Source organism: Cupressus sempervirens, chromosome 10 (assembly GCF_028749045.1).
Source record: "Cupressus sempervirens isolate cs-2001-9-10 chromosome 10, ASM2874904v1, whole genome shotgun sequence".
NCBI classification, from domain to species: domain Eukaryota; kingdom Viridiplantae; phylum Streptophyta; class Pinopsida; order Cupressales; family Cupressaceae; genus Cupressus; species Cupressus sempervirens.
The window spans coordinates 443820824-443892912 of NC_143127.1; positions in this window are offsets into that span (position 1 = coordinate 443820824).

A 72089-nucleotide genomic window follows, 5' to 3' on the forward strand; every position below is an offset into this window, starting at 1 on the left:
TATATTAAGAGTGATATATACATATACATATACATATACATATACATATACATATATATATATATATATACATATATATATCTATATGTATATATATGTATATATATACATATACACATATATATATATATACACATATATATATATATGTACATACATATATGTATATACATATACACATATATATATATATACAATACATATATGTGTATATGTATATACATATATGTATGTACATATATATATATACATGTATATATATATATGTGTATATATATATATGTGTATATGTATATACATATATGTATGTATATACATATATGTATATACATACATATATGTGTATATGTATATATATATATATATGTGTATATGTATATACATATATGTATGTATATACATATATGTATATACATACATATATGTGTATATGTATATATATATATATATATATGTACATATATATATATATATATACATATATGTACATATACATATATACATATATGTATATATATACATATACACATATATGTATGTATATACATATATGTATATATATACATATATGTATGTATATATACACACACATATATATATATATACATACATATATATATAATATATACATATATGTGTATATATATGTATATACATATATGTATGTATGTATATATATATGTATATATTATATATATATATACATATATACATATATGTATATATATATACATACATACATATATGTATATGTATGTATATACATACATGTATATACATATATGTATGTATATACATATATGTATGTATATACATATATGTATGTATATACATGTATATACATACATATATGTATATACATACATATATGTATATACATACATGTATATGTATATACATGTATGTATATACATACATGTCATATTATAATGGTTTTACATATATATATATATATATACATATATACATATATGTATATATATACATATATATATATACATACATATATGTATATATATATATATGTATATACATATATACATATATATATACATACATGTATGTATATACATACATATATATATATATATGTATGTATATACATACATGTATGTATATACATACATATATATATATATATGTATGTATATACATACATGTATGTATATATATATATATATATATATGTAAAACCATTATAATATGTTAAAGATATATTACTTGTGTTATAATTATAACTAATGTAAGTTAATATGTTAAAGAGACATATATATATTCATTTATATGGTAACTTGGAAAACACATAAATATCTACAAGTATAGATCCTATTTCACTAACATGGTATCAGAGTAGGTTCCCTAACTGCTTGTGAGGCTTAAAGACTAATAAAAATGAAGAGTGAAGTTAAATGAACAAAATATCCCTTAAATCCCTTGTTTGGGATGAAGTCGATGGACAAATGGAAATTTCCCTGTGTACAGGTCTGGCACTACAATTTTTTTGTCTACAGAGAAGAAAATCAACAAAAGGTAGATTTTGTACATGGAATGAAGTGATTAAAAGAAGATTAATGTCTATTTGGGTGTAACTTGAGTGGTGAATGGGAATGGACAACATGAACCTTTCTCATCAATAGTCTTGATGTCATCGAACAATGGTCTTGGGAATTAAATTGCATGATAAATAATTGAGGATTGGCACTGGTGATGTTTTTGAACTGAAGGTAGTAAATTGAGAGTGGTGTAGTGGATTGAGTCTAATTTGGACAAAATACATGCACCAGTATTTCCATACACATGGTTAGAGAATGAGCAACACATTGAATGAAGACTTTTGCTATTGCTATATCATTCTTGTTAGTATTCAAAGTTTAGTAAATGCGTATGTGGAGGAAAGTTGGGTAGTGTACGAGTTAATGGTAGTACAAAGAAGAGCTGATACCTCATTACTAAAGTTACACCCTTTATACTAGTGACCAACATTGTTTTGGAGATTTTGTGTGATCATGCATGCAAATTGGTCATTCACATTGGATATGCAAGTTATTGTAGTTCGTATAAATCCTTCAATTGGGATGTCAAATTGAATAGAATAAAAATTAGTGCATACTACAAACAATGGCTCAAAAATCAAAGGAATATTGACATCAAACAAATTAGTCATTGAAACCAAATGGTCACAGTAAAATCCATGTGAAAAATGATGAACCTTGGCTTGGATTGGCATGTGATAATCAATGAAAAGTGATCATATTAATTGACTGCAAGCTTCATAAAATTATAGAATAAGTTAATCATGTGACTCAAGTGTCACTTGGCATGTACTCCACCAAGAATAAAAGTCATCAAATGAGAAGATTACTATTGGAAGAATTGAATTATCCAAAAGCACTATAGATTGATGTGGTGTTCAATGCCTAGTATGATCAGGGTCCAACTTCACCAGGGAGGTGACAAATTTGAATTGTCATTGTGAATGGAAAATAATTAATAAATGCATGTAATTTACCTAAGAAGACACTACACATGGTTATCATTAAAATAGAGGAAGAGGGAGATTGATATTAGGAGGGAGACCTCACACTTCAATCAACCTTCAACAAAGGAGTGGGAGAAATTTGATAAAGAAAAGACCATGGAAGAGGGTCCTGTTAAAGAGTTATTGAGATAATCCTCACTGTAAGGCATCATTATTGTGTCCTTGAGGACTAAGTCGAGACATCTCTTGAGGAGAAAGAATTTTTTAATTTTTTCAGTGGCATAAGAGTAAGAATTTTACATTGTAGGGGGAAATATAATAAACAATGTTTCATTCCCACTCGAACCATCCTTAGTGAGGAGTTGATTCAAAAGAGGATCTAAGAAGACATTTTTAGATATGGACCTTCATGTATCAAGGATGTGTAGATATGTATTTATTATCCTTCAATATTACACTTATCTACTCATTGTAGTCTCTCTCTTATTTGTACTTCTGTATCTACTATAGAGAGTCATTTGCCTTAATTTTTCCTTTGTCTTTGAGGATGCCCTTGTAGGAAAGAAGATTGGAACATTAGGCATGCTAACAAATATTGTGCAGACTCAATCTTATGATATTAGCTCCAAAGAAGCTGTGATTTAGGATTTATGAATCATCTAATGATTAGGTTGGATAATGTGAATTTCTTGAAGCAAATACCCTTGATGATTGAAATTATGAGAGGGAGTCTAATAGTTCATTAGAGACAACCTTGGAGAAAGAGAGGGAATAGAAAAAAAAATGCTTCAATCAAACTTTTGATGATATTGGTTCAGAAGGAGTAGACCTTGTTGATGGATTCAACACTAGTCAGAAACTATATCAACTAAAGGACTATGATTCATGGGATAAAATCTCATGTATGTAGGGTGGAAGGTTTTATGCTATTAGGATACCCATTGAACTAGGGTAGCATGACATGACTTGCTTCCAAGAGGTTAGAAGGATGATAACAGATTCAAAGGAAGTTTGACACTTCATCAGAAAGAACCTTGTGCTAAGAGGTCAAAAAATTTGATATCAAACTAAGAGGGAGAAACCTTATTCTTTGATATGTTTATGGTGAATCTTGTGACAACAACACATGATAGTATTCGTGGAGACTTCATGTGAACTTTTGATGTCATTCATTTATGAGCCTATCCCTTGTGTACATCATGAAGAAGTGATGACTTCTAAATGATTATCACTTGTATAGGAGAAGTTGTTGTAAAGTGACGTCCTTACAATGACTTGTAGCATGATTCACATTGTGAAATTGTTTCATGTAAAGGCTTTATCTTATAAATCAAAAACTAGGTGTTTGATATCATTAATTTGATTATCTACAAGTTGCTTGTATAGATATATTTTCAGTACTTGGTGAATATCTTGCCTTGATATTTTGATAGGCCAATACCACACTAAGTACTTGGTGATCATCATTCAATTGATGTTTCTAATAGGTCATTACTCTTGAGAGCTTAGAATATCATATTGTTGATATTCTGATAGGCCAATGCTCATGTTACCAAATATGATATCAAATAGTAATTGGTGAATATCATATGTTGATCTTCTGATAGACCAATACTTACTTGATATCATATACTAGAAATCTTCTAATCAAAGATTTCCTATATGTATTATTTTTGAAATATTACCTATGGTGTAATATCTATGTGTTTTATCCTTCTTCATCAAGAGGGAGTGTTAATGTTATAATTCTGTTGGATAAATTATATTATATATATGAGATATAATATATGACAAATATTATAATTAACTTATATTAAGAGTGATACACACACACACACACACACACACACACACACACACACACACACGTATATATGTATATATATATTCATATATAGATATATATATACATATATACATATATGTATAGATATACGTGTACACACACACATATCTATACACACACACACACATATACATATATACATATCTATATATACATATGTATATGTATACATATATATATATATGTGTGTGTGTGTGTGTGTGTGTGTGTGTGTGTGTGTGTGTGTATACATATGTATAAATATATATATATATATATATATATGTATGTATATATATATATATATATATATGTATATATATATATATATATATGTATACATATATATATATATATACATATATGTATACATCTACATATATGTATATATGTATATATGTATATATGTATATGTATATATATACATATATATACATATATATACATATTCATATGCATATATACATATATACATATATGTATATATGTATATATATACATATATGTATATATGTATATATATACATATATGTATATATGTATATGTATACATATATACATATATGTATATATGTATATATATACATATACATATACATATATATGTATATATATACATATACATATACATATATATATATCTATACATATGTATATACACATATATACATATGTATATATGTATATACACATATATACATATGTATATACACATATATACATATGTATATATGTATATATATAGATATATACATATACATATATACATATATACATATATGTATACATGTGTGTGTGTGTGTACACACACACACATATCTATCTTTTATTATATAACCATTATAATATGTTAAGGATATATTAATTGTGTTATAACTATAACTAATCTAAGTTAATATGTTAAAAAGATATGCTTCTTTATTTAACATATACATTCATTCATATAGTAACTTGGAAAACACATAAATATCTACAAGTGCTATTACAAGTTACAAATTCTATTTCACTAACATAATCTTTGGAAGTAAATGTTATATTAAGAGGGATGATGATATTGAAAAGTTTGATTCTAGAAGTGATGAAGGAATTTTTCTTGGTTATTCATCAAAGAGTAAAGCATATAGATGTTTTAACCAGAGATTGAAGAATATTGTTGAAAGTGCTAATGTGAGAATATATGAGAAGTTCAGAATTCAAGAAAGGATTCTTGGCTATGATTTTGATGGAAAGACTACTCAAAGGACTAAAAATCAAAATGTTGAGTAGGAATTATTTTATGAAACTGACACAGATTTACCAATTGAATTATAAAGAGAAGAATCTAGAGGAGAAATAAAAATTGAGCAAGTGACACCTAACATAAATGTGGCAAAGAATCACCCTGTTGAATAGATCATTAGAAGTGTGAACAAAGGATTTATGAAAAGAAACAAGGTTAGTGAAGAATTGTGTTCAATTTCTCAAGTTGAACCTAAGAATATTGACGAAGCTTATAAAGATGACTTTTGGATAAAAGATATGGAAGCTTGTAAAGATGGTTTTTGACTATGGTCATTGGGCACATCTTAGTACTAGGATAGGGTAGGTATGTTCTTAGGATTCTAAACATGTTCTAGGTCACTAGGACACTAGAGGAAGGTCCTAGTATGGTTATAGTGCACATTTTGCATAAATTTCAAAAAGTTGCACTTTACAACAAAAGTTGCTTGACAACTTTTGCAAAAAGTTGACAACTTTTACATAATTGCCTCCCAATGGTCAAAACCTTTGAAAATGAGTTAGATTAGTTGGAAAAGTTATTCATATATATCTTTTAGGTAGATGGAATATATAGAATGTAATTTTCATTTGAGAATCAATAAAAACTCTCATTTTTCCTTGTAATTGTGCTGCAACACGTGTGTGTACGGATTGGTATAGATTGGCATAAGAAAATGAATGATTGGACCAACATCTAGGATGTTATAGAAAGACATTTCAATTGGTTTAAAGGTCTTAAGTGGTCCGAGTCAAAAGATATTCAAACATCTTTCTCAGGTCCACCAAAACCCTTGTTTCATTGGTAGCTTTTGGCAAAAATGCCCTAACTTGGTTTTCCATCATGGGAATTTCATGCCACTCCAAAAAATTCAAGTTAGGTTGGTGTAATATATGATTTTAGAAGGATGGGATATGGGGATTGAGTTTCCTATTTTTGCAACCCATCCCTAGACCAAACATCTCTATGTGTTTGGTTCAGGACAACAAACATTGAAGTGTTAGAGGCACTTTGGGGATGGATAAAACATGTCTAATGGTGGATTGTGATCTCTTATAGATCCCTCTAAGTATCTTAGTTTGTTTTTAAGCTTGGACTCTATCTTGGTGTATACTTCCTTCACAAGCCTAACTAATTAGGCCTATTAGGACTATTTGCTGCATTTTGGGTTTGGTGATCATCTAACTATTTGGGTAGGACTAACAGTGGCTACTAGGCCTAAAAGCAAAAATTTTTGTTTGGGATATTAGGCATAGGATAGATTGTCTTAATCCATAATTTTGAGATTATTAGATTTTTAGGAACCTTTCCATTCCCCTTCTAACACATAGGCTCCCATTCCAAGCAAATTCCAAGTATTTGGTAGTATTTTGCTAAAGACCAAGTTGTACTCTTTGGAGTTCCTAGTTCATGTTTTTTTACAAGTTTTTTCAAAGGCGTAAAGCTCTCTCTCAAGCCCATTCTAGGGTATACTAGAAGATACAAGGCCACACCACATCGAAGTTGCCTAACAAAGGGAGAGCTCTATATCAAGTGGTATTAGAGCAACCTAAGATCCCTTAGGGTAAAGACATACTAACACCATGTAAGTAGAAGATGAAGGAGGGTTGTCTACAAAGATGACCAATGTAGAGATAGTGAAATACCTTAGAGAGAACAAAGGAACAAGGAAATGAGTTAATGAGGCAAGAGATAGACATGCTTAAGGAAGAGTTTCGTAATAGAAGTGGTGAAAACTCTAAAGAAGTTAGACAAGGGAATGATGAAGAACCCCTTGAGTAGGAGGAAGAAGAATGGCCTATTGATTAGAGGCTACTTGTGAAGACTCTAAAATCTATGGAGAGGAGAAACATTGATGCTAAGCTTGATTTTCCCACATACAATGGGAAGATGGACCTAGATGCTGTAATGGATTGGGTAGATGCTTGAACTATTTTCTTTGATTGTGAAGACATCCTTGAGAACCAGAGTGTGAAGATTTCCAAGTCTAGGCTCAAAGGCTCTACACTCACATGGTGGAACTTCACTCAAGACAACATGGTGAAGAACAAAAAAAATCTAGTCACTACTTGGAAGAAGATGTTGGCCCTACTTAGAGAGACTTATGTCCCTAAGGACTATGAAGTCCAACTTCATAAATAGAGAATGAGTTTGAGACAAAAAGAGATGGATATCTCTACCTACACTGAAGAATTTCAAAATTTGGTAATGAAATCTAAGCTTGTTGAACCTAAAAGTGTGAAACTTGCTAAATATATGTAAGGACTAAGGATTACCATTCAAGATGATTTAGTCTGACAAGTCCTACCACAGTAAATCAATGCTACCAATGACACTCAAGGTTGAAGAAAAGTTCAAGAGAAGGAATGAATAAAGTAGTAGAAATAAAGGGAAGAATGAGAGAGGAAAAGGAAACTATGGAGGAAGAGAAACACAAAACAATAGGCCACAAGGAGATTCCAATAAGGAGAACACCCAAGGAGAACATAGTTCAAGAGGTGGATATAGAGGAAGGAGAGGTAATTGTGGAATAAATAATGGGTAGATCAAATGCTACAATTGCAACTAGATAGGTCACTCTACTAACAAGTGTCTTGAGAAGTAGAATAACTAAGGAGAGAAAAGAACAAATCTTGTGCAAGAAGATGATGATGAAAGTGTAAGAGACTATAGTGGTGAAGAAGGGGCTACTCCCATGATGAAAAGGACCTCGATCTAAAAACCTACACCACTAGAGCCTCCTCAAAGAAAGAATCTTTTTAGAACCAATTGCAAGAGCCATGGTAAGGTATGCAAAGTGTTAATTAATTTTGGTTCTACTGAAAATCTTGTATCTAGAGAAATGGTAGATAAACTAAAGTTGGAGAAAGTACCCCACCCAAATCCCTCCCATGTATCTTGGTTGACAAAAGGACAAAAAACCCTTATAAATGAATAGGCTTGGGTAGATTTTTCAATCAAAGACTACAAGGATAGAGTCCTTTGTGATGTTGTAGACATGGATGCCTACCACCTTTTGCTAGGGTGTCCATGGTAATATGACCTAAAATACAAGCATGATGGTGTCACTAACAAGTATCAAATCAATCAAGGTGGCCATAAGTATAAATTACTCCCTCTCCCTAACCCCCACCAAGAGAAACCTAAGGAACGGTTAGTCATCATGGTAGGAGAACAAGAAAAATTAAACATTATCCAAGATTCTAAGATAGGGTATGCCCTAGTCCTCAAACCTAAGATGAAAGCAGTCTTCAAAGAAGTTACCAAGGAAGTAGATGTCTACTATAGAAGTATAAGGGAATACTTCTAGGGGATACACCAGATGAATTGCCACCATTAAGGGACATCTCTCACCAAATAGACTTCATACCAGGTGCTTCTCTCCCCAATGAAACTGCTTACAAAATCAGTCCTAATCATAATGCAGAGGTTTCTAGACAAATCAATGATTTGTTGGAAAAAGGAATCATACAAAAGAGTCTCATGCCTTGTGCAGTCCCTAATGTTTTGGCCCATAAAAAGCATGGAGAATGGAGACTATGCATTGACTCTAGCCCAATAAATAAAATAACAATAAAGTATAGGTTCCCTATACCCAGAATTGAAGATCTATTAGACCAACTTGGAGGAGCATGCTACTTTTCAAAGATAGACCTTAAATCAGGCTATCATCAGATAAGAATAATGCCTAGAGATGAATAGAAAAAAAAAACATTTAAAACCATTGAAGGTTTGTATGAATGGCTTGTAATGTCATTTGGTCTTAACAATGTCCCTAGCACCTTCGTGAGGCTAATGAATGAAGTGCTTCATGACTTCATAGACAAGTTTGTAGTGGTCTACCTAGATGACATATTGATCTTCAATAGCACCAAGGAAGAACATATGAAACATTTGGAATAAGTCCTCAAAAGGCTACACGAGAAGAAACTAGAAGTCAATCTAGAAAAATGTGCATATATGCAAACATAGTTGACATTTCTGGGTTTTGTCATCTCAAAGGGCACTTTGAAAATGGATCTTGAAAAGGTAGAGGTAGGGGAAGTTAGGAGATCCCATGGATTGGAAACATTTTATTAAAAAAATTCAAGAATTTCAATTACATTTGTTCACCTATACTTGATACCATCAAAGGTGGTAAGAAGATAAAATTTCAATGGACTACACAAGTAGATGAAGATTTTGAATATTTTAAGGGAAGAGTAGCACAACATCCCATCTTGGCCCTACCTACCTTCAAAAAGTTGTTCACTATGGAGACTAATGCTAGCAACCTAGCCATGGGTGCAGTCCTTAATCAAGAGGAAAAACTAGTGGCCTTCTTCTTTGGAAAACTTAATGATGCCAAGAAGAAGTATAGTACCTATGACCTAGAACTATATGCTATGGTTCAGGCTCTCAAGAAATAGAGGCACTACTTGCTTCATAAAGAATTCATTATCTATATAGACAATCATGCACTAAGCTTCCTCACCAACCAAGACAAGTTAAGTTGCAGGCATATGAAATGGGTTGAACAACTCCAATCCTTCACATTCTCTATAAAACACAAGAAAGGCACTACAAATAGGGTAGCAAATGCCCTTAGTAGGAGAGTCACTTTGGTTGAAGAAGTGTAGTTACAAAGTATGGGAATTGATGCCCTCAAAAACCTATACAAAGATGATCCAGATTTTGGTGACATCCATTAGATTTGCTCTACTTTATTTGATGCCTATAACACTATATATTTTTTGGTAAACAAATTTGTTCTTTTAGATTGTTACTCTTTAATGCCCAATTTGGAACAATATCTGATCACAAATAGTTGGAAAGCTCTTTGTGGATGTATTAGCTTTCCTATGAATTGGTAGGTATAGCTCCCTAAAATAAATTTGCAATGAATTTTGTTTTCTTCCTAAACTACTTTGGGGTATGTTCTTAACTAGAGAACAATAGAGGGATAACTGAGCTAGACCTAAATAAAATCCAACTCAAGCAGATAAAAACTTCTCAACACTAGAACAGATTCATGTACCCACACATCTTATGAATCCATAAATCTTATCTGCATAATTAGCTGATGTTAAAATAAGCAAATTCAGACCTAAACTATACTAATAAATTGGAAATACTAATAGAATCTCTTCATTGAATTAATTGTAACAATACTTATCACATTCATCTGTTGCCTTGAAACAAGGGAGGTGAAACTCTGTTCTTCCCTTATTCCAATTCAAAATGAAAGAGAAAGCGTAAACTAAATATAATAGTAACTAGAATAGAAAATGATTGACATAAAATACCATTTAATTGTCTCTGCAACAAACAGTACTTCACACCAAATTTTTTTGCCAACCTTTCATTAATCTTTTCAATTCAAACATATAGAGTTTTGAGATGATTGCTACAAAGGAAGCTTAATTAGTTCATCTTCTGAGGGTGACAAATGGAAAGGTGCTAGTTTGTCATATTAAAAAATTACAAAAGAAAACAAAAAGAGGGTATAGTATGAATCATTTAGATTTCTTCCCCTTTTTTGTTTTCGCTTTATGTGACTTGGCAAAAACCATTATTGGGATCAACTCTTCATGATTAGGCATGTGTATATTGGTGAATCTCAAAAACCATTTTGCGTATTCCATTTCCAACTCTTTTACGACATTCAACTGATCTGGCAACTCTTTTGCGATCACATGTATCCATCCATTGAGTGCCTAGAGTTCTGCAGTTTTGTTCTAGCTACTGGAAGCTACTATGGACAAATTATCTAAAAAAGTAGAGGAATTACTTTTCATCACTTCTATTCTGATGAGGTCCTTTCCTTGACCACTATATTGAGAGTCAGTGTGTAACCCTCTCATCAGCTCAAATCCTCTATCTTGAGTCTTCTTTATTTTGCCCAATGTCTCCTTGAGCCCTTTCCCAACTTCTTGGATCATTTCTATTTTGAACTGCATACTTTGGAACCATTCAAACAAAGGTTCATTCCCTTTCTTTAGAATCTTGGCTTCGACTGCTTCTTTGGCTTTCATCTGCATGATCATCTTTAGGAGAGAGGCATTCATCACACTTGACTCTTTCTCTGGCCAGAGTGTTACTGTTAGATAATATGTTATCCTTTTCTATTTCCAATTTGAGGATAAAATTTCCAATTTGATCTATGAGAGAAACTCCTTTTTATTTGAGTCTCTCAATCCACTCTCTACCAATCTGGCCATATTGCCTATCTTCTTGGAGCTGGGAAATGAGAGCTTGCACTTCGACTACACTAGGAGTTTGAGTCATAGACATACAATAAATAGTTGCTAGTGGAGTGACTAGCTACCTAATAAACTTATTCAACTCTTCTATTTCTGCCTTCATCTTGATCTTGGACAATTTGAGACCCTCTAATTGTCCTTCTATCACTTCATTGCTCGATCTCCACAAACCAACCTTTGTGTCATGCCTGGCTTCCCCGAGTTTGATTGAATGCAAAGTAAAATAATTAGGAGTCATATCCTCAATTCTCCCTCCTTTGTTCAGCTTTGATATCTCCATTTTTAGTTGCCCTATTTTTGGATCTTGTCCAAGCATGGACAAAGTATTTTGCTTCTTAACCTTTGCCAATCCAGTCCTGGAATGAACTACGAGGGATACAGTGTCTTTTGTAGAAACACCCTCATCCTTTCTCTTTCTTTTCCTTTCCAAAGTATCTTCTAGCCAAGAATCAGTTCCTATCACCTTGGAAGCTATTCTAAGTGATTCAATGCTGAACATCTTCTTTTTCACTAGAGTCATGGCTATAGTGGTTGAAGAGAAAGGATTTTTTGAGTCCTTGGAGATGAGTTTGGAAGAAGCCTTGCCCTTCTCCATCTCTGAAGTCTTCCTTGTCTCTTCATCTGATTTAGTTGACTCACTGGTGCTACTTTCTCCATCCCCTAAGTCTACTATCTGTATGGGAGAGCCACCTGGTCTGAATAGGGAAGCACTTGCTAATGGCACGGGGCTATGATGAGGGGATGGGATTGGAGTGGTACGTAGAGAAGAAATAGGGGTAGTGTGAGGAGATGGAATGAGAGTAGTATGTGGGGAAGGTACTAAAGAAGGAGCATTTCCCTTTGGTTCTTTTACTTTCTTCTCTTCAGTGCCAGTTTGGGTTCCTATAACTGGCAAGGATCCATCATGACATGTTGGGGCTATAGGAACATTCTTGTCTGGGGGTTGATCATCTCCACCCATAGGTTGAGCTGGTCCTTAGGTGGAAGCTATGGTCACACCCACTATGATAGTCTAAGATGAGGTAGGCGTTGCAACTATTGGAGAGGCTTGAGTGGTTACATCCTTACTCCAGCTCTTTCTGGCTATTCACTCAACCCACTTCCCAATTCTTTTGATTATCCTTGCCATCATAATATTGAGACTCTCCTCCACATCCACATATGGCTTAGAACTGATAGGAATTCCTCTTAATTTAGTGAGATATTTATTGCTATACATATTTTGACCATCATCCTCTAATCCCTCTACGTTGAGATCAACGCCATATGCCTTTATTTGTTCCACCATGAGTCTGGAAAATGCATGATCATGACTCTCCAACTCATCTCTATAATCTGCCCAATAATCCTCCAGAGTGGTGACATGTTTGATCACTCTCCCAATCTGAAGCACCTCCCTTGCATATCCATTTGGGTCAAACATGGGCCTCATAACATCATTTTTCTCCAATTTGTACTTACTCTTGAATGCCTTGAGCATTTTTTAAGCATTAGACCGAGAATCACAACTGTAAGCCCCAACCTTCATGGGGAACTCATATCCCTTCTTCCTTAGACTGGCGCTCAACATGTTCACTTGGAGAGATTGTCTTATGATCTCTATGAGCATGATCATGTCGCTTGGGTATCTAGGAAGCTTCAGAGGAAATCCGTCGAAAGCTGCAAGATGCAAATATGAGAAGGATGAGAATTGAATGAAGTAGCTTCCAAATTGACTGATGGCTGCCATTGCTTCTAGACTAAAACTCCTCTCCAAGAATCCTTGTAGCTCCCTGCAAATCCTCATTGTAAAAGTGTCATTAACCCTGACATACTTTGCATAACTATTCTATAACTGCAAGCATGGATAAAATTCATAACTTTTTACATCATCAGGAAAATCCTCTATTCTGGGAAGGCAAAACCACAATTGCAAAGAAGCCAGCATATAAATTAGGAAAGAGGACATGTAGAGATATTGTAGAACTTTGCAGCACTCAAAGCTCTGGATAGATGTTCACTCACCTCATATGCCCAATCAACATAATGTGTGTCTGAACAGATGATTTGCACTAAAAAGAAATATTGTTCTATGAAATTGAGTGCTTCTACCTCACCTTTCAACTTATGTAAAAGAACTAGGATGTCCACAATTTTGGGCTTAAGATCAGTGCCAAAAAGAGTCTTAGGAACCTTACTCTTAGGTCCTCATGGTTTTTGGAACCAAGACCTCATGATTTCTTTCTGCCACACCATCTTCTTCAAGGAGAACTCGGACATGGCTCCTCCCATGGTCAATTCAAAAAATTCTTCCTGTTATGGAATCTAGAGGTAGTTAACTACAGTTTACTAGTCAATTGAGATTAAAAATATATGATCTAGCAACATAATTTGTTTAGTATCCAGATTGTAATGGTTAATGCATTCAATGATTAGCTTGGGGGCTTGAATTGCTACTGGGAACTCGGTTGCTTCCACTAGCTTGCTTCCTCAGAGTTCCTCTATTATTGGGTGGATTGACTCCATCCTCAACCTTCTTTGGAAATCTTGCATGTCGAAGAAATGGAGTGAAGTATTTGTAACATTTTGCAATGTCAACTTAATCCCACTCAGTCCATCAAAACTAGTGAATCTTATGGCCATCTTAATTGAGATAGAGATGAACTGTAAATCTTAAAATTGAAAATAGTATAAAGAGTAGAGCTTTGCAGCTATGAGGATTTTGAAATCACTGTTCAATTCAATAGCATAACAATTCAAATAAGAAAGCGGTAGTTTGAAAATCCATTATGTTCATCTCTATATAGAAACCCCAATCCACCCATTAATCTTCAAGATCCGCGCCACACAAATGAATTAAAGGATAAATATATTAGATCAGTAATTGTAGGGGTTTCTAAAAAAATTTTGCATGTCATTTCACTATTCTCATTGGCCCAATGGTTACTTTCCTTTATTAGAAACTTACTTTCCTATTTTTCACCAAGTTGCGAAGAATTAAGAACAGAGTACCTCGTGGGGAAAAATCTACCCATCCAGATTTTACTCAAGATCCCTTCCCAAATGTGATCAAATAGTTTCCATTATCCTTTTTAAACATCTTGTGATTGATCTATGAGCCCAACATGCTTGCAGAAGTGATTTTTGAATGGATGCGAAAAATCGTTTCAAAGGGTTGAAAACCTGCCGTGGAGAAGACAACTTCTATTTTTTTGCCCTTTTTCTTCTTTTCACTTAGTCTTTTAAGTTAATATGTCTCTAGACTTTGGAAAGTCTCAAAAGAGCTACAAAAATGAAAAAAAGGAAACCACTTACTTTCTTTTCTCTCTTACAAATGGCTTTGTCAAAAAACTGACTTCCTAGGTCAAAAACTCGTAGTGGAGAAGCTGCTTTAGAATTTTTTGCCAGATGCTATTATGTTCATTATGATGATTTATGAGTCATTCTCAAGGTAGAATACTACAACATAGGAACAATCCATCCATAAAACAACTAATTTCCTCCTTTTTCTAGCTTGTATTCCTCTTTTGTTGACCTCTGTGGAAAATCACCCTCATAGTTCGAAATTCTACCAAAGAGAAGCCGATGCTAGGTTTTTTGCTAAGCTCATTTTATTTATGTGTAAACTATAATAAGTCATGAGAAGGTCCATTCTTGGAAATGATTTTGTGAAGACCGTGATACAAACTAAGAATCTCCATCGAAAAGGATCTTAGATTACCCACAAAAATCATGACAACAAGGGGAAACCCACCTGGTTATGTAATGCGGGAGAAGGAGGAAGATGAAAATCCAATGGAGAGACTTTTCACTTGGGGAAAAGAAACAAACTTGGACATACCTAAACCTAATTGAGACACAAGACCATTTTCCACTTTGGATAATGGGTACAGGGTGAAAAGTGGGGCAACAATATTCTGAATATTTGTTACAGAATGGGCTTTTGTTTAGAGGAGATCAACTTTATATTCCAAGATGCTACATGAGGGAAAATCTGATCAAAGAAAAGAATTGTGGCACATTAAGAGATCACTTTGGGATTGATAAGAAACTAGAACTCCTAAGAAGAAACTACCATTGGCCTAAACTACCCACTGATGTTAGAAAATTTATTGAGACATGCACTATTTTCCAAAGAGCTAAAGGATTTAGAACAAACCAAGGTCATTACTAGCCCTTACCAATTCCAACCAAGACATGGTATAGTGTGAGCATGGATTTTTTCTTGGGCCTCCCAAGAACTAGATAAGGTTTTGATAGCATTTTTGTTATAGTGGACAGATTCAACAAAATGACTCATTTTGTTCCTTGTAAGAGCTCTAATGATGCTTCACATATTGCTAACCTATTCTTTAAGGAAGTGGTTAGGATTCATGGATTACCAAAATCCATGATCTCAGAAAAAGATGTGAAATTCCAAGGTCATTTTTGGAGAACCCTGTGGAAAAAGTTGGGAACAAACCTCTCTTTCAATTTAGCCTATCATCCACAAAAAAATGGGCAATCTAAAGTGGTAAATAGGTCTTTAGGAAACCTTCTAAGGTGTCTAACCAAACAACATGGAAAAACTTGGGATGCTATCCTCCCTCAAGCAAAATTTTCCTTTAATGACTCAGTAAATAGGTCAATAGGGAAGACATTGTTCCAAGTAAACTATGGAGTTCATCCTAGAGGAGTCATAGAGTTAAGAGATTTACCTAATGACTTTAAAGTTAGTGCACAAGGTGAAGAACTATCCACATGGATCAAGAAAATTCATGATCAAGTCAAGCATACCCTGAATTAGAATACTGTAAGGTATAAGGAATAGACAGACAAGAAGAAAATGCAGGTTACTTTCAAAGAAGGAGATCAAATGTGGGCATATCTGAACAAAGCAAGGCTAACCAGGGGACACACCAAATTACATATGAGAAAGATTGGACCCTATCAGATATTGCACAAATTTGGGGGAAATGCATATGAAATCTCATTGCCCCCAACCAATTCAATTATCCTATTTTCATTATTTGTTATCTCACCCCATTCAAAGGTGATGCATGAACTAATGATTTAATGTGGGATGCTGATGATGTACATGAATAATGGATATAAGACTTGCCAACTAGTCAACTATCATAGTTATAGAAGATTCTAGATTACAAGGTGGTCAAACAAATAAGGAAGAAGGTCTACATAGATTACTTGGTTAAATGGAAGGGTATTCCTAATATAGATGCTACATGGATGAGTGAAGAATGCATTGCCAAACATGACACTTTTGTTTAACAACTACTCTCAAGTGGGACTTGAGTTTTTAAAACAAGGGAGTATGGTGTAGGAGCACCTATTCCTCCACTCTTCAAGGAATCCACTACAATAACCTCTTTATGAGTTTCACTCAAGGGAATTGATGCCTAAGAGTCCTATGTAACTATTAGAACTAGTTTTCCCTTTTCAAATAAGCCTACTTGTAAGGCCTAGTCACCATTGGTGTTCTATAAACCATGGATTTTTGACTATGGTCATTGGGAACATATTAGTCCTAGGATAAGATAGGTGTGTTCTTAGACTTCTAAATATGTTTTAGGTCCCTAGGACACTAGAGGAAGGTCCTAGTATGGTTATAGTGCACATTTTGCATAAATTGCAAAAAGTTGCACTTTACAACAAAAGTTGCTTAACAACTTTTACATAATTGCTTCCCAATGGTCACAACCTTTGAGAATCAATTGGATTAGTTGGGAAAGGTCTTCATATATCCCTTTCAGGTGGGTGGAAGATATAGAATGTAATTTGCATTTGAGAATCAATAAAAACTCTCATTTTTTCTTGTAATTGTGCTTTAACACATGTGTGTACAGACTAGTATAGATTGGTAGGAGGAAATGAATGAATAGAAAAGAATCTAGGATGTTCTATGAAGATGTTACAATTGGTTTGAAGGTCTGAAGTTGTATAAATCAAAAGATATTCAAACATCTTTGTCGGGTGCACCAAATCCCTTGTTTCATTGGCAATTTTTGGCAAAAATGCCCTAACTTTCTTTTCTATAGTGGGAATTTCATGCAACTCAAGAAAATTCAAGTTAGGTTGGTGTAATATAGGATTCCATAAGGATGGGAGATGGGGATTGAGTTTCCTATTTTTGCAACCTAGCCTTAGGCCAAACATCTCTATGTGTTTGGTTCAGGACAAAAAACATTGAAGTTTCAGAGGCACTTTGGAGATGGATAAAACATGTATGATGGTGGATTGTGATATCTTATAGATCCCTAAAAGTATCTTATTTTGTGGTTAAGCTTTGACTATAGCCTGGTTTGTACTTCCTTCACAAACCTAACCAATTAGGCATATTAGGACTATTTGGTGCATTTTAAGTTTGTTGATCATCTGACTATTTGGGAGTCTAAAACCTTGGGATCTAACGAAAATTACAAAAGGGTGTCTAGATATCAACTTTTTTTTCTAGGTCCTATGGAGAAGTTTCAAACCAAGTCCCTATTTTCTTTTTGGTAGGGCTAAAAGGAGCTACTAGGCCTAAAAGCCAGAATTGCTATTTGGGCTCTTGGGCATAGGATAGGCTATCTTAATCCATAATTTTGATATTATTAGATGTTAAATAACCTTTCCATTCCCCTTCTAACACATAGATTCCCATTCCAAGAAAATTCCAAGTATTTGGTAGTATTTTGCTAAGAGACCTAGTTGTATTCTTTGGAGTGCCTAGTTCATGTTTTGTTTGCAAGTTTATTCAAAGGTGTAGAGCCCTCTCTCAAGCCCATTCTTGGGTATACTATAAGATACAAGGCCAAACCACATTAAAGTTTCCTATCCAAGGGAGATCTTTGAATTAAAATGATTTGAAATGAGTATGATTGGAGAGATGAAATACTTCTTGGTATTGCATATTGTATAGAACAGAGATGGCATTTTCATATCATATGCTAAGTATCTTAAATATTTGTTGAAGACATTTGGATTGGAAAATTGTAAACTTGTTGGAATACCTATGGTAACTGGATGTAAGTTATCTAGTAAAGATGAATCCCCTAGTGAAGAATAAACAAAGTGCAAATCTATGATTGGTGGATTGTAGTATTTGACACATACTAGACTTGATATAGCTAATGCAGTTGGAATTGTGGAAAGATTTCAAGAAGATTCTAAAGAGACACACCTTGTAGTAGTAAAAATAATTTTAAGATACTTGAAAGGAACTCCTGATTATGGTCTATGGTATGAGAGATCACATGATTTTACATTGTGTGTGTACATTGATGTTGATTGGGTAGGGAGTGTACATGATAGAAAGATAACTTGTTGTGGAGAATTACTCTTGGGAGGAAGATTGGTTTCTTGGCTAAGAAAGAAACATGATTACATTTCATAGAGTACAAAAAAAGTAGAATATGTAGTAGCAACAAATAATTGTAATCAAATTATTTGGATGAAGCAGATGCTAAAAGATATTGTAATTGAGTTTAATGAGCATGTTATTATACATTGTGATAACACAAGTACAATAAGTATGTCAAAGAATCCAATTCTATATTCAAAGAAAAAGCACATTTCAATTAAGTATCACTTTTTGAGAGAGAAGGTAGTAGAGAAAGAGAACTAATTGGAATATGCTAGCACAAAGGAGTAGATAGCAGACATATTTATAAAACCTTTTGGCTAAGGATACATTTGAGTACTTGTGAGGTATACATAGGGTCATGACCCAACTTACTATAGAATAGTTTATGCAGAGATTACATCAGTCCAATATGTAGCAAAGCACTATTTCTTTTGTTTGGACTAGATGCTTGACACCTATCCTATGGAGGAGTATCTGTGTTTGAGACGAGTCATTGAAGACTCTAGGTATTGGTATTTAATAGTGTTTTTGGACATTATTTTAGAAGTGATTGAAATTAGAAGATTGACATAATGATTCCTTTTTCATTGATGTCAATGGGGGAGTAATACATGAAAAACATTCTTTTGGAACATCCTTATGGGGGAGAGTAATGAGCATGAAAAACATTAATTATTATTGACATCAATTGGGAGAGAAATTTTCATGAAAATTTGGGGGAGAGTAGTTGAATAGTATTGATGTTTATGTATAGGGGAAATTAACACCTTCTTTGTGCATATTGGTTATTTGATGAGCTATATTATTTTGATTAGAAAATGAAAAAATCTTTACAACCTAACTAAAATTGAGATGTATGTTTACATTCATGGGCATCATGAATTGGGGGGGGGGGGGGTGGGGGGGGCGCAGGGTAAAGGCAGATGAGAAAGAAATAAATTTGGCATTCATGGTACTTAGATGTTTTTCTTCTATGTTGACATCAATGCCAAAGGGGGAGATTATTTTTTATTAAGGAAAATAGGTTTTAATGGGCCCTAAAACCCTACAAGAGTAAAAGAAAAACATAGATAAAGTGCTTAAAGTATCATCAACATAAAAGCCATTGATAGAACAACAACCTCCCACAAAAAAACAAGAAAAAACATAAATAAATAGGGAAGTAGAGCGAAAAACAACAAATCGGGACAGACCCAAAAAGCTGAGAGAAAGGCTCAAGTAATTTCTCTAAGGATATTTGCAGCTAAATTTCTAGCTCAGTCATTCTTCCAACTGCCTCTTTCAGGTCTAGAAGATCTTTCTTAGGTTCCTAGATGTCCTTTTTCTTTGTGCTAGATCTTGTTCTCTTTCTCAAACCATCCTCTAAAGTCTTATCCTTCCCACTATTGGGAGATTGGTCATCCTCCTTACTATCCCTATGTTTTTCAATTTTTTTTATGAGCACCTTTATGTTTTCATTTGATTCTTTTAGGATGTTATAGCTTTTCTCAACAATTCTCTGCAGAGTGCCCTCCATAGTTTGAACTCTACTCTCCACTTCCTCCACTATGTTATCCATTTCTTTTTCCTCCTCTATTTTCTTGTTCTACATACTATAATTATCCCTTTCCAATCTACCCACTATATATTTGATCTCCTAGATTTTATGAAAAGTCCATTTAGTGGTTTGATAACTATCAATATCACTATTTTTAGCATTATTTTTCACATTCATTTGAGGCTTTTCCTTTGTGGTGTCACTCAAAATGACAAGGGTAGGGTCAATCGGCTCCTCCATTTGAAATTTTCCCTCCTTATTCTCCTTAACTAGAGTTTTTATCATCTCTCTCTTGAGCCCCATCCTTACAGAAATATTATCAAAATTTCTCCAAACCAATTTACTGTCTTTGCCCAAAATCATAAATGTGTACTGGTTGGCCCCAAATTCCTCAAATTCTTGCTCATTCTTTTCCCCACCCCCTTGCTTCTCATCTTCCTCATTGCTAACCTTCCCCTCCTCCTACCTATCCTTCTTAGAGTCAATATCTCTCTCTCTTTTCGAACTCCTATTAGGCTTTCCCTCAAAATCCTCATCTCTGTTGGCAGGCTTGTCCTCAAAATCTCTCTTTTTAAACTCTTGTTAGGCTTTCCCAAAGGGGGAGATTGTTAGAATGCTTGCTAATGATATTTCTATAGGGGAGTATGTTAGCATTGTTTGAGACATGGTTAAGTGCTTATGTGTTGCATTAATGACAATGTTTGTCATTGGTGTTGATATATACATTATTCTATGAAAATTACCAAAGTTGTAGAGGAGGATGCATTTGGCACAGTTAGAGGATTATGAGTTGGGTTTTACACACTTAAGGAGATATTCAAATATGTCTATAGATGCTATAGTTAATTGTGTAGAAAGAAATATGAAGATATGATAGAGTTATGTGATACAAATGTAGCTTTCAAAGAGAGTTTTTGGAAAGTAGGTACTTATGGGCCAATATTGGAGAAAACAATAATAAAGAATTAGCAATTTATGATGAAGTTCATCTTGGTCTATTTGTGTCAATCTGGGGGCATAAGCTTGTGAAAAGGTGTCTAAGTAATATACCATCAAGGGGTGCAGGTTGTGAGCTGAGTGATTAGGGATATAACTAGAACACACATTAATAAACCTACAACAAACCAAAATAAAATTGGTGACAAGAACTATTCTCTTTTTGGCGACAGGAGCTAAACTGAAACCTAAACAAACCAAAATAGAATTAGTGATAGGAATTGTCACTTCTTGGTGACAAGAGCTAAACTAAAACCTAAAACAAACCAAAGCAATTATGGCGACATGAATTATCACTTCATGGCAATAGGAACTATCATTTTCTAGCAATAAATTTTTTAATAGATCTAATAATTCATAAAATAAAACTCACAAATCTAAATAAGATTAGTCTACAGACCAAAAATGTACATAAGGTTTGAATGGTTAAATTGTTAGGGAAAGGATTTCCTTAATGCACATTTGGTTTAATTTCTACTCCATTTCTTTGATTAAAATATGATAAAAACAACACACAGAGATGATTCTAAAATAAAACAAATGATTTCATTATCATACCAAACCTAATCTATTCTTCAAACCAATCTTAAGTCATAATTATTTTATCAAATAAAAATTCTTAAAATTTAAATCACACAAATAGAAAGCAAAACAAAATGACACACAAAAACATAAAACATCACTGAGCTTCTCTGGAGTGGGCCCTTGCTCCTAGTCTTCACAGTGACTCGAATAAAAATCTTCCTTACACTAGTTTGATCAAAAGAACTAAGTCTTTATTCCACATAAGAAAATAATAGTATCTTCTTGCATAAAAATCTGCAATATATAATAATTTTCAGTGTTGAATTACTCTTGATCGACATTGTGCTTCTTATATAAGAAACTATAATAAATACATTTTTAAAAATACTTTATTGTTTCTTCCTACAACCATAAAACTAAATAATTAATGGTCTACATAAGACCTTAAAACAAGATTGTTATAACAAAATCCAAAAATAGATAATTCAATTTTCCTTCAAAGCACAAATGGTATGAAATCAACTTGATTGTATATTGAGCTGGAGAAGTTATACGTTCAACTAGAAATATGGCCAAAACTAAAGCAAAATTCTAGGATGGATAATAGCCGCCCTGATTCATTATGAAATCCTAGTTGTAATAGAAAATTATGAAATGTTATGTGTATAAGACCATCTATAACTTTCCTCCACTTTATTTTCTAAAGATTTTGCCAATGAGGATTTGGATTGGGCCCATTTTGGACAATACCCACATCTTGGAATTTTGATATTTTTCCTCATTTTCCCACAAAATTCAACACAAAACTGACTACCCTTTTTTTTATTAAGGATTAATTTGTTACCTGATGTAGGAAATGGGAAATGGTTTAATCTTTTGATTTTCTCCAAAGTTGCAATAAATCATCCCATATGTTGAAGTAAAATGTAAACATTTGATGCAAGAGTCTACATGGCAATAATGAGTGATAATAAGATTTTTGCATAGAAAGTGACAAAAAGCTTTCATGTTGTCAGATACATTTTCCAAGGCATAATAATGCTAATTAGTAAAAACAACCAATAATTTATTTCCATGTTTTAATCCCAAAACCATTTAAATACTACCTATATATATTAGATCACATGCAACATAAAATGGTAAATGAAACAAAATAGAATGGAAATAAAATATGGAAGTGACTATGGAGGTACATGAAATCGATTAAAATATGACATAAAAATGGGTCATAAATGGTTCTCATTAGGTATTAGTAAATTAGCTATATCTTTTGGTAGAGATGGAATTATGTTCAATGAGCTTAGAGGAAGGTCAAAACAATTGTCAATATGTTATGTTCCATATGACACAATCAGATATGTAGTTTGAGCCAACTTATGAAGTATGTTTAGCATGTTGTTTCTTGTGAGCTGATTATTGCAAATATCTTTGAGGAAAAGGTTTAATTGTTATGTAACATATAATTGTAATATCTTATTGATGTCCTATATTACTTATTATAGATTGAGAAAGCCTCAAGGATGACTCGATACTTGTATTAGGATTTGGTATAAAGGAGATATTATTTCCTTGGTTGTAAGTATGAAAAGGGTAAAAGTAGATCAATAAGATCACAAGTTGTGTTATGCAAGCTTTGGATGTAAATCATGTACGACCACATAAAATATTTTTGTTGACAAAGTACTATGAGATTTAAAGGAATTCATTACCAAATAATTAATTTTAAAGTTAGGTCAGAACTTGGATATGATATCTTGAAGATTGTTTAGTAGAGCTAGTTTGAGGCTATTTGAATAGTGGGTTCAACTGTCCTCCTTTCGACTCCTATTAGGGTTGCCACAACTCCTAACTATTAGAAAATAAAATTCTTTTTTTGTCATTGATGTCAAATATACTAATGAGACATGCATATGATCCAAATGTCATATCCATTTGATTGATGAAGAGGATTTGAGAATTTTCTCATAACAATAGTACCTAGAGGAAAGGTTGAGTTATGAAAAGGAAACTACAATGGACATTTGGTTAGTTGGACTTTGATAAGACAAAGTGATTTTTTAAATCATGTTGATGCTCAAGTCTTTATAGTATAAATCAATGCATATCATTAATGTAAAGCTTGATCGAAGAATAGAGTGAAAGTGTAATGATTGTCAAGTGATGCTTGTGTCAATAGAGCCATAGTAAGTGCTAAGAAATTTTAGTGTTGATCAAGCATCAATATCAACCAAGAAAGCTAGTTGATGCAAAGCCAAGAGTTCTACAGTAATAGAGATTTAGCGATGATAGAGTGTTAGAACTTAGTAATGGTCGAGTGACAGTATTTTGAAAGCGTATGAGGAATCACGATTTCCAACCAACTCAATTGATTTCTTGGGATATGGAAAGCATGTTGAAGATAAAATTGATGAGTTGGATCATTTAATTCAAGGAGAGGATTAGGTATAATACCTATGATCAAATTTGATGGAAGAGAAGTTTCTAGAAAAGAAGGAAGATGGACAGATACAATGGATCTGATGAATCAAATTGTAAAGCCTAAGATCTATGGTGATCATGAAAAATGACAAAGCCATAATTACCTATTTAAGGAGGTATAGACTCAAAGAATGAGTGAGAGAGAAAAGAAATAGAAAGGAAATGCTTACATAGATGCCACTGAAGTTGATAAGTAAATTTGAGCAAAAGGCTTAAGTTTGTTGGAAGGAGAAAATTGACTACTTGAAGGGATTCCTAGTGAGTCAAAGACAAAGATGACAAGGGGGAACTTATAAGAGAATCAACACATGAACCAAATAGTGATATGAAAGTGTAAAAGTGAGTTGTAATCAAACAGATCAAACCCTACTATTTTCTTTCTAATCATTATAAATAGTTCGTATTGAAATCATTTTAATCAAAGGTTGACCTAACAATCATTGAAGGACTTAACAATCTATGTAAATCCTTTAGCAAGGTGACATTCTAAATGGAATGATCAAAGTCCTCTAACAAGGACACACCTACCAGGGTGATTAAATCCTCTAATTAGGTCACATTTAACAATCTGTATTGTAACCTTTAATAGTGTTGGCTCCTAACTTAGCTCACTTCAAAAGAGTGAAAAAGTGGTGACATGTTGCTAGTGGTGTTTCCCAAATTGAATTTCTATGTTAAATACTAGTGTCAAACTTATGTTGAATGTTTTGTGGCATTTTACATTTACATGTTTTACATTCAACAAGTCTATTATCATAGGATAATTAACTAGTACTAATTTTGTTTATTGACATACAATAGAGACCAAGTTGCAACAGGATAATTAGAACAATGAATGTTTAATGTTTGATTGTACAAGTGGTACTTATGGACCTTGAGTAACTAATTCACCCCCCTAGTTATTCTAAACATTCTAACAATTGGTATCAGAACACCAATGCTTATAAGAGAAGTTTGAAGGTACTTAGAGCTAAAGATCATGACTCATAGAAGAGAGGTACCAAAACTGAACAAGAAGAAATTCCCTGCATGGAAAAATTTGATGAGGTTGCATATATCCAGTATCAATGATGTTGCTATAAAATTTTTGGACAATGAATATGTGAAGATAACAGTTGTTCCTCTAACTACTCAATAATTGAAAGAAAATTAAGGACATAATCAAGCAATGTTGGAGATTGCTTTAGCACTAAGTTGTGTCGAGTTTGATGATATAAAATACAATGACAATGCAAAACAAATGTAGGATAAACCAAAGACCATATATGGAGGATATGACAATATCTTGAGAGCCAAATCAGAAAGCCTGAGAGGTAAATTTGATGACATGAGAATGATGGAAGGTGAGAACATAGTACAATATTGCATAAGAATCAAGGAAGTTGTTAATGCTATTCCAGGAGAAAATGGAATAATTGAAGATGAAATAGTGATAAAAAAGGTATTGAGGACTCTACATATGCCATTAGAGTTTCTCCAATACAAGAATTAAGATGTACTCTAGGTAATACTTTGACTTTGGAAGGTGTAATTAGTAGACTTACTACTTTTGAGATGTCTAAATTTGATAACTACACACTTGCTACTATTGAGTATGCATTTAAGTCTCTTCAGTTCTTAGCAAAAGGAAAGTCAAACATGTAGAAAGCGACAATGAAAATTTTAATGATGAGCTTGATGAACATGAAACATTTATTGCAAAAATATTTGGAAGAGGTAGAGGTAAATACAAAGGTAAATAACATATTATTTATTTTTCATGCAACAAGGTTGGTCATATTGTTGCTAGATGTCCTGATAGAGAAGTTAAGGATGAGAGAAAGGAAAGCAAGTACAAAGAAAGGAAAGACAACCAAGAGTACAAGAAGAATAAGGATGAAAAAGGTAAGAAATCTTGTTATATTGTTAAAGAAGAAACTAACACTAAATCTAAAAGTAATGATGATGAAGTTGTCTATGTTTCTATGAAAAAAGACTCTGATGAAGATGAGAAAACTGTCTCATACGTGAACAAAAGTGACAAATGGATAATTGATAGTGGATTCTCTAATCATATGACTAGTGATAGAAAAAAATTTGAGGACATTGGACCATGCAAAGGTGGATGTGTTAAATTTGGTAATGATATTCCATGTGTTGTAAAAGGTAAAGGTACAATTTGACTAACTGACAAAAGCAAGTGTGATAATGTTTACTGGATTGAAGGACTTGGCTATAATATGTTATGTTTTTCACAACTAAAAAAATTAGGATGCAGAGTTGAATTCAATCATAAAAAGGCCAAGATATAATGGTAAGTTGATTGGAAGTGGTGATCAGACAAGTGGTAACTTGTTCTATCTAGATTTATCTAATGAGACATGTTTGTTTGCACAACAAGAAGTTGTTTGGTAATATCACAAAAGGTTATGTCATGTGAATTTTGACAATTTGGTTAACATTAGTAAAATGAAGAAAGTAAGAGGGTTGCCAAAACTAAAGAAGCCTGGAAATGCTATGTATAAACAATGTCAATTGGGAAAAATGAACAAGTCTAGTTTCAAGAGCAAAACATATACATCAAGTGATATTTTGGAATTGGTTCATATTGACCTATGTGGACCTATTGATGTTCAAAGCTACTATGGAGATAAAAATTTCATTTTATCTATTGATGACTATTTTAGGATGATGACTATGATATTTTTTAAAGAAAAATCTGATGATTTTTAGTTATTTAAGTGGTATTTGGCTAGAGTTGAAAAAGAAATAGGGAAGAGTTTGAAGTATTTGAGATCTAACAAAGGTGGTGAATTCATTTCTAATGTGTTCAATGCACCCTGTAATGATAGAGGAATTAAGAGACAGATGCCAACACCAAGAAACCCTCAGAATGGGATAGTTGAAGGGTGAAATGAATCAATAATGGATTGTGCAAGAACATTGATGATGGATAAGAATGTATCACAAAAGAATGGGAGAGAGATTGCTAGCACTCTTGTCTATATCCTGAATAGAGTGCAAGTCAAGAAAGGTACAAATGCTACACCTTTTGAACTATGGTATGGATATACTCCTAATGTGAAATATTTCAAAATCTTTGGAAGCAAAAGCTATATATTCAAAGATATTAGGAATGGAAAGTTTGATGCAAAGAGTGATGAAAGTATATTCCTAGGATATTCCACCAAAAGTAAAGATTATAAGCATTTAAACTCTAACACTAAAAAATTTGTGGAAAGTCCAAATGTAAAATTTGATGAATTTGCATAAAGAAATGATATTGAATATAAGGATGAACCTAAAGATTACAATACATTCATACATGTGGATGTTGGTGCTCCCAGCACTCTTACTGAACAAGCAAACCAAGCTGCAATTTTCTAGTAGATAGGAAATGACAAAGTGCAACAATAGATTATCGAGCAATAGATAGTGGGTGTTGAGCAATAGGTTGAAGATGCTGAGTCACAAACAAGAAATGTCAACCATCAGATAAACAATGCCAAGCATGTAGAACCTAAATAAGAAAGAGAAAATGAGCTTAAGATTAATTTTAAAGATGAACCTATTGAAGAATAGAGAAGAAGACCACCTATGTTAGCTCAGTATGTAAGAAGACACCATAAACCTAAACAAATCATTGGAGATATAAAATCTAGTGTTATGACAAGAAAGAAACTTAGAGATGGCACATGCTTACTTTGTGAATTTGAGCCCAAGTTAGTCAAGGATGCTCTAGACAATTAAGACTAGATCCAGACAGTGAATGAAGAAAGTGAACCAATTGAGAAGAATAATGCTTGGACCCTAGTACCAAGACAAAAAGAAAAAAATCTAATTGTCCAACAAATTGACCAGTTTTTAGGAATAAGCTAAATGAAAATAGTGAAGTTACATGGAATGAGGCAAGACTAGTATGCAAGGGATATGCTCAAGAAGGAGTTGACTATGGAGAAATTTTTACTCCTATGGCAAGACTAGAAGGAGTCATAACTCTTCTTGCATACTTAGTCTACAAGAATTTCAAGATATATTAGATGGATGTCAAATCTACATTTTTGAATGGTATACTTGAGGAAGAAGTGTATTTTGAACAACTTGAAGAGCTTGTGGACCAAGACAAGAAGAATATGGTATGGAAACTAAACAAAGATATATATGGATTGAAATAATCCCCAAGAGCATGGTATGAAAGACTACGTGAAGATTGTTTTTGAAAGGAAAAATGATAACAATAAACTATATTTGAAGGCTGGTAAGAACAATGAAGTACTGCTATCTAAAATTTTTGTTGATGAAATTATATTTGGAGGTATAGAAGCATTAGGAAAATCATTTGCTAATGAAATGAAGAAGGAATTTGAAATGTCAATGTTTGATGAAATCAAATTCTTTGTTGGATTGCAAGTATGTCAAATGAAATTTGGTATTTTCATTACTTAGTCCAAATATATCAAGGAGATACTAAAAACCTTTGGAATGGAAGAATCAAGACCAGTTAGTACACCAATGTCTACAGGATATAAGTTATCTAAAAATGATGAATCTACTAATGTGAACCAGACACTATATAGATCAATGATTGGAAAATTGCAATATGTTGTTCATAGTAGACCTGATATTGCATTAGCTATTTGGGATAGTTGCTAGATTTTTAGAAAGCCCAAAAGAGAATCACATGATGGTCGTGAAAAGGATATTGAGATATCTAGAAGGTAGTGATAGATTTAAACTAAAGTTATTCACCAACTTTGATTTGGCAAGAAATATTGATGATAAAAAAAGAACTAGTGGAGGTACAATCTTTCTAGGAAAGAGATTGGTGTAATGGACAGGCAACAAACAAAACTATATTTCCCAATCAATAGCTGAAGTCGAGTATATGGTATCTATAGTGAACTATTCAAATATTATGTGGATCAAGAAATTGTTGAAAGGAATGAAAGAAAAAATTAGAAACCCAATAGTTATCTATTGTGATAACACAAGTGTTATTAATATTTTGAATAATCCAGTGATGCACACAAAACCAAAGCACATTGCTATCAAGTATCACTACTTGAGAGAACTACTTCAAAACAAAGAAGTGAAGTTAGAATATGTGCACACCAAAGAACAAATTGCATATATATTCACTAAATCCTTATCTAAAAATGCTCATGAATATCTTAGAGAAAAATTAAGGGTGATTCCCCTAAGAAAAGCAACTTAAGTAGATAAGGTGCATTCCATCAAATGTGCTAATTAAAATATCATACACATTGATGCAGACATTTCTACTTTAGGAGGTGACTAAGGTAGTGAGTTTTAGTAAATATAAGACCAAAATAACAACTCAGTCATAGATAGATGACAAAATTAAGCCAGACATGCAAATATCTACATAATCTAGATGTATAAAGTATATGAAGCCAAGAAAGCTAGTGTCTTTGGAAATGCTGTCATAGAGGGAGAGAATCATGAAAGAGAGAGAAGATACATGAGAGATATACTATAGAGGGAGTTTCTCAAATTGCATAGATGAGAAACAAAATGAAACTAAAGATATTGGTCACGCATAGAAGTGAAATATTTTGGATTGCATGGTAATGAAGAGGGAGACTATATTCCTGTATTGTAAGATGTATTGAGGTGTTGCCATTGATGCCAAAGAGGGATATTGTTGGAAACTACAATTGGAACAATTGTTGTTTTTGTTAGAAATGCTTTAGAATAACTAAGAGAGGGGGGGGGGGGGAGGGTGGGTGGGGGTGAATCAATTATTCAAGGTCCAAATGTCCTATTCAAACTTTTTCACTAAGTGTAGTGAGTCCATTCAACCATTCATTCATCCAAGCTTTAACTTTTTAATTCAGCAAGTTACTGTAAATCAACATGCAAGCATAACACATAAAAGATCAACACATAACATTATGATTTACATGGAAACCCAATTTGGGAAAAACCACTAGTAACATGCTGCTCAATTCTCACTCTTCTGAAGTGATGCCTTGTGAAAGGCCTACCTTGTTAAAGGCTTACAAGACATTGTTAAATGTGACCTTGTTAGAGGATTTAACCACCTTTTTAGAAGTGGGCCTAGTTAGAGGACTTTAGAACATTCACTTGGAATGCCATCTTGTTAAAGGATTTACAAATGGCTGTTAAACCAACCTAAGTCCATAGGATTTCCATATCTAATACAATTGCTAGAGAGTATTAGAAAATCTTTGACCTGATTACAACATACAACTTAACTTTCATATTTCAGACCACTTCTTCAGCTCTTCACATTGACTGGCCTTCAATCTTTGCAACTCTGACAGCTTGCCTTCCTTTCAAGCTTAGTCTCCTTGAGTCTCCATGCTCATTGTACTAGTGCAATCATTTCTTCTTGACCACTTGTAGAAGTAGAGTCTTTGTGCTTTATTCTTCCCCTAGATGTCTTCTCCTTGACACCCTTCTAACCACTTCATAATCTGGCACTTCAACAGTAGCAACATTTGCTTCCTAGTCTATGACTCCTTAAATAGAAGTCATGGAGTTCCTTTCCCACTCGATTCTTCCATTCTTTAATTTCAATTGATATGGATTAGGTAGGATTAATTGTATCTAACCCATATTTTGTTTCCTTTAGAAACTTCTTGAATAATCCTTTTGAATTTGCCCAAAAATAGTTTACATAGAATTCTGTGCCACCATCTCATCATCCTTATCCTCCAAATGATTCACAAAATTCTAGGTAACAACTATGTTGGCTCAGATTTGACGAATCTTCATCATTTAAAATAATGTAGTAGCTCAACACTATTGAAATCCTGATGCTTGACACATACTGTGTTACTCAGCATCAACTGTGTTTTTATTGATGCTCGACACCTAAAGTTCACTCGCCACCAACTAAGATTTTTTGATGCTCGACACTTAATACTTTGCTTGGCACTTGAACTTCAACTCGACACCTGATACTTTGCTCAACACTTGAACTTCACTCGGCACCTGAAGATCACTTGGCATACACTAGATTTTCCTTTTACTTGGTTCCAATTGAGAATTTGGTCGGCTTCAACTTGCTTGCTTGACACCCACTAATGAACTTAGTTTAAGCTTTGCAGTCAACCTTGTTACAACTTATTCCTCCAATGTTGCTAAGTGTGACCAACCTCTGTGTCTTTGAGTATGTTATCAATACATCATTTAACCATTGTCTTAACTGATCCTTGCACTTCATTACAACATCATAACTCAACCTTTCCCTTAGGTGCTCTTGTTACATCTTGTTAATCAAATCCTCTTCATCAATCAACTAAGTGATAGTACTTGGATCTTATAAGAAAATATCATTCCTACAAGTAGCAGGTTTGACATCAACGACAAAACAATGATTGAAAACATTCTTTTAACAACAATCTCCCTCTTTGATCTTCAACAATGAGCTTTTCAATTAGATTTCCAATATTTTTTTCATTAATGTCAAACTACTGATGAGACATGTTGCTATCTGATCCAAATGTCATATCCATTTGATTGATGAAGAGTATTTGAGAAGTTGCTCATAACAGTAGCACCTAGAGGAAAGGTTGAGTTATGAAAAGGAAGCTACGATGGACATTTGATTAGTTAAACTTTGATAAGACAAAGTGATTATTTATATCATGTTGATCCTCACATCTTTAAAATACAAGTTGAGATATATCATTAATGTAAAGCTTGACTAAGAAATAGAGTGAAAGTGCATGGAATGCCAAGTGATGCTAGTGTCAACTAAGCCATAGTAAGTGTTGAGCAATTTTAGTGTTGACAGAGCATAAATATCGACTGAGCAAGCTAGTTGATGTCAAGCTAAGAGTTCTATAACAATCGAGTAATTCAGTGATGATCAAGTGTCAAAACTTAGTAATGGCCGAGTGATAGTATTTTGAAAGTATATGAGGAATCATGATTTCTAGCTAACTCAGTTAATTTCTTGGGATATGGAAAGCATGTTGAAGATAAGATTTATTAGTTGGATCATTTAATTCAAGGAGAGGATTAAGTATAATACCTATGATCAAATTTGATGGATGAGAAGTTTCTAGAAAAGAAGGAAGATGGACATATATAATGAATTTGATGAATGATATCATAAACCCTAAGATCTATGGTGATCATGAAAAATAAAAAAGCTAGAATTACATATTTAAGAAGGTATAGAGTCAAAGAGTGAGTGAGAGAGTAAAGAAAGATAAAGGAAATTCTTATGTAGATGCTATTGAATTTGATAAGTGAATCTAAGTAGAAGGCTTAAGTTTGTTGGAAGGAGAAGATTGACTACTTGAAGGGTTGCTAATTGAGTCAAGGAAATAGATGACAAGGGGGAAACTATTAGAGAATCAACACATGAACCAAACAATGATCTGAAACTATAAAAGTGAGTTGTAATCAAATAGATCAAACCCTACTATTTTCTTTCTAATCATTATAAACAATTTGCATTGAAATCATTTTAATCAAAGGTTGACCTAACATACATTGAAGGACTTAATGGTCTTTGTAGATCCTTTAGCAAGGTAACATTCTGAATGGAATGATCAAAGTCCTCTAATAAGGCCACTCTTGAAGCATGGTTAAATCATTTAACAATTTGTATTGTAACCTATAATAGGGTTGGCTCCTAACATAGCTCACTTCAAAAGAGTGAAAAAGTGGTTACATGTTGCTAGTAGTTTTTTCCAAATTGGGTTTCCATGTTAAATCCTAGTTTCAAACTTGTGTTGAATGTTTTGTGGTGTTTTACATTTACCTATTTTACATTCAACAATTTTGCTATCATAGGACAATGAGCTACTACTGATTTTTTTTATCAGCATCTAGTAGAGACCAAGCTACAACAAGATAAGCAAAACAATGAATGTTTAATGTTTGATTGTTCAAGTGGTACTTATGGAACTTCAAAAACTAATTCTAAATATCCTAATAGGGACTCATAAGTATTAATTATTTTTCATTGGCTCTTAACAAAGTCCATCTTTTGACAAGGAACATTTATATTTGTAGATCATCTTGTGGGCATCATTCCCATCAGGGCTTCCCTTTGATCAAGAGTTTCTCTAGTTAAAGTATTTGGTGTTATTGTGCATGGTTATCTTTCTATGGTTTTTTCATCTATTATTTAATTAATAAATATATTGATAGTTGTTTAAAATGCATAACTAATTCACCACCCCCCACCCCCCCACCAAGTTATCTTGGTAGACTTTACTTTCTAACAAATAGATAGAGGTGCTAGCTAAGTATTTGTTCATTTAATCTCCTTAATTTGTTGGGTTTCTTAGAACATGTCATTGATCCTAGAAATAAGATTACTATGAAGGCTTATGATGAAGAAGAGAGGTCCTATAAGGGATTGATTGTCTTACCTATTCATGTGGGTCCAATAGAAAAATATTTTGTCGTCCAAGTCCTCAACATAGCTCCAATTGCATATAATATTTTACTTGGGAGACCATGGATTCATGACATGCAAGCCATGCAATCTATCTATCATCAATGAATAAAATTCCCTTTTAATGATACTCATTTATCTATTTATAGAGATAACACCCTGTCAATAAATAGTGTCACTTCTCAAACATTTGTACCTCATAATAGAGCTGTAGAGGACATCTCACTTTCTAAATGTGAGAAGACACCACAAATGATTAATATAGGGATGTAGTCCCATGAATCTGTAATCTTCATCCATCACAAGACCTCTAAGAGCTAACCCAAGTGAAGGAATCCCAACTTCAAATAGTTAGACAACTTCAAAACCATAGACAAGTAAAAATGGTGTAGCTCTAGTAGGTGTGCAAATATTAGTCTTGGAGGACCACAATTCATAAATCTATCTTTTCTTATCTATCTACTCATCTTGTACATATTAGTGTTCATCTTATCATTATGGGTTCTGATTTGTCTTATCTATCTCTTTGTACTTCGCTTGATAAGGGTTGGAGTCAAACAATCTTATCTGCTATCTTGATTCTTTGAGTTGATGCATTCTTAGATTTCTCACACATTAATTATTCAAAGAGGGGAAAATATAATCACCCAAAAATGGTCATCTAAACCTTGAGCCCCCTTTCTATCAATTTTTTCTTATTTATCTATCACTTATCTTTTATCAAATCCTCAAAAATCATTTATTTGATTATAACCTATGGTTTGGTTACCTTATCCCAAGTCCTTATTCAATTATAAAAACATGACCTCTTTTTAATTAAATAAATCCCCTTTATTATATGTGTGCACATGAAAATGGAATTTCCTAATTTAAGAATAAAAGAAAATATATTTTTATTTTTGATGGGTAAGAGGCTAGAGCCAAGAATAATTATTATTATGTGTTGTATTATTATTATTATTATTATTATATATTGAGATCAAGTAGATTCGAACCCACAACCTCTTAGATGAGAGGCTCACAATTTATGATTCTGCTGTAGGCTCTTTCCTAAAAGAAAAAGAAAAAGAAAAAATAAGGTATTTTTGTCTACACTTGAATGCACACTTTTCAAAAAGATGGAATCTCTTTTTTGCCTCGTATTCTCCTCCATGCATTTTCCCCCTCTTAAACATAACCATGGATCTTGCCTCCCAGGATTCTTGTGCACCAAAGTCAACATGAGACTCATTCTCCATTGTAGATTTTTCCTCTTAATCCCTAATGCCCATTTTTCTTTATAAGGTGTCTCTCTCCTCACTCTTTCATAGATCTTGGACTCTCATGCTAGTATTATGTGGTTGCTTTGTTTACTTTCACTCTTTAGAATTTGAGCACACATCTTGCACTTCAATCTTAGCTTACCTACATGCTAGTTTAGTGTTTCCTCTGCATGTATTTAGATTACAAAATCTAGCTTAATTAGGGGCATTATAATACTAATTTTTGTTTAGATTGGTTTTCATTTTATTTTAGCTTTCATCTTCATTTGAATCTCTTGTTTCATGGTGTACCTTTCAAGGGTCTCCTAACGAGGTTCATTAGAGAGCCACCATTGCATCTCTTTGATTCTTGCACATCATGAATAGAGTGCTATAAGTTGCCTCTCAAGTCTCTCTTTCCATAAGATTATTTGAGAATAAGGGTTTATATAAGTGTGCTACATTTTATGCATATATTTACAATGGTGTTGAGTTGAAAGGCATTGTAGATTATAATTAGGTTGAAATGACTAGATATGAGAATATTGGACTCACTGTTTGGTGGCCATAGCTTAGGGATTGGGTGAACCTTGTTAAATATTTTTGCCTTGTGTTCTCTTCTATGCACTTTATTCTTTCCTAATATTGGTTATTTACATGTAATTATTATTTACATCTCTCAAGTCTTGATTTACCTTTAGGATCTAGTCCATAATGGATGGGGAAGAAAATAGATCTCTTGGTCCAAATGTCCTATTAGTTGAAAAAAAGAGAGTTTATACACACCCTTAAGGAAGGTGATGATGTAGAATTTTCCTTATTAGTCAAACCTAAAGAGGAGAAATAGGAGGAAAAATACCTGTAGAAGTATAACTCTTATTGGATAAATTTAAAGGCATAGTAAGTGATGGGACACCTGCTACCCTACTACCACAAAGGGCTATAAGTTACCAAATATAATTTATACCTGGGTCTCCTTTCCTATCAAGGCTCTATATAAAATGACACCTCAACAAAATGAGGAGATATCTAGGCAAGTTCATGAGCTTCTTAATAGAGTTATGATAAGAAATAACATTAGTCCATATGCAATCCCCATAGTATTAGCTCCCAAGAAAGGATCTACTTGGAGGTTGTGTATTGACTCAAGGGAAATCAATAGGATTATAATTAGAAACAAGTTTCCAATTCTAAGGACTAAATATTTAATATATTTTTTAGGAGGTACAAAGTATTTTACCAAAGATTGACCTTAAAAGTGGCTATCACCAAATAAGGATCAATGAGGGAGATGAGTAGAAAATAACATTTAAAACCACATAGGGGTTATAAGAGTGGCTTGTTATGCCATTTGGGATAGCCAATTCCCCTAGCACCTTTATGCAACTAATGAATAAAGTATTGAAGGATTTTATAGGTAATTTTTTAGTTGTTTACTTTGATGACATATTAAAATTTAGTAAAACATAGGAAGAGCACCTTAAACACCTAGAAATTACTTTGAAGAAATTACATGATGAAAGGATATCAATCAATCAATTTGGACAAGTGTGAGTTTATGAAGTAGGAGTTAGTCTAACTTGGTTTTATGATCTCACAGGTTGACTTGAAGATGGATCCCTTCAAAGTGAAAGAAATTATCAACTGGCCCACTCCTAAGATAACTAGTGAGGTAAAAAAAAATCATACTTTGACGCAATTTTATAGGAAGTTTGTAAGAAACTGAAGTGAAATATGTTCACTAGTTCTAAAAAACATAAAAGGAGGCACAAAAATCAAATATCAATAGATAGAGATGGATAATAAGGGTTTTGAAACCTTAAAGAAGAAGGTGGCTACATAAACAGTGCTAGTGCTACCTAGTTTTGATAAACTATTCACTATGGAATGTGATGCAAGTAAATTTGTAGTGAGAGTAGTATTAAGTAAAGAAGGAAGAATTGTGGCCTTTTCCAGTGAAAATTAGAATGAAGCTAACATAAGGTACTCTTCTTATGAATTGGAGTCATGCCTTAGTTCAAGCATTGAGAAAATGCGCACACTACCTCCTACCCAAATAATTTATTTTTAATACTAGTAATCAGGCTTTAAGCTTCTTGAACTCCCAAGACAAGTTGAACCACAACCACATGAAGTGGGTAGAGTACAATCAAGCTATACTTTCTCTTTTAAGCATTGGAAGGGTCAAACTAATAAAGTTGTGGATGTATTGAGCATGAGGTTGTTGACTATTTAGGAAATATTATTAAAGAGCATGGGGATTGATAAGTTCAAGGTGAAATACAAAGATGATGAGGCTTTTTGTGTGGCTATGAGGAATGTTAGAACTTTGAGAATCACTTTCATAGTGAATATGCATATAACATTTTACAAGAAGGTTTAATATTTGAGGGTGGACAACTTTGTGTACCAAGATGGTCCATGAGGGAGAACCTAATCCAAGAAAAATGTAGTGGCATTTTAGGAGGATATTTTGGGCTTAATAAAACATTGAGTTGGTACAAATATTTTACTAACGCCTAAGGTGCAAAGACATATTAGGAAGTATGTGAAGATTTGTGCCATATGACAAAAGGATAAATGAACATCTTCTAATGCAAGTTTATATCAACCTCTACCCATTCCCAATAGGCTATGGGAATGCATTAGTATGGATTTTGTTGTTGGGCTTCCTAGGACTAATAATGGGTTTGGCAGTGTCTTTTTTGTCATAGACAGGTTTAGTAAGATGGCTCATTTCATTCCATGCAAGGTAACTCATGATGCATGTTAAGTAGCCAATTTTTTCTTCAAATAAGTCATTAGAATCCATGGTTTTACCATTAGTATTGTATTAGATCAAACCAATAAAGTTGTTCATGCATTGAGCAAGAGGTTGTGGACTATTTAGGAAATACAATTAAAGATCATGGGGATTGATAAGTTCAAGGTGAAATACAAAGATGATGATGATTTTTGTGTGGATTATAAGGAATGTTAGAACTTTGAGAATCAATTTCATAGTGAATATGCATATTACACTCTACAAGAAGGTTGATTATTCAAGGGTGGAGAACTTTGTGTACCAAGAGGGTCCATAAGGGAGAACCTAATCCAAGAAAAATGAAATGGAAGTTTAGGAGTACATTTTGGGCTTAATAAAAAATTGGAGTTGGTATAAAGATTTACTAGTGCCTAAGATGCAAAGAGATGTTAGGAAGTATGTGAAGAATTGCGCCATATGACAAAAGGCTAAATGAACATCTTCTAATGCAAGTTTATACAACCTGTACCTATTCCCAATAGGCCATGGGAATGCATTAGTATGGATTTTTTTTATTGGGGTTCCTAGGACCAATAATGTGTTTGCTAGTGTCTTTTTTTTATCATAGACAGGATTTAGTAAGATGGCTCATTTCATTCCATGCAAGGTAACTCATGATGCATGCCAAGTAGCCAATTTTTTCTTGAAAGAAGTCATTAGAATCCATGGTTTTCCCATTAGTATTATATCTGATCAAACCAATAAATTTATTGACACATTGAGTAGGAGTTTGTTGACTATTCAAGAAATACAATTAAAGAACATGGGGATTGATAAGTTCAAGGTGAAATAAAAAGATGATAAGGATTTTTGTGTGGCTTATGAGGAATGTTATAACTTTTAGAACCACTTTCATAGTGAATATGCATATTACACTTTACAAGAAGGTTGATTATTCAAGGGTGGACAACTTTGTGTACCAAGAGGGTCCATGAGGGAGAACCTAATCCAAGAAAAATGTAGTGGAAATTTAGGAGGACATTTTGGGCTTAATAAAACATTGGAGTTGGTACAACTATTTTACTAGCACCTAAGATGCAAAGAGATGTTAGGAAGTATGTCAAGAGTTGCACCATATGACAAAAGGATAAATGAACATCTTCTAATTCAAGTTTATATCAACCTCTACTCATTCCCAATACGCCATGGGAATGCATTAGTATGGATTTTGTTGTTGGGCCTCCTAGGACCAATAATGGGTTTGGCAGTGTCTTTTTTGTCATAGACAGGTTCAGTAAGATGGCTCAATTCATTCCATGCAAGGTAAATCATGATGCATGTTAAGTAGCTAATTTTTTCTTCAAAGAAGTCATTAGAATCCATGGTTTTACCATTACTATTGTATCTGATAAAGACTCTAAATTTATTGGATCTTTTTGGAAGACATTGTGGAAAACACTAGGCACTAACTTCTCATTTGGGTTTTCATACCATCCCCAAAATTATGAGTAGACATAAGTTGCCGATAGTAGTTTGGGAAACATCTTAAGGTTCTTAACTAAGGAACATGGTTAGGCATCATACCAATTAATCCACCAAGTTGAATTTTCTTACAATGACATCATAAAAATGACCATAGGTAAAAGTCCATTTAAACTTTTTTATGGCATACATCTAAGGGGTAAAATTGGTCTCAGAGAACTTGAAGGGATAGAATAGATGAGTGGCTATACATAGGACTTTACCCAATCAATTAAAGAAGTTCATTAGTAGATAAAATAAACCTTGACTGAGAACACTCAAAAGATTAAAGATAGAGAAGATGTGAAAAAGAGGGATGTTAAATATCAGGTGGGTGACTTGGTCATGGTTAACATAAATAAGGCAAGGTTATCTAAGGGAGTCCCTAAAAAGCTACAAATGAGGAGGGTTTGCCCATGCACAATCTTAGAGAAATATGGACATAATGGCTACAAGATTGACTAGCTTGTGGATATCAATTTATCTTCTACTTTTAATTTAGAAAAATCAATCCCTTATAATGGACCTAACCAAGAAGAAAGGTAAGGAATCCTCCACTATTACAAACATTATTTCTAGATTGCAAACACTCTCTACTCAACCTAAACCTTAAGAAGATAAGGTATTAGGGTCTAGAGTTGCTAAGAAGACTAGGCACAAATTCTACATGGAGAACTTGATTAAATGGAAAGAAATGTATAATTTTGACGCTACATGGAGATCTAAGACTGATTTCAAGAAATTGGGAACTCATCTAGGTCTCTTGTCACCTACTTTGACTTGAGTTTCTTTCTACTGGCGGAGAATGGTGCAGGAGTAGCCAGGGGTTTGTATGAAAGACCCTAGAATTATATTGTGTAATACCTTGTAAAGTTCATGGTGTGAATGAGTACCATATGAGATTCCATTAGGTGGTTTAAGTAGAGTTTTCTATGTTTTGAGTCAAGTTAGTGCAACATTGTTAAAATTTTGTCAAGTAGGCCAAATTTGGGAACTAAATGCAAAATGATGAAATGATAGTTAAGACATTATGTGTTGGTATTGGGAATTTCTAGGGAGTCTTAAAAAATCATTTTTCACCCTTAGATTAGGTATAGGCATTGATGAAGCAAAATTACAAATATTGCAAAAAGTTGTAATGCCAACTTTTGTAACTTTGCAATGTTGCATTCTAAGATTTGGCACACATGTGCATTTTTGTACCCAAATAATTATGGGAATATATGGTTGAAAAATTATTGCAAAAGATATATAAGGCCTTACAATTCATTGTAATGGGGATGGGTTCCATTTGGTATATTTTGCAATAGTGAACAATTGAATTTTTTTGGGTACTTTTCACATAGTCAATTTGCAACACAAGAAAATCATGGATTATGGATTGAAAATGGATTCTTTTTATGTAAATAGTTAAGGGTAGATATTTTAATTTATCTATATTCTTTGGTGTTAGATTTTGTACAATTTTTCTTTGTTTCATAAAATCAAAACCTAAGTGTGTTGGTCATAAGAGCAAGAATACCTCAATCTTGAAACTCCACCATGAGATTTTCATAGCCATCAAAGGTATCTGAGTTGAGGAAATGTACATTATATTCTATTTCGTTGTTGGCCAAAAAAAAAAATAGTAAATTTTAAGACCATGCCCTAGGTGAGCTCTACAATATCCTTGTTAGAAATTTTGAGTAATAGTTTAGAAAATACTACAGGAGTGGATTGAGAATTAGAATTCAATAATGTAGAGGGGTAAAATAAGGTAAGAAAAGCCATAGGTGAAAGTTAAAACTTGGGTGAATCCTTTTGAATTGAATTTTAACAAACTGATTGATTTCTATTTTAATTAATATTAAGATTTGGTACTATACGAAGGGCTGGTGACCCAAGACCTACAAAATATTTTAGGTCTTCCAAATGGATTGGTGAATTATTCATGGGGTCATTTGTCAAATTTTTGAATTAGAGCCCAAAAAACAAACTAGAGGGCTACTTGGTGTCCGAAAAGGCTAGTAAGCCTATACAGACTAAACTATGAGATCAATAAAGAAATATTGGTAAGACCAAGCAATTTTGGATTGGTTCCAAGGATTTTAGGCAATATTTGAAGTCTCTAAACTCCTACAAGGTAGACTTAAAGGAATTAAATCTTGTAAGGATGAGCTTGAAACTAAGATTAAGTAGCCTTATGAATTGATTCAGAACTTTAGTAAAAAGTATTACCTCTAACCACTCTAATCTTGTAAGATCATGTCATAGGAGAAAATTAAAGTGTCCAAGATCAAAATTTATCTAGAAAGGAAAAGAGGTGATTGAAAACTAGAGATTCCTTATCATCCATGTTAGATGTAGTGGGTCATGTGTCTTAATTTTCTTCTAGAATTGATTGAGGTGGGTCATACATAACCATTGAAGCCTCAGGTTTGAGCCATGAGCTAAATGAACTTTCAATGGTATTTGGATCCAATTCTTTCTTCTTCCTCTTCGTGCATGTATGGGATGCCATGAAATTATAATGTGCCAAGATGTGGGATGCAAGTGAGACAGTGATGAATGCAAAGTGCAAGGTGATATCTAAGACACTCTATAAATAGGGGATAACTCCTCATCTATTCTGATAGGTTTTTCTAAGAGTCTATGGATGATGCAAAATGGGAAAACTTGTGTGATAAATAAAATATGTAAGTCCCAAGGATAATGTGCCTAAAGGACCTAAGGATAACTTATCATAAAAAATGGATGAGTGTTGTATCCTAGTTTATGCTTGGGATGGGTTGGATTTATCAACCTAGGATACATTGATGACCTTCAAAATATGTATGATGATAAAATATGATCCTAATCTATAGAAGGAGGTGATGAGGGTCATAAGTGATGAGATTAACTAACCTTAAACACTATTTAATCAAAGGGAGAGCCATAATAAAGTGTGAATATATGATATAGGATGAACAAATCAAAAATGATGACATCGAGTTATGGGGTAGAGATAGGCAGTTTGATTGGATTGATTCAATCTTGGTTTCTACAACATGCTTATAAGGATGATGGATCTAAAAATGCCTACAGGATGAAGACCTAAATGATCTTAAGGATGGATTCTAAACTCTTATATTGATAGTAGAAAATTTGTGTAGGAAGGAAAAAATGATGGATCTAACTATCAAAGAGGCAACTCAAAAAGGAGATAAAGTTTTGATTGACTCTACGTCTAAGCTCCATGTTTTTAACCTTGAATCCCCATTCTATTTGGTGAATAGTTTGGATGCCCTCTTTCAAAACTAACAAGTATGTAAAAATCTTCTTGTGATGTTTCAACCTCTTAATATCAACTTTTTGTTCTATAAACATGTAATTAATGGTATAAGTTTAAGCTTCTTTAATTTTGATTTAGGCTGATCTACTAGAATGATTCACTTTGATTATTTTGGATTATAACATTCAAATTCAAATAGTGACTACACTAAGTGTACTCTAACTTATGTTGAGAGACATATAATGTATCTTGGCACGAGTGAGAAAATAATCCATCAAAGGAAAAAGAAACCTTGAGGGATACAAACAAATGATATCTTTTTCCCAAAGCAATTTCGAATAAACCAACTTCAAGTGTGTGTTTTGATAAATGTTATGACAAGGTCATGTCACAAGTAATAGACATTAAGCATACATTATTCTTAAGGTCATTTGGATCACAATATGTTATTCATAGGCCCATAGGGAGGAGCCTAATCTTGATGTTTCTTGGTTCTCATGCTGATACAAGAGGGAATCAACAAAATTACATGTCATAGAACCTCAAGGCATGGAAAATAGAACCCCCCTTTTTGCAGGGTTGATCATTCTTAGAGATGAATCCCAAGAAGCCTTATGCCAATATTAGGGGAAATAAAAATGGTGAGTAACTTTAGAGAAGCCTTATATTCTCTTGCACCATGAATAAAATACCAGGGATTAATGGGTGGCTACTAAGTTGGTTTATACTTAGGTCATATCCTCCCAATTAGTTTGTATGCATGTGACTCAGTTAATAGCCTAATTGACCATGCCAAAACTATAGGGATATTCACCTACCTCTGGATACCATCAATACACCTTTCTAGAGCCTAAGAGGATAGAATAGTCTACTCTATGCCTTGTTCATATATTGGTCAGGGTGTTTACTGATTTGAAGTCATTCTCTAGTAGGGAAGGACAATCATACTAGAACAATCATACTAGACAAGCCTCTCTAAAAGTGAACCAAAGTTTGTTGTATCTTTCTCATTCATCCACGATCTTCATATGAGAAGGGAAAGAATACAAATAAATGAAATTTTTGTTCATGTCACTTAACTAATGGGTGCTACTTGCAAAAATCAAATTATCTCAAGGAAGTGTTGGAAAAAACTACTTCAAACATGTTAAAAATTGTTCAATTTCAAATTGAATCTTTTAAGTGTTTTCTATCTAAGACATAAGACACTTGTAATTACAATGTATGTTCACTTTTTACAAAGAATGCAATACTTTGGAAATGTAAATTTTGAGAAAGTCTTAAAATAATTTAAAAATTTAAGACACAATGAGTTCATTTTAAACTCAAATTTAATTTTTTATCATTAAATTTCCATTTGTCTCTTAAGCATTCAAGATTTTGTTTGGGTAAATTTTAGCCTTTGTGATGTTTTAAACCCAAATCCAAGTGTGAGGTTTTATGTGAGGCATTTAATGTTTATTTTAAGCCTAAAATTCATAATATGAATTCATTTTAAGTTAAAAAAATCATGCCTTTGTTCCTGTGTTCCTACACACTTAAGAAAAATATCAAAACCAACAATAGATAGTGTTCTTGCAGGTCATACTTGTGTTCCTACCAGCTCTGGTAAAAATATCAAGATTGCAAAATAAGTGAAAACTGACAAAAAATAGAAGAACTAAGAGTAAAATATCACAGTCCAATCCCATCAAAGACCATGTTTCCACCTACATAGCCAAATATTTCAATGATGAAATGAGTGAATTTTTTAATTACTTTCCTAATGGCTTATAAGAAAGCATTCTCGTGAGGTCTACAGGCATTCTTGTTTAGTCAACCAACAATTTCATAGGAAGTTGCAGTGGGATGGAAGACAAAAGAGAAAGTAAGAGGTCTTGGGTTTAATGTTTCATAGTATCTGGTGGCATTCCCATGGCTACAAGTTTTGCATTACTACATACAGAGTTCACAATGTCATGTGTGTATGTTTTTGTTGTGAAAAAATGGACTTCAGGACTAGTTTTTTACTAGCCTTCTTTCTCACCTCTAACCAATGAAATGATCAAAAGCCTAGCAAAGGGACTTAAATAACAAAAAACATTAGATATTGGGTTAGTTTTGTAATCACAAAATACCCAAATGCATGAGAGAATGACCCTTGTTGTGGGTCCCACCACGCATACTAAAACTTATTTATCAAAATCTAATGAAAAAGGAATGCTAATTAATGAAGGATTCGACAAAAAAAGAATATCAAACACTTATGAATGGATAAAGAAAACATGAAAAAGCGTGCAAACCAAAAGGAGAACACTCAAGAGGTCATCTTGATCTTTGATTTTTTCTATTAGATTATATGTACACTTAGTAATTTAATCTAAAAGATTTAATGGATTGAAGTAGGTGAGGATGATTTCAAGTGTGGAATTATGGAGTGATTTTGGCATTGTAATGGTAATTTCATAGTTTTAAGCTCTCAAATTGGTACTATAACATTAGCATAAAAACAAGATGATTTGTGAAGAATGAAGGATTCTATTTTTAGGAAAAGGGAGATGGAAATGGATGGTTAAGATGAAAACTTGGTAGATTCTTATGAGTGGCCAAGATGCAAGGAACATGGAGCACATGGATTGTGCTTTCTCAAATGCATAGCCTTGTGAAAAGTGTCACAAGGAGAATGCATTTGAAAGGATCAAGATTTTTTTTGGGGAATGTGACCATTTTGGGGGTTGTGAAGGGGACAAATGTGTAAGAGGGAGTTGGAGTGTATAATAGAGGTGTAAGGTATATCTATGTTCATTTAAAATTGTCATAAAAGTACTTAGGTTGGGATGTGGGAGATGTGACTAGAGTTGACTTTGGTTTGAGTTAGGATTTCTTAATCCTCACACATAAGGTTGTGAAAATGATTAAGGTGAGATTATATTTGGATTAGGGAGTGGTTAGGAGGCAAGTGGGGATGTTAGAGAAATTCAAGGGGACACATTAATCAACTAGGTTTAATTAGCTAATTAAGTAGGTTTAGCATGTGTGAATTGGTTGGGTTGAGTCTAAACTATAGGATTAGGATTGAGTTAAGGGTTAGGTTAGGGTCGATAATTGATTAAAGGGGATTATTTAATAAAAAAGGGAAATTTGGGAATTAAATAAAATAGGTATTGTACAATCATTTAATGTAATAGAAGAAGAGGGATTTAATTAATAATTAAACTATTCATTGTTGTTTAATTTATTTATTAGAATATAGTTAATTAATAGAATTAAGTAACTAGGGGATAAGATAAACTAATAAAATAGTAAATACTTAGTTAATAATGCCTTAGAATATGACTAAATAAGATTACTTAATTATGTAATCATATTTATGTGTCTACAGTTGATGTCGACACAATTTCCCATATGTAATTTACAAATGATACACTACTTTTTGGTGTATCCTATGTTAGGGAGGCAAGAATAATGAGGACAACTTTAGATGAATACAACAAAACATAAAGGAAAATAATTAACTAGGAAAAACTAGAAATCCCCTTCTTTAGTGTCCCAATACAAAAATAGAGGGAAAATTGTGTGATTTTAAGAATACTTGGATCTCTCCTTGGGAAGCATTTAGGGATCTCTCCATTTAGTGGTGCAAGAAAATTGGATGTGTACAAAGATATTGTTGATAGTTATAGTAATATGATGTATGGATGGGAAATTATGTGGTTGTCCTTGATAGGTAGGATCCTAGTGCTAAAAATTTTCATCTCTACTATCCCAATTTACTCTATGATGTACCTTAAAATTATGAAAAAAATCAAGAATGCCAGGGAAACAAAATAAAAAAATAATTTTGGAACGGAGAAAATAACAAGGATAAGATTACTTATCTTTCATTGGACAAAATATACATTACTATGCAAAATTTAGTTGAACTTATATATTAGAGTTTAATGAATGAAGCTTTAGGAGAAAAATTAGTGTGGAACACGTATTCCCAATTAGATTAGCTATGGGTTATCTAAGCACTTGGATTCTATTGAAAATACAATAATCTTAACAATTATGAATGCACCTTATGGATTAGGTATTTAAAATTTCATGTATCACGTATATATCTCATTATAGATCATTTAACATGGAAGGTTGGAATGAACAATGAGGTAAGTTTTGGTATGGTTCATGAAAGGGACATTAGTCACTGAATAATAGAGGTAAAATTAAATGATTTGAAATATTTGTGTTTAGTTAATTGGGGTTCTCATGTGAATGATTATTTGGAATCGAGAATGGGACCACAAGGTGAGGAATGGGCTTAGAAGAGTTTATCAAATGTTATGTTAAAAAATAAAGTCCACCAAGATAACTGAGAGGAGGGGGAGTTGATCAATTATTAGATTTAAAAACCTCTCAATATACTTATTAAGTCCAATAAATGTAAACATTAGATGAAACAACCACAAAAGGATAACCATACATAATAACACCATATTTTGTTAACTAGGGAAACCCTTGATCAGATGGAAAACCCTGATGGGGGATGGTACCCACAAAATGACATACTAATTTATAAGTTTACTGTAAGAGGATGGATCCTACTAGGAGTCAATGAAATACATTTAGTAAATATTAGTCCCTGTTAGGAGACTTTGAATCCCTGTTAGGAGATTCCAACCCTGTTAGGAGTTGTGAAAGATAGAAGGACCCACTGTGTAAACAGTTCTAGGAGAAAGACCACTGAACTCATTGTCCAACCTTAGCATTACCCTTCTTAGAATAATACAAGTAAACAACTATCCACAAAAAAATATTTTCCATAAATAGTCTCTTTGTTAGATCACCATGTCTCAATTGCACCAAACACTTCTCTAATAAAAATATATTCAATATTAGGTTCACTAGATCTCACATACAAATTTGCATACTCACATTTCAAAAATATCCTCTCTAGATGATTACAACTAAGGAAATCATCCTTCCTTTATTCCAAGTCCTAGAATAAGTTATTGAGTTGGCCTTGGGGCATTCTCAATTTATAATATAGGACCATCATAAGATAGTACATTTATAGGTTACATTAAGATGTTATATCTTTTCACAATTGCATCCAAACTATGAGGTCATACACTTTATAAATATTTACACATGTAATCTTTGACTTTTCTCACTTAACAACATTGTCTTCAGCTTCTCTTATACCTTTGTACAACTTTGTGTAACCAGATTCTATCTCTGTTAGGAGATACAATCAAAACATCAAAAAATGCTATACATGAAATCTATTTGAATTTTTTCTTCAATAAATCTCAAATAACTATCCACTATCTTCATTTTTCCATACACACACTTAAACACATGATCAATACAATTTATAGAACACATCCTCAACTTTACATAACCTCATATTTAATCCTCAAATTGTGTGACCTCAATCTTTGTTTGCTGCTCTGCCAGTCTCACAAAATAACCTATATGTTGACATCAATGAAAAACACTACCTAAATGTAACATATGATCATTGTACCATCTCTCTAAAAATTCTATGATATTCCTCCATAGGAATATCATCGTTACTGCTAACCTCTATTTCCCTTAATATGTCTTCTATCTAGTCCTTTGTACTTATATACTCCAATTTGATCTCCTTCTCTACAACTTTTTCTCTCAAAAAGTGATACTTGATAGATATGTCTGTTAGCATGAATGCTAATGGTATTCCTTTGGGGGAATATCCTAAGCATTGGTGAAAAATTTGGGAGATTAACATGTTTCACTCATGAGTATGTTTTTCATTGATGTTAGCATAGTATTATTTTCATAAAGACTGTGAGAGCAACAGATAGAGAAGAACATTGTACACATTGAGTATTGATGATGAGGTCAAGTGCAATTCAGGATATATTCTATAGTGTGTCTTGATGACATGAACAAGTGTGCATGTAGGAAGTTGAAGATATGTGAGAGTTATTTGTGATTTTTAGAAGATAGTGTGCAAATAGAGTACCTAAGAAGTGGTTTCTAGTGTTTGGATTACATCTCCTAAGAGGGATAGAATCATGATGAGAAATGTTAGAAAATGATAGTAGATCGTCTCATGAAAATGTTAGCAAGTGTATGAGGTTTGAGGTTGTACATACACAAATTTGTGAAGACTATGACCCGACAATGTTTTGTAATTCTGAAAAGATGTAATGAATTGTATTATCTCAATGAGGTCCTATTATAATTAATTGGGAAAGCCTTGAGGCCAACTCAATGAATTGATGAAGGTCATAGTATAAAGGAAATTTATTTTCCTTGTGATGATGAGTGAATGAATGAGTAATAAGCACATTGTATTGGATATGAAAAGTTGGTAAATGTGAGTAAGTGATCAAAGAGATTAGTGTGATGCAAAGTTGAAGATCTGATATTAAGATCTGTGAAGTATTTGGTGCGGTTTTGGAACAATAAGAGGACATAGAAAGAGGCTGAGTTGTTGAGATCAGTTGTATTTTTATTATTTTGAAAGGAATAATACATAGGCCAATTAGATAGTGAATTTGGTGGTCTTTCCATTGAAGCTATTTGGACAGTGTGTCTTTCTACCTTGCATAACTCTTAACAAAGTTGGCACAACTCCTAAAAGTGTTTGAATCTCCTCACAAAGATTTAAAGTCTCCTAACAAGGACTGATATATAATGAATGTATTTCATTGGACCCTAATAGAGTCCATCCTCTTACAAGGAACTTATATATTACTACATCATTTTGTGGGTACCATCCCCACTGAGGTTTTCCCTCTGATTAAGGGTTTCCCTAGTCAACATATATGGTATTATTGTGTATGTGTATCTTCTTATGGTTTTTGATTATATTGATCAAATGTTTAAGGATTAATAAGTTTATTAAAAGTTATATTGATTTGATAAATAATTCACACCCCCCTTGTCAATTATCTTGGTGGACTTTACTTTCTAATAATTGGTATTAGAGCATTAGGTCCTTGAGGGAAAAACTTAATAGCTTAAGGAGATCAATACTGGTTCCAAAAAGGAAAGTCCTAATTTCAGTGTAGTTAACTATGACAGGTGGAAAGAGAAGATGAAGACACATATTCTATGAATGGGTCTAAGATATTGGTTGATTATGAAGAATGGAAATAAATTTGTGGAAGAAAGAAGACTTGAAGAATGTAGTGAAATTGAAAGGGATATGTTAATGTGTAACATGCTTGCTAGAGAAGCACTTTTGTTAGCTCTTCCTAAAAATGAATACAGTCAAGCAAAAGCTTTGGCATTATCTCATGAAATTTGGGAAGCCTTGGAATCTACTTTTGAAGGTGATAAAAATGCTAAGAGAATAAGATTGAAAAATTGGATATGTTTGTTTCAAGAGGCTAAAATGATGGAAGCTGGATTTGTAATAAGTTATATTGGTAGAATATCAATAATTGTTCGAGGAATCAAGTCTTGTAATGGAACTAAAAATGAAGATGAGATCATATGGAAGATCTTCAAAACCTTGACACCACCACTCAAGTAGAAAACATAGATGATTGAAAAAGTGATATGTTGTACCAAGAAATTTCCCAAAAAGACTCTTCTTGGAAGATTGAAAGTAGCAAAAGTAAGGTTGAAATAGTCTGGAGATTCGTGTAGAGTGGACATTTCTTTTAGTACATTAAGTATTCACCCTTTCTTATCAAGAACTGTAAGCACCAATGGAGATTATGCTCATAGTAGAAAATCTAGATATAAGGTAGATAAAATGATTGAAGAAGGAATTTCCTTGCTTGTAAGGAGAGAATTAGATGCCAAGAAAATATTTAAATGTTGAACTTTTGATGAATTTGGTCATTATGCTTCTAAATGTCCTAAAATAATGAAAAAGTGAAAAAAATAGTTTGAAGTCTAGAAGGCCTAGAGAATTTTTGTGTGCAAATGAAGATGATGAGTTTGATGATAGAGTTTAGAGTGAAAATGATGATGAGTTAAGATTTGTAGCTATAAAAGAAGAAAATCATGAAAAGTCCTAGTATAATAGATGATGTTTACTTTGTTGATGGATTAAAACATTATCTATTGAGTGTTGTACAATTAGTTGATAAGGTGTATGAGTTATAATTTACATAAAAGACATGCATTATTAAGGACAAAGATGGTAAGTTGATTGGTACTAACACAAGAACCATAGGTAATGTTTGTTCAGTTGAACCCTACAGAGATGACATGTTTGGTTGCTAAAGTTGATAATAATTGGTTGTAGCATAGAAGGTCTTGTCATATAAATTTTGATAATATTGTGAGGGCAAGTAGTAGATTTGTTGTTATAGATTTACCAAAAATTGTGAAGCCTACTAATGTTGTCTGCAAGGAATGTATTATGGCTAAGAAAAAGAAAAGCTCTTTTCCTAGAAATAAGTTCACCACAACAACAAAATTAGAGATTTTTCACATAGATATGAGTGGTCCCACTAAGACAGGAGGATTCTATGGTGAAAGGTACTTCATGATTATTGTTGATGAATTTACTTGGATGATGTGGGTAACATTCCTTAGAGAAAAGACTAAAGCATTTGAGAAGTTTAAGTTGTTTAAGAATGGAGTTGAGAATGAGTTTGGATGGAAGATTAAATTTTTAAGATCTGATAGAGGTTGAGAATTTACCTCAAATGATATTATCACTTCTTATGAAGTGATTGAGTTTAACCTTTTCACCTCTTTCCATAATTGAAGTATTAATGGTGCTATTGTCTTATGCAATAAATAAGAAGTTCAAAGAGTATTAGATGGATGTGAAGTCAACATTTCTAAATGGAGAAGTTGAAGAAGTATACATTGAGCAGCCTAAAGGAATTCCTTTGATAGAAGGAGACATGGTATGGATGTTTAAGAAAGTGTTATATGGACTAAAGAAAGCACCTAAACCTGGTATGTGAGGTTGAAAAAGTATTTGGAAAAATTGGGATTTGCAGAAGGTACTATAGATAGTAACTTGTATTTGAAAGAAATTGAGAATGAATGGTTGATTATTGTGATATTTGTGGATGACATAATATTTGGAGGTAATGATGAATGAAGTGACAAGTTTTCTAATGAAATGAAGAATGAATTTGAGATTAGCATGATTGGTAAGATGAAATATTTCTTAGGTTTACAGATTGTGTAGAACATTGATGGTATTTTCCTATTACAGACTAAGTGTTTGAAAGATTTGGCTTGGAAAGTTGTAAGCCTATTGGTACACCTATGATAATTGGTCATAAATTATCTAGAAAAGATGAGATACCTATAGTTGAATAGAAGAAGTAAAAATCCATTGGAAGTATGGACTGATATGTACTAAATGTATTTTATTGGCTCCTAGCAGAGTCCATCCTCTTACAAGAAACTTATATATATTAGTACATGATTTTGTGGGTACCATCCCCACCAAGGTTTTTCCTCTAATCAAGGGTTTCCCTAGTTAACATATCTAGTGATATTGTGTATATATATCTTCTTATGGTTTCTGATTATATTGATCACATGTTTAAGGTTTAATAAGGTTGATAAAATTTATATTGATATTATAACTAATTCACCACCCCTCTAAGTTATCTTGGTAGACTTTACTTTCTGGTGGGGAGTATTATCTCTTAAGAACACTCTAGCTCTTCCTAAAACCTATTATTTGGTCTTACTAGGGTATTCCATTCTACCCTACTTAGAGATCACTCCTAGGATCCCCTTTCTCCTTATAGAACTCACCACCAACTTCAAACACTCAACTATGTTCCTTAATCCAACTATGCACTCATGGGCTCAACTTAGCCACTATGCTCCCAAATTGATCTTGGGATTAGGAATATATGTCCTTGCTATTCCCTATTTAGCTTCAATCCATTTTTACCCACTTGGATGGATTCTTCTTTGGTTTTTCCTATCGAGTTCTTACTTTTCAGGTATTAGGCCTTGTAGCCCTTTTAGCCCTAGTTAGGCCTCCTAAAATCAATATTTTGGAATAACCCTCAACTTCTCTAAACAAACCCAAAACTTGGTTAGGGATTCTTTCTAAGGTCTTCCTAAGCTTCATGATTTCCTAGGTTTTAGTCCTCCAAAGTGTTCGTACATATGACTATCACCAAACCCCTATTTTCTTGGGTTTTTAGGGCTTGTGAACTAGTCTAGGTTCTTTGCTTCCATTAGTATCTCAACTCTACCACTCCTCTCATGGTGGCCACTTATCAAGGACTCATGCCCCTACTTACTCCAACCATTTATTGGCACAAAGAAATCAATCTTAGAAACTTTCTTGCTTTTATTTTGTACAAACTCCTAGCCAGGATGCCTCTACATTTGCCTGGGGCTTGATGGAAAAAAAATAGCTCCTCTACAAAAAAAAAACTCAAAAAATGTATTTAAACTATTTACAATGTCCCTTACATGATTCCAAGTGGTCATTTAATTTCAACCATGGGAATTTAAGTAGGGCTCATTTTTACATAAATGGCCCTATTTAGGACAACAAACTAGAGGAAATTAAAGATTTTTCAAAATGAAAAATAATGATTAAAATATTCAAAATAACTTCACAAATCTTAACTAAATAACAAGAATCAAATCCTCAATGCCTCACATTAATCCATTCAATTCATTCAGAGTCTGGAAGAAGGTAAAAGTCCCTCTGTCATACAAAATCCAGTGTCTTTCTCCAATGCCAACCATACAATGTGACAACTAACCCTAGATTAGGGCTTGTCTATCCTTAAATATGTCAATCCCTCCTATTTAGACCCTAAGGTTAGGGCTAGGGATCCTTTGGAGCTGTTTCCTAGATTTTAGGAAATGTTGTCATGATAATTTTGCAAAGTTTCAAACTTGTCATGAGTAACTTTACATCTTGTTGTAATTTCCCATTTCTACTATCGTCCCATGCACAATTCAACCCAAATCACATCATATGGTCATAAAAATATTTTAAAAATCAAAAGTGTAATTGCCACTCCATTTTGGAGACTTGGTCAACCTTTGACCCATGTTGACTTTTCCAAGACTTAGCATTAGACTTACTAAGAACAAACCACAAGCATGAATCCAAGGAAATTTATCTACAAAAACACATCATACCTCATGTGTGACCTTATCAATAGTCCTTATTACCTTGGTGGTTGGCTAGAACCACCTACAAGCCAAAAATGAACTAAAATCTAAATAAGACCCTAGGGTACTCCTGCACCATTCTCCCCTTGCAACCAAGTGGTTAAGGAACCTATGGTGTTAAGAAATCTTGATTGATGCCATATTTATTGAAGTCACTTTGTTCAATCCAAGTAGCCCCTAACTCTGGTTGGTGTCTCCATTTCACCAGGTGGTCCATGTATGTCTTGTGCCTAGTCTTCTTCTTCACTCTTGAATCCATAGACGTTTCAACATGTAGTTTGTTTTGATCAAGTATCTTGAGTTCTTCCATATCCTTAATTATCGTAGTACTATATTGTTCCCCATCCATCTTTGGTCCTTTTTATTTTGTCAAGTACTTCACATTGAAGATAGAAGAAATGGTCACCCCCTTGGGTAGTTCCACCTTGTAGGCATTTGGCCCATACTTGGCCAACACCTTGCATGATCCAATTCTTTTTATTTATAGCTTACTTGGAATGCCCTTCTATAGTCTAGCCTTATTCAAGAATACCATCACCAAGTCGCATACCTCAAATTGTAAGTCTCTTCTCCCTTCATCTCTTTTAGCTTTCAACTTCTGATTGGTCTCCATTAGGTTATCCATTACTTGCTCATGTACCTCTCTCATTGATTAAGAAAAATATCAACATGACCATTGATCCCTTCATATCCCTTCAAGTAAAAATCATCAACATGACCATTGATCCCTTCATATCCCTTCAAGTAAAAATCATCAACATGACCACTGATCTCTAAGCTTAAGAACTTTTTTTAGATGTAATCCATATACCACTTCAAATGGACTCCTACTAGTAGTCCTATTTGTACTGTCATTATAGGAAAAATTTTAATCGAGGAATGACACGTTCTCATCCTTGTCCATACTCCTTAGTCAAACATCCGAAAAAGTTACCAAGAACCTTATTAATTACCTTTATCTATCCATCTATTTGGGGAAGATATGCAGAGCTATGAGACAAGTTGGTTCCTAGCCTCCTCCAAAGGGTATTCCAGAAGTGCCCCATAAACTTCACATCTCTGTCTGCAACTATGCTTATTGGAAACCCATATATCCTTAATACCTCTTTGAATAAGAGGTGAGAAATATGATTGGCATCATGTATGGTTTTACAAGGGATAAAATGGATTATCTTACTAAACTTGTCTACTACCACAAATACACTATCCAAACTAGTTTATGTCCTAGGTAATCCAACTACAAAATCTATGCTTATGCACTCCCAAGGTCTATTTGGGATGGGCAATGACTAGTAGAGACCTGCATTTGATAATGTTCCCTTTTCCTTTTGACAGTCCCCACACTACTCCACATATTTTCCTACATCCTTTTACATCTTAGGCCAATAGTAGAACCTCTCTACTAAGTCTAGAGTCTTGTTCAATCCAAAGTGCCCACTAGAAATTCCATTGTGTTTCTCTTGAATGAGATTCTCCTCATGGAACCTCTTGGAACACATGACTATTTTCTCTTAAAAAGTAACCCACTTTTTAATGTATAATCAACATATTCACTATGAAAATGATTATCAAGGTTAGTGCATACCTTGTGGATCTCTGAGAAGTTTTCATCTCCTTTGTAGAGGTCTTTGAATTCCTCAAGTCCAATGCTCTACAACTCAGTCTCTTGGATAGTGAGAAATATCCTACTAAGTGCATCTACAACCTTGTTATTGACTCCCTTCTTGTGTTTAATGGTGAAGGTGTAAGACTTTAGAAATTCCATCCACTTGATACACCTCAAACTTAACTTGTCTTGAGTGTTGATGTAACTTAGTGCTTGGTTATTAGTGAAGACCACAAACTCCTTAGGCAATAGGTAGTGCCTTCACTTTTTAAGGGCTTGTACCAAAACTTTTAGTTCTAAGTCATAGGATGTGTACCTAGACTTGGCTTCATTTAACTTTTCACTAAAGAATGCTACTGGCCTACCTTTTTGGCTTAGGACTGCACCTACTTCAATGTTACATGCATCAAATTCCACTATGAATGACTTATCAAAACTTAGCAACACTAGTATAGGTTGGGTAGCCACTTCCTTTTTCAATCTCTCAAAGCCTTCATTGGATTCATTGATCCACAAAAATTTTTTTTGAGTCCTCCTTTTATGGTGTCAAGGACAAGTGGATAGATCTCACTAAATCTCCTTATAAACTTCCTATAAAACTAAGCCAACCCATGAAAAAATATAACTTTAGTCCCTATCTTAGGAGTAGGCCAACTTAGAATGGCTTCAACCTTGCTCTTGTCCATCTTCAAGTTACCCTATGATACTACAAAGCCTAGATAGACTAGTTCTTGTTTCATAAACTCACTCTTTTCAATGCTTATTGTGAGCATCTCCTCTTGGAGTTCCTTCAGCATAAGTTCTAGGTGCTTTATGTGTTTTTCCTTTCTCCTCCTAAAAATAAGAATATCATCTAGGTAGACTACCACAAACACACCTATATAATCTTTTAGAACCTCATTCATCACCCTCATAAAGGTACTAGGTGCATTTGTAAGACTACATGGCATTACTAACCACTCATATAACCCCTCTATGGTCTTAAAGATTGAATTCCACTCATCACCATCTTTCATCCTAATCTGATACTATCCACATTTTAAATCAATCTTGGAGAAGCATTTAGCACCTCATAAGCAATCCATTAAATCTTCTATTCTAGGAATAGGAAACCTATATCTAATAGTTTTCCTATTTATTTTCCTAGAATTAGGACACATCCTCCACTTACCTCCCTTATTAGGTTCCAAAACCACTAGAATAGCACATGGGATAATATCTTCCTAATTAGGCCTTGATACAAAAGCTCTTGAACTTGCTTTGCTATCTCCTTATTCTACTCTAGTGTCATCTTGTATGAAGCCTTGTTAGGATTTGATGCCCTTGGCACAAAGTCAATATGATGATTGATTGCTCTCTTTGGTGGTAATGTAGACGGTGTACCCTAAAAAAAAAGTCCTTGAACTGGTCTAATAGTTGCTTCACCTCTTCTAGCATAGGTAACTATTTAGGTGACTCCTCCTCCCTCGGTTTCACCAATATGGCATAGCCAAATCCTTCTTCTTTCTTCATATTTATTAGGAACTCCTTCCCACTCATTAAAAATGTATAAGAGTCTATCTTCCCCACTGTGTCTTCTTCAATCAATGATTGTATTTTGTAAGTGACCCCATTCTTCTTGAATGAGTACTTATTCTCCTTGCCATGGTGTATGTCCTCCCTTTCATACTGCCATGGTCTGCTTAGAAAAAATGACATCCATCCATTGGTAGTACATCACAAAGTATTCTATCTTGATACTTTCCTATGGCTAACTCAACCCATACTTTCTCATTAACAAATATTTTTTCCCATTGTTCAACCAAGTGACTTTATAGGGACACACATGAGGTATCTTGGTGAGATTCAACTTTTTGACTACCTCCTCTGAAATGAGATTATCAGTAGATCCTGAATCAATTATGAGCCTACATACTTTGCCTAAGATCTTGAACTTGACCTTAAAAAGATCCCTTCTTTGTTTATGCTCATCCTTGGTAGGTTCTTTGGTCAATATCCTTTTAAGCATTAGATTTTCACCCTTCTCTAAATCCAAATTCACCTTTGAGTGTTTAGAACAATCCTCATCTTGCACATATGCTATTTTTTTCTCCCCTTTTTAAGATGATGGTTTTTAAGGAAACCTATAAGTTGGGTGACCCAATTTCCCATAATTTTAACACTTCATGGAAGAAAAATGAGAGCTTCTTCCAAATCCACCTGATCTTCCTCTTCCACCACTGGAAAAAAACTTCTTCCTCTGTTGTAACCACCCCTGATGTTAGGTTCATGTTCTTGTTCAAAAAACTTGGAATCTCCTTGGACTCTATTCTCATTGCTTCTTCCACTATAACCTCCTCTATGTCCACCTCTGGACTCTCTACCTCTTCCTCTACCCCTAGTAGTCAAGTCTTGTTTCTTTTTCAAAATTTCTTCCACTTTAATATCCATCTAATAACATGTATGCAGGGTACTCAGCGTAAAAATACTCAACTCTTCTTGTATATTCCATATAAGGCCATTTAGATACCTAGCCACCTTAATTATTTCAGTTTCTTGCACTCTGGACCTAAGGATTAGTTTTGAAACTCCTTAGTATAGGCAACAACATCTAGGTCTCTTTGTCTAAGATTTTGTCTCTTCTTGTGTAGTTGGAAGTCATAAGCCTCTAGTAGATATTTTTCCTTTACTTTAGCCACCATAGTCTTCCAATTGGCTATTAGCTTCTTGCCTTCCTTCTCTCTTTTTTCTTGCAAGAACTTCCACCAAGCTAAAGCTTGTCCCCTTAACCTTGATTTGGCTATCATCACCTTTTGGGCCTCTGTGATCCATCACACTCAAAGTGGTTTTCCATACCCTTAATCCATTCCATAACTAATTTTGCATCCATTATTCTAGTGAAATTAGGAATGTTTTTGAGTCCCTTGCCACTTAGTGCCTTTAAGGCTTTGAGGAAAGGTTTCTCTACTAATGGAGGGTCTAGTTATGGTTCTATTTCTTCTTGTATTTGAAAATAGATTGATACAAGTATGATAATGTATTTCAATCTTTTTTTGTCACTGATGTCAAACTTGCTACTTGCTAGTAAGATAACTGCTTAGTTGATTTGAGCACTATCATTTGTTTAATCGATGAAGAGAATTTGATCAAATGAGATAACAAAAGAACCTAGAGAAAAGGTTGAGTTATGGTATGTAAAAAGGAGTACAAAGATTAGTTAAGACAATGATGATATAGTGCATTGATTATCTACTTAAGGTTGCAAAGGTTGGATATACTTATTAAGTCTAGAAGAAAAAGTAAGAAGAATTGAGTCTACCAATCTTGACCGAGTGGATGGTAGGTGCCGAGAAAAGTCAATGCAATTCGAGCAAAAAATTAGTTGGAGCCAAGAAAATCCAAAATTTGGTGTATGCCAAATGATATAGTGTAAGCCAAGTCAAGTTTAGTTAATGCCAAGCACTAGTAAACTTTAGTGTTTTCCGAGTGATCTAGTTGAAGACAAGTGGAAGAATAGTATGGAAGCTGAGTGACAACATATTGATGTCAAGTGCCAATATTCATGTTAAATCATATATTTGACAAATATGAGCCAAATATTTTGTTGCTTGAATTTTGTGAAGTGTGTGGAAGATAATTATGATGAGTTGGTGGCACAAAATTCATGGTCAAGCATTTTGAGGTGAATTCAAAAAGGATTAAAGGAGAAGTTTCTAGAAGGGACTAAAATGAAAAGATGGGTAGATTCATTGAATCCTACCTAATCCTACCTACTCTTCAAATGGACAATAGAGGATGAATGGCCAATAATCTAAATTTTCTATTTATAGAGATGGCTGGTCAAAAGCAAGGTTGTTGAATGTTCAAAAACCTAAGTTAGACAAGAGGTCTAAGGTATTGCTTTATTCAAAGATTGAACATAAGAGACTGTTATTAGCAAGAAAAGAAAGATGTCTTAAGAGTATGAATGCTGGAAGGGTGAACAAAATATCAGATCTGAAGTGTGTGAAAGCTAAGCATAATGGAGAACTAAAACAAAGATCTATAATCTATAAGTGAGTTTTAATTTGTTATTAGATCAAGCCTCACTGTTATTTTCTAATCATTGTATCAGTCTAGGGTAAATCCTTTGAATTAAGGTCAACCTAATAGTCATTTGTAAATCCTTTAACTAGGTGATATTCCAAGTGAATGATCTAAAGTACTCTAGAAAGGCTCACTCCGAACAGGGTGGTTGAAATCCTCTAACTAGATCACATTTAATAGTGTGTATTATAACCTTTAACATTGTTAGCCTTTCATAGGGAATCACTCTAGAAGAGTGATAATGTATAGCATGTTACTGGTTGTTTTTCCCAAATTGGATTTCCACATAAAATCATTGTGTCAAATGTGTTATTGAATCTGTTATGTTTCATGCTTACTATAAGGGTTTCATAATAGATGAAGATAATCACACCATTTTATTTCTCAAGGATACTATATCTATTCTGAAGACTAGCTATTCCATCATAAAATACACTTGAATTGTCAACCCAGGGATGTAGGACTTGAAATGGGTTAGCACGATATATGTGCTAAGTTCCTTTCAGTGTCTTAACACCTATGCTGCAAGAAAGTAAATTGCATGAAAGGAATCTATACTATTGTGACAAAATAGTAAACACACTTGGAATAATAATAGATAACTATAGAAATCTTTTGAAAATGAATCTAAACTAGTTAACAACTCAAAACATCCACCATGATCATTTTTCGCAAGTGCTACTGGAATTCTCATAGTAACAATACTATAGGACTAAAATAGTAAATCTATCTTGAAAATAGGAAATTGCAAGGAATGAATCTAATCTACCTAAATCTATTCCACCTCCCAAGTGGTCCCCCTTGGTTGGTTTCCACTAACTAAGAACACAACAATTATTCCAAAACCACTCTTTCATTAAAATCCTTCTTTGATTACATTGATTGAATAATTCATGAAAATAGGAAAAGAGTAGCTTCTGAATCTTAAACCAACATTGTCTATTCTATCATTACTCTCCTAGTAAGATGATCCAAATCCATTATATAGAGGATTGGATACTTATTAAAAACATGACATAAAATTCTTGAACAAACATCTCCAGAAAAGAAGGCAGAAGATCAACCATGACATATTAAATTTATTACTAAGCAACATAATAACAAGTTGCACAAAATATAGCAAGTTGGGTCTTCCTAGATTTTCTAGAATAGTACCTCCTCTGTAGGCACCATAGGAACTAAACTACACTTTCCTTGCCATGATCGATCTCTATCATTCCTCTTCCTGTAATGCAGTAATCACCACCCTTTGCGTTGCTCATCATTTCCTAAAAGTTAGAAACATTTGGAACACATATGCAAGATAAAATTTCTACTCTTATTCACATATTAGAACATAGCTTAAAATATATTTATGTCAAATATTACATTTTATGTATAATATTAAGCAAAGTATGTCATACACACTACCCATAGGATAGTTGTCTCTGGTATACGTTCACAAGAATTTACACAAATGTTTTGGAAATATTTTTAGACAAAGCAAAAAGAGCAAGTGCAAACTATAAAAACTATATCAATATTGAGACATTAATATGCCTCATCACTTACATTTCTGAAAAGTTGATTAAAAAATAACCTACGAAATTTAAGTGATTGTATGGTCTAATGGATGCATGCATGAATATGTTTTATGAATATGAGTTCTTTAAGCTGTGAAAAGTTTTATTTTCATATATGGACCTTGGAAAATTGATTCACCCCCCTCTCAGTTATTCTAAAGAATTCCAATAATTGGTATCAGAGCCATCTGCTTAAGAGGACTAGTTTGAAGGTACTGGAAGCAAAAGATGAAGATGTCAAAAAGAGAGGTACCCAAGCTTAATAGGGACAACTTTCCTACATGGAAAAGTCTAATGAAGCTACACTTAGGAGGTCTAAGAGACCATGCACAATCTACCATCACCAATGAGCATGTTGGTCCTATTAGAGCCCTAATTGCAGAAGATTTAAAAAAGAAGAAAGAACATAATCAAGCAATGTTGGAGATTGCCTCTACCATAAGTTATGCTAAGTTAGATGACATCAAGGGTTGTGATAGTGCAAAGAATATGTGGGATGCTCTTCACACCATCTATGGAGGTGATGCAAATGTTTTGAGATCCAAATTTGAAAGTCTTAGAAGTAAATTTGATGATATGAGAATGCAAGAAGCTAAAAATGTTGCTCAATATTGTTCTAGGCTAAAAGATGTTGTTAATTCTATATGAGGATCTACTAGTAAGATAAATGATGAGACTGTATTAAGAAAAGTTTTGAGAACACTGCTACTCATCTATGCTATTAGAGTTTTTGCAAGAAAAGAATTGAGATGTATACTAGGTTCTAATCTAACTCTTGAAGGTCTAGCAGGTAGGCTCAAATCTAATTTTGACAACTTCAAATTTGATAGTGTTGAATCTCCTTTCAAAGATAAGCTATCATTGAAGTAGCCTAATGAGAAGAAGAAGAAAAAGGAAAAATACATTTCCAATGACAGTGATACAAGTGAGGAGGATGTAGAATAGCTTGAAGTAATACTAGCAAGGATATTTCACAAAGGTAAAGGCATATTCAAAGGTAAGTTACCTATCATATGTTTTAATTGCAATAAGGTTGGTCATATTGTTGCTATATGTCTAGAGAAGAAGAAAAATAGAGGTGGAGACAAATACAAAAGTAGAAGTGATGAAGACAACAAAGATTAAAAAGACAAAGGTACGAAGTCTTGCTACATTGTAGAAGCAAAAACCAAAGATGGATCCAACAATCATGATGATGAAGTGGTGTATATTGCAATGATGGATGATTCTGATGAGGATGAGGCAACTACACTAGTGTCTTGTGTGAACACGAATGATAGATGGATCATTGAGAGTGGATGTTCATATCACATGAATAGAGATAAAAATAAGTTCATTACTTTGAATTATTATAATGGGAATAGTGTAAGGTCTGGTAATGATGCACCCTATCTAATAAAAGGAAAAGGTTCTATCAAACTCAGAAAAGATTTTATGTGACAATGCTTATTATGTTGAAGGACTTAACTATATTTTTTTGAGTGTGTCACAACTGAATAGTTCAGGTTGCAAGGTTGAGTTTGAGAACAAGATAGCTAAGATATATGATATCGATGGAAAACTAATGGGAAAAGATGATCAAACTAGAGGTAATATATTCTACCTTAATATGGGTGATGCTACTTGTCTAGTTGTAGAATTTGATGATGCGTGGTTATGGCACAAGAGGTTATGCCATGTTAATTTTGATAACTTGGTTAGTACTATAGGACCATAAAATGGTCTAATATCCAACATACTATGAGCAAATCACAAACTCAACAAACATACATTGATACCCTCTAGTCTACCATGAAATCCAAATAAACAAAAGGATGAACACAAAGTTAAAACTTCCTCTTTCACTTGTAGCTCCCATGTCCTTCTTTCTTCTCCATGTGATATAACTCCAATTTCCTATAATGTACACAATTAGGAAGCAAAATCCTATGATAATGATAATGCTATGAGAATACTAGAAGAAGTGATTTAAGCCTGAGAGAGCAAAAAGAGACCAAATACTTAGAACCTAGGGACTTGAAGGATTTGGAGGACCAAAAATGAGAGGAAGAATGCTCAATTTATAATCAACATGCAAGATGAGAGCATTGGACTTGTCACCTTGGATATGTGACTTGGTAAGAGATTCCTTTGAGAATCCATGACACATATGACACAAGATGCCAAATGTAGGATTGTGTGAATCTTGGAAGTCAAACATGGCTATAAATGGAAGAGGATCTATGACATGTCATGTGACACCTCAAACCAACTTAAAGCCAAGAACTTATGACAATGGAAGCCAAATATGGACATGCATAAGGAATAAGAATATATGGATTATGACATATCATAGCCAAGTGTAAATGGAGAATCCATGATGTGTCATGCCCATGTATCACGATGATGTCAATATCATGTGGAATATTTGAATTAAAAAATCCATTATTCCACACAAATAGAAATTAGTAAAAATGGAATTAATGGTGGAAAATATGACTTAGGAAATTAAGAATTTCCATGGTTTGTGAATGACAAATCAATTGATTAATTAAATTAATTAATTGAGAAGGTTAGTTAGGAAGAATAATTAATAAAATGAAATAGGATTAAATTATTGGTTACTTAATTCTATAGAAATAATTAGTAGATGATTGGCCAATTTTGATTAAATAAGTGCAACAATATCCTTTGATGAAAATGTGACAATTATGTAAATTGGCTGGGATGATGATAGGTAGACCAAAGCCATGGTCAAATTGATTGATTTCTTAAAATTGATAACATGCCAAGGACACATAACATGCACTAAGGACATGTAACACTTAACCGATATCATAAATGCTACAAGATCGAGATTGATTGATATGGTCAATCATAATAACATTGATAGATGCTATAAATGTTATTAAATGGTTGATAATTTCATGATCTGACACTAAGAGACTCAACAATTTCAAAGATTGGATGATGTGAATGACAATTTGAGCTAGCATTGAGAGCCATGACAGTACTAAGGTCAAATTGATAGATTTCCAAGGCACCGAGAGCTGTGAAAATGTCTAGGTTTGGAAAAATGATGATATATTTGAGATGTTAGATTCTAGGTAGATTCAAGGTGATTCTAGGTTGATTCGATATGATTTTGAGTTGATTTCATATGATGTGAAAGAGGATACAAATGACAACAGACATTGTTGAGATACAATCAACTTGGCCAAAAGATCAAAATTAGTGGAATGAGAGAATGGGATGAGTTAGTATGAAAATGTGATGAAATCATAGACATGAACCATTTTAGAGCATCTAAAAGTATCAAGAACATGAGAAGAGTTAGAGGTTTGCCTAAGTTGAAGAAACCTAACAATACAATTTGTAAACAATGTTAGGCAAAATGACAAAGTCTAGCTTTAACAGTAAGACTCACACCTCTAAAGGAATTTTGGAGATTGTTCATACTAACTTGTGTGGACTAATTGATGTGCAAAGCTACAAAGATGATAAATACATTATGCTATTTGTTAGTGTTTATTCTTGGATGATGGAAATTATGTTTTTGAAACATAAATTTGATGCTTTCCAAATGTTTAAGTGGTACTTAGCAAGAATTAAGAAGGAAACAAGTAAAAATATGAAATGTTTAAGATCTGATAAAGGAGGAGAATTTACATCAAATGAGTTTGAGATGTTTTGTAATGACAGAGGAATCAAAAGACTAACATCTACCCCTAAGACTCCTCCACAAAATGGAATTTGCTGAAGGGAGGAACAAATATGCAATGGATTGTGCTAGGACACTCATGATGGAGAAGAATGTTGCTTTAAAATACTAGAGAGAGGCTGTAAGTACAACTGTATATACCTTGAACCATGTGCAAGTCAAGAAAGGTACTCATTCAACACCTTTTGAACTATGGTATGGATACTCACCCAATGTAAAATATTTTAAGGTACTCGAAAGCAAGTGTTATATTCTCAAAGATTTTAGGAATGGTAAATTAGATGCAAAAAGTGAAGAATTTATATTCCTTGGCTATTCCACAAGAAGTAAAGCTTATAAGTGTTTAAATACTAACACTAACAAAGTTGTGGAAAGTGCAAATGTGAAATTTGATGAATATATAGATGTACATGAGGCTGAACCTATGAAGGACCCAACAGAATACAAATATTTTGTATAATTTTATGAAGGTATGCCTGTTGATGAAGATTTTGTAAATGAAGTTGCAAACCAACAAAAAGTTTTAGTGACTGCCAAGTCACATACAATGAATGTTGAGTTGCATTTAGGAACTAATCTATTGTTAGGAGCCAAGTTATAGAATGTTAGGAGTCGAGTTATAGAATGAAGTTGAGACACATTCTAATTTTGGATTAGTGTACTTGAAAGAGATGTTGAATTAACTGATAGAGAAGTACATAGTGATTTAGAAGTTGATAAACCAAATGAGGAAAATAGAGCAGAACTGAGATTGTCAAAGTATGTCAAATGACATCACCCTGCTGCACAAATTATTGGAGATAAAGATGCAAGACCAATGACAATGAACACATTGAGAAGTGATACATATTTTCTTAGCATGCATGAACCTAAAAAAATGAAAGATGCCTTAGAAGATGTGAACTGGAGTAAAGCCATGAATGAAGAGATTGAATAAATTGAAAAGAACAAGACATGGACTTTAGTTCCTAGACTAGAAGATAAAAATGTGATTGGCACCAAGTGGATTTACATAAACATGTTAGATGAAAATGGTGAAGTCACAAGGACTAAGGAAAGATTAGTTTGTAATGGGTATGCACAAGAAGAAGGGATAGAATATGGAGAAATATTCACTCTTGTTCCAAGATTGGAAGGTGTAAGAACTTTGCTTGCTTATTCTACATACAAAGATTTCAAAGTTTATCAAATGGATGTCAAATCTGCTTTTTTGAATGGCATATTGGAAGAAGAGGTCTATATAGAAAAACCAAAAGGATTTGTTGATACTAAAAACAAAAACATGGTATGTAGACTACACAAAGCTTTATGTGGTTTAAAGCAAGCACCAAGAGCATGGTATGAAAGACTTCACAATTAGCTTGTGAAAATTGGATTTGGAAGGACTGTTGATAATAAGAATCTATACTTGAAGATAGAAAAAGGAAAAGGCATTTTACTAATGAAATATTTGTTGATGATATCATATTTGGAGGTCATGATACTTTATGTAAAGCTTTTTCAAATGAAATGAAGAAAGAATTTTAGATGTCTATGTTTGGAGAGATCAAGTTCTTTGTGGGTTTGTAAGTACATCAAATGAAATATGGTATATACATTACTCAGTCAAAATATGTAAAGGAGATACTGAAAACTTTTGGATTGGAAGATTCTAAGCTAGTAAGCACACCTATGGTGACATGACACAAATTGTCAAAGAATGATGATTCACCTGAGGTGAATCAAACATTATACAGGTCTATGATTGACAAATTGAAATATGTAGTACATACCATACCTAATATTGCATTATCTGTTGGGATAGTTGCAAGATTCTCTACTAATCCTAGGAAGAAAAATTTGATGTCTATTAAGAGAATAATGAGATATCTAAAAGGAACAAAACACTATGGTCTATACTACAAGAAAATTGAGCAGTTTGAATTGAGAGCCCACACTGGTGCTAATTGGACTAGAAATATTGATGGTAGAAAAAGCACTAGTGAAGGAGAATTTTTCTTAGGAAAAAAGTTGGTTACATGGACTAGCAAGAAACAAAACTACATATCTCAATCTACTGCTGAAGCTGAATATGTTTTTGCTACAGTAAATTGTACAAATATTGTATAGATCAAACAACTACTCAAAGGTATGGAGGAGGAAATCACTAAATCTATGATACTTTATTGTGATAATACAAGTTCTATAAATATATCAAAGAACCCTGTGATGCATACAAAGACTAAGCACATTTTAATCAAACATAATTACTTGAGAGAGTTAGTTCAAGACAAAGAGATGAAGATGGAATATGTGAATACATAAGAGAAATTAGCTTATATCTTCACAAAGAATTACCTAAGGATGCTCATGAGTATCTAAGAGGTAAACTAGGGGTGATACCCTATCCAAGGCTACTTAAGAAGCATGAGAAGCTCCCTGAATCAACTAAAATGATTGACATATGTTACATATTGATGTAGTGTAATATTACTTTGGAAGTTGCCTAAAGTAATCAAAGAGCTGGAGCTACAAATTAGTCACAAGCTAGGTGATAGAGGGAGAAACTTAAAATGTCCATATCTACATATTAAGATGACAGGTCTTTTGCATTGTTGTCAAAGAGGGATAAATATAGAAAGGGACAAATACAAAAAGGGGAAAGAGAGAAATATAGGAAAAAAATATAGAAAGGAAGAAACATGGAAGATCTACTTAGAGGGATAAAGTGTTGAGGGAGATACAAGAATAGATAAATAGAGATAGATACCTAAATATTAGAAAGAGGAAGTGATCAAGAGAAAGTCATAAGGATGAGTTGATTGTCTGTTGATCATAAAAGAATTTTGTAACATATATAGAAGATGAAAGCTACTGATAGAGGGAGATATTTCAATACAAGGAATTATTTTCTTTTTGGTATTATTGTTGGTACTTGTTTTCCATTAATGCCAAAGAGGGATATTGTTGAAAACAAATTAATACAAGTATGAGAATGTGTTTCAATCATTGTTTTGTCATTGATGTCAAACCTGCTACTTGTAGGTAAGACAACTACTTAGTTTATTTGAGTACTATCATTTGTTTGATTGATAAAGAAGATTTTATCAAATGAGATAACAAAAGCACCTAGAGAAAAGGTTGAGTTATCAGTTAAGCTAGTAATGATATAGTGCATTAATTATCTACTTAAGATTACAAAGGTTGGATACACTAATTAAGTCTAGAAGAAAAAGTAAGAAGAATTGAGTTTGTCAAGCTTGATCGAGTGGATGGTAGGTGCCGAGAAAAGTTAGTGCAAGCCAAGTAGAAAATTAGTTGGAGCTGAGCAAAGCCAAAGTTCAATGTATGCCAAGTGATACAATGTAAGCTGAGTAAAGTTTAGTTGATGTTGAGTACCAATAAACTTTAGTGTTTGCTGAGTGATCTAGTTGAAGATGAGTGGAAGAACAATATGGAAGCTGAGTGACAACACATTGATGCACATTAAATCTTATATTTGAAAAATCTGAGCTAACAATTTTATTTTCTCAAATTTTGTGAAGTGTGTGAAAAATAACTATGATGAGTTGGTGGCACAAAATTCATGGTAAACTACTTTGAGGTGAATTCAAAGAGGATTGAAGAAGACGTTTCTAGAAGGGACTAAAATGAAAAGATGGGTAGATTCATTTTATCCTACCTAATCCTACCTAACCCTAAAATGGATAATAGACGATGAATAGAAAAAAATCTTAATTTTTTATTTATAGAGATGGCTGGTTAGAAGCAAGGTTGGTCAATGTTCAAAAACCTAAGTTAGACAAGAGGTCTAAGCTATTGTTTCATTTAGAGAACAAACAAAAGAGACTGCTATTGGAAAGAAAAGCAAGTAGGATTAAGAGTATGAATGCTTGAAGGGTGAACAAGCTATTAGAGCTAAAGTGTGTGAAAGCCAAGTAGAATAGAGGATTGAAACATAGATTTGTAATTTACAAGTGAGTTATAATTTGTTATTAGAACAAACCTTAATGCTACTTTCTAATCATTGTACTAGTATAGGGTAAATCCTTTGGATTAAGGTTGACCTAATAGTCATTTGTAAATCCTTTAACTAGGTGACATTCCAAGTGAATATCTAAAGTCCTTTAATAAGGCTCACTCCTAATACAATGATTGAAATCCTCTAATCAGGTCACATTTAACAGTGTGTATTGTAACCTTTAACAAGGTTGGCCTTTCACAGGCATCACTTCAGAAGAGTGAGAATGAATAGCATGTTACTAGTGGTTTTTCCCAAATTTTGTTTCCACGTAAAATCATTGTATCAAATGTGTTATTGAAACTGTTATATTTCATGCTTACATTTTTGCAAAGTTGATTCAACAACAACCTACACAGTTTAAGTGATTGTATGACCTAATGGATGCATGCATGAATATGTTTTATGAATATGGGTTCATTAAGCTATGAAAAGTTTTATTTGTAAATCTAGACCTTGGATAATTGATTTACCCCCCCTCTTAGTTATTCTAAAGAATTCTAACACTTCTACCTACTCTTTCATTTTCGCTATAGTCTCTACAACCTTTTCTAATTTTTGCTTCATCTCTTCCAAAAATTTCTCAAGAAGCCTATTCTATTCTTGTTGATATGAAAAATATCTTTCCAACTTTGCATTGGTCACCATGGTTCTTTCTCCTCTGGATTCACTTTCCTCTAACATACACTCTACACTTCCCAAGCCTTTTATTGACTCTTATACCAATTTGGTGGGGAGTACTATCTTTAAAGAGCAATCCATCTCTCCCTAAGAGCTATTATTTGGTATTATTAGGGTATTTCACTCTACCCTACTCAGTTATCACTCCTAGGATCCCCTTTCTCCTTATAGAACTCACCACCAACTTCAAACACTCAACTATGTTCCTCAATCCAACTATGCACTCATGGGCTCAACTTAGCCACTATGCTCCCAAATTGATCTTGGGACTAGGAATTTATGTCCTTCCTATTCTCTACTTATTTTCAATCCATTTTGATCCACTTGGATGTATTCTTCTTTGGTTTTTCCTATCAAGTTCTTACTTTTCAAGTTTTATGCCTTATAGCCCTTTTATCCCTACTTAGGCCTTGTAAAATCAATGTTCTTGGAATAACCTTCAACTTCTCCAAAAAAATCCTAACCTGGTTAGGAATTATTTCTAGGGTCTTCCTAGGCTTTAAGATTTCCTAGGTTTTAGTCCCCCAAAGTGTCAGTACTTAGGACTGTCACCAAACTCCTATTTTCTTGGGTTGTTAGGGCTAGTGAACTAGTGTAGGTTCTTGGCTTCCATTAATGCTCTTTTCAACTCTAGAACTCCTCTCTTGGTGGTCACTTATCAAGGACTCATGCCCCTACTTACTCCAACCATTGATTGACACAAAACAATCAATCTTGCAAACTTTCTTGCTTCTATTATGTACAAACTCAGCCAAAATGCTTCAACACTTGCTTAGGAATTGATGGTAGAAATAACTCCCTTGCAAATAACAACCTCAAAACCCATATTTACACCATTTACATTGTCCCTTACTTTATACCAAGTTTCTATTGAATTTCAACCATGGGAATTCAAGTAGGGCTCATTTTTACATAACTGGTCCTCTTCAGGACAATGAACGAGAGGAAATTAAAGATTTTTCAAAATGACAAAGAATTATTTAAAATATTCAAACTAAATTAACAAATCTTAACTACATCACAAGAATAAACTCCTCACCACCTCACATTAATCCATTCAACCTATTTAGAGTTTGGATGAAGGTAAAAGTCCCTCTATCAAATTAAATCCAACATCTTTCTCCAATGCCAACCAAACAATTTGAAAAAAAATCTAGATTAGGGCTTGTCTATACTTAAATATGTCAACCTCTCCTATTCAAACCCTAAGGTTAGGTTTAGTGCTCCATTGGATCTATTTCTTATATTTTAGGAAATCTTGTTTGACAACTTTACAAAGTTGTCATGAGCAACATTACATCATTTTACAATTTCCCATTTCTACTATTTGTTGGAAATGTAGTATAGACTGGGTGACTAGGGGGGTGAATTAGGAACCAAAAAAACTATACTTTAATTCACTCATTAAACATTCACCATGTAATTTGATTTAGTTGCACACATGAAAGAATGAAAGCAATAAAACATTCATAACACTTGACACAATATTTGGTAACCCAAAATCCTTCCAAAGTAGAAAGTAAAACTGGGGTGGGGATGATACCCACAAGATTTATTACTACAGTATAAAGTTAGCATGTTAAAGCTTACAATTGGTCACTTCTGATGATCTACCCTATTAGGAGCAATAAGGACTATTAGGCCCACCTTGTGAAAAGATTTACAACATACAATAAACTATGCACTCTGTTAGGAGATTTGGAATGAGACTATTAAGTCTACCTTGTTAGAGGATTTGACTGATGCACCTATTAGGATGAATCAATGCTTGATTTTTGATCTACAACTTATTTTTCTGAATGAGATTCCTTTGAAATATAATGATCACCTTGCTATGATAGATAAGTCTTTGCTTTTCCTTAAATTTCTTATAGCCTTCTTAATTCACACTCATCTACTTTTTTCTTGATATTCCTTCAAAAATATTCTTGCTGGATATGAAAAGATATATTACACACACACACACGCATGCACACATGCACGCACGCATGCACACACACACGCACGCATGCGCGCGTGCGCACACACACACACCAATCTAATAAATTACCTTCTGGAGTTAGCTACAATACCAAATTCAAAAAATCTTCACAAAGTTGGCTCACTATTGTAACTTGGGTTTTGAAGACCACATAGGTGATTTTCTGACACTTGGCAACACCTGTCAACACTCAAAAAACTCTAGCACTCGGTTGATGTAGATGCTTAGTCCATACTAATTGCTTAGATTAATAGAAAATTGATCAACATTGGATGACTCACCAAACACTAAAGAACTTGGTAGACTCAGTTGACACTAAATGGCTCAGTCAAAACTACCATCATTCACTTTATTAACACTGCCAGCTCAGTAGATACTACAAATCTAGGTTAACACTATGCTTTGCCTCAGATGTTTTGTAGACATTATGAAGCTTGACATGAACTATAATCAGACTTATTTGCTTAATAGCAATTGAAACACTTGGTTATAGCAATATGATAAGCTCAGTAGTAGTTGTAGAGCTCTATAACAATGTAACCAAGTGTTAAGTCACTAATAGACAAATGATTTGACCATAAGGTCAAAAATTTCCCTATTTG